Genomic DNA, 72,089 nt, shown 5'->3' with positions numbered 1-72,089 from the left:
CTCCACGACCACCGTCCAAGAACTGCAAACATACACTAGTCAAAACTAACATCGAAAAAAGGATACATAACACATAAAATGTAACCAATCATATAATATAAGATTGATTACACATATCCAGTTTCCTCATAAATAAAAGATTAAATAGGATACGAAACAACCCTCACAATAATATATTCAAGCGCATAATCATATTTAGTCATGAAAAAATGAAATATGAACCACATCACAAAAATACATATCGTAAATAATTAAATAATCACATAATCATACATTCGTAATCATGTATTTTTATGATTCGGAGAGATCACACATGTTTTTTCTCTTATTTTTAATATATTTTCGCACATCCTAGTCATGACCTGGAGCATTGTAACTCATATCCTCGGTTAGTTGGTTTCCACGGTAAGAGGGATTGAGCGACATTGGTTTCTCTTGCTTTGCCTTGTCGAAAATTTCCTTTTTTTTATACCCTTATGTTTATAGCTGAGAACACTCCCAGCATTTCTCGTGAGGCTTTGCCGTGTGATGCTTCGGTGGATGTTTATCCGATCTTCATGGCCGTGACGTACTGGAAAAATCTTAGACTTTTTAGGTAAGAGCTGATACTTAAAGGTTGTTTTATCTTATAATTTGTTTGTGGAAAAATTTCTCCAACAATAATATGTCCATCTCCAACTCTTATTTGTGTATTATGCAGTGTTTTTTTAAGCATAAGCGGAACTTATATTAAAGCCGTTTGAGTTAGCTTAAAATAAGTGCTTTTTGCTTAAAATAAATAAGTGGTGTAGAAGTTAGAAGCAAGTTAAGACTTATAAGTGATTAAAATGTTTGGTAAATAAGTAGTAGCATTCCTAGCTTTTTTTAAGTGCTTCTTGACTTTTACACAAACGGTACAAAATAAGCGCTTTTAACTTCTAAACCCAGAAGCCGGCTTTTAAACCGTTGCCAAACAGCCCCATTCTCTTACTAGCGTTCCAACAGACCAGCAACTCTCCCTTTATGTTTGCTTACTACTGCAAATAAATTGATTACTTAATCAACCAGAGCATCTAATTTGTTAACATTAACATTGTTCCCACTTGTTTTTTTTTTTAATTCCTTTCGCTCTAATACTTAATTTAAATGACATTTTCTTCAGTTGTCTGAACTGGCCTGCTTGAAATCTACTATTTTTTTTAAAACAATGTCAATGAACGTTCCAGTACAACCCTTTCTGGTTCAGTTGACTTCGACTTCCGATATTACAAATATTCAACACTTAATATCAACTCAAATCCTCTCCGATTGATATTTTCACTTGTTTTTAATCTTTGATCCCATATATTTTCGATTCCTAATAGTTGTATCTGTTTTTTTGCATGAATGGCCAGAGTTTCGCAAACACCAACATCTTCTGTTTCAACGTCAATTCCTACTCGTTGGGATGTTTTCCTGAGCTTCCGCGGTTCAGACACTCGATACAAGTTTACCAACCATTTGTACTCTGCCCTGGATCGTCATGGAATTCGAACATTTATGGATGATCCTGAGCTACGCACAGGAGAAGTCATGTAAGAAGCATTAGTCCAAGCTATTAAGGATTCTAAATCTTACATCGTCGTGTTTTCAGAAGATTATGCTTCTTCACGTTGGTGCCTTGACGAGCTCGTAGAGATTTACAACAGTTATGAAACAATGAAAAGGTTGGTGGTTCCTGTGTATTACAACATCGATCCTTCAGATGTGCGACACCAGACAGGAAGTTTTAAACATGCTTTTGTAAAACATCAAAGTCGTTCGGGAGCTGATATAGACAAAGTGAAGAAGTGGCGCTTTACACCAGCAAATGTTGCTACCTTTTCAGGAAAAACCATGTCAGCCAAAAGGTAATCGAAATATTGTACTCTGAGAACTCATTTTATTTGCCTCTTGCAACTATGCATTATTGACAAGTATATATTTTTTTGAAGGAAAATGCTAGGGACCCCAAATATTTATCCCAAAATTTTTTCCCAAATGATGTGGCGAAATTTCATTGGTTGCATTCATTCCCATAATAATGAGGCCCCCCTGCAGATTCATCAATCACCCAATCAAATTTCGCCACTTGTTATCCACGTCATTTGGTAACAAATTTTGGGGAAAAAATTTGGGGTCTCTAGCATTGCTCTTTTTTGAAGCTTTCGTGAATTATATCTTCAAAGAAGGAACTTAATTGCAATTATGAAGATTAGATTAGTCCATTTATTACATTTATGGCCTGTTTGACAACTTGGATTTTATTTCAAATCCTGGATTTGATCAAATGACTTGTTTGGATACACAAGAAAATTTGGATTTGAATTTCATTTGAAATCCAGGACATTTAAATACTAGTATAAAACTCAGAATTTGAAATGACACCACAAATCATGTCATTTGAAATGAATAACATGTTCTTAAACGCAATCTAAGTGTATTATGTATACCACAAGTATTTTTAGTGTGACACAACTGATCCATATAGGAGGCTCTGTTTTATAACAATAAGAACTGTGTTGCAGATCTGAGGCTGATATTGTAAATGAAATCGTTGATATCATTCACAATGAAATAGGTTCAGACAATTTATATGTTGCCAAATATCCAGTTGGGTTAGATTCTCGTGTTAAAGAGATAACAGCATTGTTTAGTAGCCCTCCACAAGGTGTCACTAGGATTGGCATATATGGTATGGGTGGAGTGGGTAAAACAACTCTTGCGAAAGCTCTTTATAATCAACTCTTGCTAGGAAGCTTTACAGGTATCTGCTTTCTTGCAAATGTTAGGGAGGTTTCAGGAACATTCAGAGGCCTAGAATCTTTGCAACAGAAACTTATTAACAATGTTCTTAAAAGTAAGAAAAAATTTGAGGTTCCCGATGTTGAAGAAGGAATTAAGTTTATCAGAGAGAGGCTTTGTTCAGCAAAAGTTTTACTTCTTATTGATGATATAGACAACCCTAGACAATACGAATCCTTCATAGGATCATTTGCTTCTGGGAGTGTAGTTATTACAACTACAAGGGATCAGGAGATACTGGAGAAAATTGAGGTTGAACCCAAATTTCAGTATAGGGTAAATGAGTTGGATGATGCCGAGTCCCTGACATTGTTCACCCGATATGCATTTGGAAGTGCTAAATCGAACGATACTTTAATGGCATTGTCTAAAGTGATTTTACATCTTGCTGGTGGTCTTCCACTAGCTCTGATAGTTTTTGGCGCATATTTGTCCACACAATCTTTGCTAGGATGGAAATCTTATATTGAGAAACTGCAGCGAAATCCTGACAACACTATTCAACAAAATCTTATTGTTAGTTTGGATACCTTAGAACGGGATGATCCTAAGCTGAAGAAAATGTTTCTTGATATTGCCTGCTTTTTCATTGGGAGGAAGAAAGAAGTGGTGGTTACAATAATGGAAACTTATTATTCTTATGTGGATCATAATATTGATATTTTAAGGAAAAGATGTTTACTAACAACCAATGATGATGGTGAGTTGAGAATGCATGACCTGCTTCGAGACATGGGAAGGGAAGTTGCACGCAACAACTCTCCTGATGAACCAGGAAAACATAGTAGACTATGGATATCGAAAGATATACGTGATGTGTTAAAGAATGACAAGGTAATTTCATTTCATTTTGTGTCCAAGAATTTAAATGGTACAATATAATTCATCAATGATTCTCTTGCATATCCATGTATATAAATTTCTCAAAAGATTGAGTATGTGTCGAAGAAGCAGAAGGTTAATTTTATCTATCTATTAGCTTTGAACTTTTTTCCTTCATGTACGTTTTAGGGGACAGAAGCAATTGAAGGCATCATCCATGATAACAAGTTCGAGTCGTACTATGCAGTTTGGAAAGAATCGTTAAATGTCGAAACATTCAAAAGAATGAGAAATTTGAGATTTCTTCAACTCAGCTGTGTACATCTCACTGGAAGCTTTGAAGGTGCATTGGAAGATTTGAGGTGGTTCTGTTGGGATCTTTGTCCGTTAGAGCGTTTACCTCGCGGATTTCACCCGGAAAAACTTGTTATCCTTGAGTTGACTAGCTGCAGTATCAAGATGTGGGAGATTGAAATGGTAGGTACCATGAGTATTTTTCATGCATATGACAATTTGTGTGGAATTTTTTTAATTTAAATTCTCTGGACTGCACACATTCTAAAATTTTAACAGGTCTTTGAAAATTTGAAGTCTCTAGACCTGTCGTATTCTATGGATTTAAGTTCCACTCCAGACTTCAGAAAGTTGCCGTTTCTTGAAACTTTGAGACTTGTCGCCTGTAAAAGCTTAAAGGAAGTCCATATATCCATTGGAAGTCTGAAGAGGCTCGTTTCCCTAAATTTGTGCAACTGTGTAAACCTAAGAAGCCTTCAAGACAGTATTTGCAACTTGAGAGCCCTCAAAAGTCTAAATATATCAGGTTGCAGTAGTTTGGAAGCATTGCCTGCAGAGTTGGGGAACATTAAATCCCTAAATGAGCTTAATGCGGAGAGACTAAGTGTTACAAATTTACCTGATTCGATTGGATGCCTTGACAAGCTTGTTGAGCTGAGATTAAGTTATAACATGAACCTTGATACTCTTCCAGACAACATATGCAACTTGAGATTGTTGGGAGTTTTACATATTTCTGATTGCAGTAGAATGAAAGCATTCCCCTTAGAATTCGGGAAACTTGAATCCCTCAAGAAGCTCAATGCTATGGAACTAAATATTTCCATATTACCGAATTCACTTGGAAATCTTAGACAGCTTGTTTACCTAAATATACATTCTAATTATGACGTTGAAACTCTTCCGGACTCCATTTGCAACTTGAGAGCATTGGAGGTTCTAAAAGTTGGTCAGTGCTTTTGTCTGAAAGAATTGCCTGAAGGATTGGGTTATCTGGAATCACTAACGAGGCTGGATGCTCAGAGTTTAGAAATTTCAGAGATACCAAGTTCAATCGGGAGCCTTAGTAATCTTGTCGTGTTGATTTTAAGTTGTAACACGAATCTTAAAACTCTTCCAGACACCCTTTGCACCCTGAGATCACTGGAAATTCTGGACATTTCTAAATGTGAAAAATTAGAAACGTTACCGGATCATTTATTCAAGAACACACGGCTGAGGCAAATAAATGCAAGGCATTCTACTATGTTAAGAAAGTTTCCAGGAATTAGTCAGCTCTCCAATCTAAAACATCTTGATCTTACCGGTTGTTGTAATCTGTTGTCTATTGCAGAGCTCCCCCCTAATCTGAAAGTCATTCGGGCAAATGGTTGTAAGTCACTGAAAAGCTTACCAGATCTATCCAATTTGAAACAGCTGAAGAGGTTGAACCTTAGAAATTGTAGTGCTCTGACAGAAATCCAAGGCTTGGAAGAACTCACTTCTTTAAAAGTACTTCACTTGACAGGTTGCGACTCATCTCTTCTGGCATGCATTTTCACAAGACATTTTTTTCAGGTTTGATTAATCTCTGATTCTAAAAGTTTATTTATAGTTTTGAAGTAAATGCTCCAACTTGTAGCTAGCTTACTTGATACACTAATTAATCTAGTTATTGATCTATTTCGTATATTTTAATTCATTATAACATTTTTTATTAGGTGTAGAAAACATGAACGTCTGTTTGAGCTTAGTATATATTCATGCCCGTGTATATTTGTTGGTGAAATTTTCTTTATTATTGTTATATTTTTTCACAGATCTATGCTGAGTTTGGACATGAAATTAGAATATACACAGGGGAGTTTCCAGAATGGATTAGTCCATCAAGTAGTTCTGAAGAGCCAACAGTGTCCTTAGATCTGTGGCCAGATGTATCACACAATTTCTTGCATATGCATGAAAGTGACACAGACACAGATGAGTTTTTGGATTGCAATAGTGAATCATGTTTTATAGAAGAGTCGGGAGTGTCCTTAGATTTACTGCCAAATGTGTCGCACAATTTCTAGGGAATGCATCAGACTAACACTGACACTGAGGAGTTTCTGGATTGCATTAGTGAATCATGTTGCTCAGGAGAGTCAAGAGGGTCCTCAGATTTACTGCCAGATGTGTCACATGATTTCTTGGGAATGCATGAAAGTAGCACCGACACAGAGGAGTATTCTGATGGCTTTAACGACTCTTCTGAATCATGTTATTCAGAAGAGTCGATGGTACTTTCATATAATTTGATTTCACACAATATGCGGGGGCTGGACGAATCTAACAGTCACACAGAGGAGTTCCCGGATTGGATTGGTGAATCAAGTTCTTTAAACGAGGCCGATATATACTCAGATTTACCACCAAATCTGTCGCACAGTTTCTTGGGGATGATTCTTTTCTTTGTACCATTTCAGACTTATACCTTGACATACAATGCTAAGAATAGCAGCAGTGATTTTTTATGGGAGAGCAAATCTTTTGATGGCTCCCCTGAATTAGTAATGGTGATAGTACCAAGATCAATGTTCACAGTCAGAGATGGTGATGGAATCGAATTAACATCAGAAACTGTAGAAATCTATGGAATTCATCTGTTGTACAAACCCGAGAATCATTTGGAAAGTGACTAGTTCTGATTGTTCTCAGTCGCTCACAAAATGACTTCAAATAGAATTCTGAAAGCGCATTTATTGATAGATGCGGAGTCATCTGCTTCTGTAGCTATCACTCCGGTGACTGATATATAGCTATCACTTGTAGCTGTATAAGGTAACCTAGCCCCAAACTTTGTAAGACTGAGTTTTTTTATCACACAAAATATGTGTTCCAGATCGAGCTTGTTAAGAACTTGAACGACACTCGAGCTCGTTAATATTTGTAGTTGATAATTAGAAAGAATTCTTTGAAACTGCTGAGAGAATTCTCGACTCGAGATTTTTGCCCAAAACTACTCTTTCGAGGTTTACAAGAGAGATACACCAGGTATGTTGACCTCAGACACACTTATCAGCCATCAGCCACAAGTACGTGCACGAGCCAACAAAATTTGTGTTCTTTGAAAGAGTATCTAAACCATCTCTCAGATACTGCTACTTTCTGAAACTCTGAGCCGCCAAGCACCACCTAAAATGTCACATCCAAATCTTTAAATGTTTAAAACATTTAACGTCAACGAACAAAAGTAATGTATGCAAATATCTGTTAAACATACTTTTGTAACTAAAGTACAACAACATCTAATCAGCTATCAACATTGCCTTTGTAAACTCATTACAAACTCAGTTAAACACAATAATTATCTCCGGATTAAGAAGTAAACATGTTGGACGGATCTTGAATTGCTCAACTGAGATGGCCGAATATCATATTAACAGTAATATCAACTTGAAAACTATGCGTTGGGTCTGGGATGCCAACCGTGCAAAGCCAGTCCAAGAGAAAGCAACATTGAACTTTGGCATGGATGGAAACCTTATCCTAGCAGTAGCCGATGCTGATGGCACGGTTGCTTGGCAAACGGACACAGCCAATAAAGATGTGGTAATTTTGTGCTGGTTGATTCAAAGGGATAACTGGCTGGGCAAAGTTTTGATCACCCTACTGATACACTTTTACCAGGCCAATCTCTACTCTCCACTGGACCAAACAAGCTCATCAGTCGACTGTCCGACACAGAGGCCTCAGACGGGCCTTACTCTTACGTACTAGAAAAAAGCCAGATGTCCTTATATTACAAGCCTAACAATACCAAAACTCCAATACTCTGTAACAAAAACGAGTTTGGAACAGGGAAAGACATTCTAAGTCAAATTCTCTTAACAATCAAGCCCTTTACTCTTATAAACAGCGATTCTATCTGCGCCTAATGGACTAACAAGATGGAGCAAGAGTTGTGCAGCACCAGTCTTAGTGTCATGCCAGGGGCAAAACAGACAAAAGAGGCACAAGTTTATATAAGAAAGAAATACAAGGTCAACAGGGTCAACAAGGATTAGTATCAAAGAGGAATAAGAGAGAATAAAAGATATGTGGACAAGAGGAAGACAGCTGGCAAGAGGAGGGAGCGGTTAGTTAAAAGATAGAAAAAGGGGATCAAGGGTTTCTTATGTAAAGAGTGAAGTAAAATTAGGGTTTGGGAGAGGAGCTGGACCTCTCGAAGTTTCCATGCAATCTGTAGTTGCTTTTGTTTGTCTGTGGCCTTGAACCTTATTTGATACTCTGTTTAGCAGTAAATTGCGAGTTCATTTCCTTTAATTGTTCGTTTCTTTCAATTAGGGCTTTGTTAGTTGATAATTTCTTATCCAGTTCATCACAAGTGGTATCAGAGCCGTCGATCTATGGCCCCATCCACACCGACCGTTAATCAGAGACTCGAGGAGTTGGAAGAAGCCGTAGGTGGACTGGAATCAAAGATTTCGGCGATGGTCTCGCAAGCTGTGGAGAAAGCTGTGGGAGTCAAGAAGCAATCGTTGGTTGAGGGGTTGCTCGAAGGACAGACAGAACACGCCCGGAAGGCTAGTAGTGAGTTGGAGGCGGTGGTCACTCGTTTGGAGGGCCGTGTCACGAGATCTAGGGAACATCAAGAGAAACTTTTGTTCTCTATGAAATCAGATCTGGATCATTTTCAAACGGAAGTTCGTAGTACTATGACTCAGTTTACAGCTCCCCACTCCCCGCTGCCGGAGGGGAGGGCAAGCAGTTCAGGTCCGGCGGAATCGGTTGGTCGGGGTATGGGTCCGTCTCCAGGGCACAGTAGTACTATGGGTGCGGGTTTTGGTCCACTGGGGTTTGATCGGGGTGGTTATGCTGGTTTTGGATCCGGTGGTGGATCGGGAAATGGGAGGTTTAGAAAGCTTGACATGCCAATTTTCAACGGGGAAGAACCGGATGACTGGGTGGTACGTGTGGAGCGTTATTTCAATTTTTATCGGTTCAACAGGGAGGAGCGTTTGGAAGCTGTGGTTGTAGCTTTGGAGGGAGATGCCCTCAAATGGTATCAATGGGAAAACAAGAGACACCCTATTCGGAGGTGGGCAGATTTGAAAACTTTTGTTCTCCGTCAATTTAGAACAGCCAGTGGGTGCTCATTGTATGAACAATGGCTGGCAACTGTTCAAACGGCTTCTGTGGTGGAGTATCAACGCAAGTTCATTGAGACTGCGGCACCGCTAGACCATCTCTCTGAGGAGATTCTTATGGGGCAGTTTGCTAATGGGTTAAAGGACGACATAAAGGCGGAATTGCGGGTGTTAATACCTGTGAGTCCTGAGCAGGCTATGGAGTTGGCGATGCGCATTGACGATAAGCACAAAGCGTGTGGGTTTAAAAAGTCAGTAGTGAGCTCTTTCCGTAGTGGATTTTCTACTTATCCATCTAAAGGTACGATGTCTTCTGTCAGCTCTTTTATTTCTCAGCCGAGCCCAAACTCTGTTCGTAGTTGGGCTATTGGGGCAAGTGAATCCCAGTCGTCAGTATCGTCACCCAAGTCTATAGTCCCAACAACTAATCGAGCTCAAGGGGAGATTTGAAAGCTCTCGGATAAGGAGTTTCAAGAAAAGAGGTCGAAGGGGCTGTGTTTCCGATGTGATGACAAGTGGAGTTTGGGACATAGGTGTAAGAAACGAGAGCTCAGTGTGCTGTTGTTGGAAGGTGATGACGACGAGTTGGGGGAAGACAGTCATAGTGAGCCTCCCCTCTCTCCAACAGAGGATTCGGTGCAGGATACTTGTTTACACCCTGAGGTTTCTTTAAACTCAGTTGTTGGTTTGTCAAATACTCGTACAATGAAGCTTCGTGGGAGGATTGGGGAACATGAGGTGGTGGTTTTGATCGATCCCGGCGCCACACACAACTTTGTGTCCCTGGCTAAGGTAACGGTCTTTAAGTTTCCTGTGTCAAACTCTGGGGGGTTTAATGTGTCTTTAGGCAATGGTGAGGCAGTGAAAGGGAGTGGTGTCTGTGAAGGGGTGGTGTTAAAATTGACAGGGGGTATAAGCATTGAGGAGGATTTCTTGCCGCTTGGTTTAGGAACCACTGATGTCATCTTGGGGGTGCAATGGCTGGAGAAATTAGGAGAGGTGGTCACCAATTGGAAGTCCCAGGTCATGCAGTTCAATGTTGGCAATACTACCATCACCTTGGTGGGTGATCCTACATTGACAAAGTCACAAATTTCGTTAAAGACAATGATACGAACTATCAGGAAGCAGAAACATGCCTATTTGGTTGAAGTTAGTAAGCTGGACACCACTGCACCCACTGTCCCCGGTGCCCCTGTGTCTGCGTTTGTTAAAGAAGTGGTGGCTCGCCACAACATACTGTTCAAAGAACCATCTGGTCTACCCCCCAAACGTGGTCATGAGCACCAAATTGTATTGAAAGAGGGAAGTAATCCGGTGGGGGTGCGACCTTATCGCTATCCGCAAGTTCAGAAAGACGAGATCGAAAGGTTGATACAAGAAATGTTAGATGCTGGGGTTATTAAACCTTCTACAAGTCCCTACTCGAGTCCAGTGATATTAGTTCGGAAAAAAGATGGCTCATGGCGCTTTTGCGTGGATTATCGCGCGTTAAACAAGGAAACAGTCCCGGATAAATATCTTATTCCGGTAATTGAGGAGTTATTGGATGAGTTACACGGGGCTACTTATTTTTCAAAGCTGGACTTAAAATCGGGCTACCATCAGATTTTGTTACACCCCGAAGACACGCACAAGACGGCATTTCGCACACATGATGGCCATTATGAATTTTTGGTCATGCCGTTTGGGCTTATGAACGCCCTGGCCATTTTTCAATCACTTATGAATGGTGTGTTCCGCCCTTACCTTCGAAAGTTTGTGTTGGTGTTCTTCGACGATATTCTAGTTTATAGCCCAACCCCTGAATTGCACACGAAGCATCTGGACTTGGTGTTAACTGCTTTAGAACGTAATAGCTTGGTGGTGAATTACAAGAAATGTGTTTTTGGCCAAATGGAGGTTGCTTACTTGGGGCATGTAATATCAGCGAAGGGTGTCGCTGCTGACAAATTATAAAATCAAAGCCATACTGGATTGGGAAATGCCACAAAGTCTACGGGAGTTGCGTGGTTTTCTGGGGTTAACAGGATATTATAGGCGTTATGTGGCCAATTATGCCCAAATTGCAGGCCCCTTGACAGATCAATTGCGCAAGGACAACTTTTGTTGGAATGAACAGTCGACTGTAGCTTTCAATCTGCTTAAACAAGCGATGACCACACCCCGTGTTCTTGCTACCCCAGATTTTACTCGAGAGTTCTTAATCGAGACAGATGCTTCCGGGAAAGGGCTGGGGGCGGTGTTGTTACAAGGCAATCGTCTGTTAGCATTTTTCAGTAAACTGTTAGGCCCCAAGGCTCAACAAAAGCCCATATATGAGAAAGAACTCATGGCAGTTTGCATGGCTGTTCAAAAATGGAGGCATTATTTGTTGGGGTCGCCACTTCGTGGTTCGTACAGACCAACAAAGCTTACGTTATTTGGCACAACAGAAGGAAGTCGGAGGGGAGTACCAGAAATGGATGACTAAGTTAATGGGGTATTCCTTTGATATTCAATTCAAACCGGGTCGGAATAATCAAGTAGCAGACGCGTTATCAAAGAAAACAACAGGGGATGTGTGTTTGGCCGCCATGCTTTCTACTAATGCGGTTGAGTGGGATGATCTACAGACTGAAGTCCAAAAGGACCCTTTGCTTTGCCAAATTAAACATGATTTGCTGTCTCAAACCAAGTCTCATTCTGGGTTTGTGGTGACTGATGGGAATTTGCAGTACAAGGGACGCACAGTGGTACCCAAGAATTCGTGTTTCGTTCTGCTGTTGCTTTAGACGTATCACAACTCCCCTTTGGGTGGTCATAATGGGGAAGTTAAGACATTTAAGAGGGTAGCCGCTGATTGGTTTTGGGTGGGAATGCGGTCGGATGTCACCAACTTTGTTCAGCAGTGTCACGTGTGCCGGCAAAGTAAATGCTCGTAGCAATCCCCGGCTGGGTTACTGCAGCCCCTACCTGTTCCCAGCCAGGTTTGGGAGGATGTGTCTTTAGACTTCATTGAAAGGTTACCGACTTCAAAGGGCATGGATACTATCTTGGTCGTGGTGGACCGACTTTCTAAATACGCGCATTTTCTGGGCCTGAAACACCCGTTTTCAGCAGCCACAGTGGCTGACCTGTTTGTACGTGAAGTGGTGAGACTCCATGGTTTTCCGGCTTCCATTGTGTCGGATAGAGACAGGATATTTCTCAGCAATTTTTGGCGTGAATTGTTTAAATTACAGGGGACTAATTTGAAAAGGTGCACTGCTTACCATCCTCAAACGGATGGACAAACAGAGATTGTTAACAAGACCTTGGAGACTTACCTCCGTTGTTTTACTGCTGGACAGCCCCGGAGTTGGGCAAAGTGGTTAGCCTGGGCGGAGTTTTCTTATAATACATCTTCACATTCATCTACTGGGTTTACTTCTTTCAAGGTCGTATATGGCCATGACCCACCTGCGCTGGTTCGCATTAGTCAAGGCCAATCCCCAGTCAATAGCATTGAACAGCTGTTATGCGATAGGGATGCAATATTGGATAATTTGCACTTTAATTTGCTGCGTGCTCAGCAACGCATGAAGCATTTTGCTGATCAGAAACGTCGTGATGAAGTTTTTTCTATGGGGGATAAAGTCTACTTGCGACTCCAACCTTACCGCCAACGTTCCTTGGCTAAACGACCTTTTGAAAAATTGTCAGCCCGATATTATGGCCCTTATGAGGTGTTGGCTCATATTGGCCAGGTGGCGTACAAACTGTTGTTACCAGAGTCATGTCAGGTGCATCCAGTGTTTCACGTTTCACAATTACGCCGTGTGGTGGGCTCTGTAGCCCCGTCCCCAACTATACCACAGCAGTTAACTGCAGACTTGGAGTTAAGAGTGCAGCCGGAGAGATTGCTGCAAGTCAGGAGGGTCGGGCACTCCTCTACGGGTCGCTTGGAGGTTTTAATTTGGTGGAAAGGGTTGCCAGAGTTTGAGGCTACCTGGGAGCAAGTTGACACGCTGCAGGATCAATTTCCAGAGTTCCATCTTAAGGACAAGATGGCTGTTTGGGGGGAAGGTAATGTCATGCCAGGGGCAAAACAGACAAAAGAGGCACAAGTTTATATAAGAAAGAAATACAAAGTCAACAGGGTCAACAAGGATTAGTACAAAGAGGAATAAAAGAGAATAAAAGATATGTGGACAAGAGGAAGACAACTGGCAAGAGGAGGGAACAGTTAGTTAAAAGATGGAAAAAGGGGATCAAGGGTTTATTATGTAAAGAGTGAAGTAAAATTAGGGTTTGGGAGAGGAGCTGGACCTCTCGAAGTTTTCATGAAATCTGTAGTTGCTTTTGTTTGTCTGTGGCCTTGAACCTTATTTGATACTCTGTTTAGTAGTAAATTGCGAGTTCATTTCCTTTAATTGTTCGTTTCTTTCAATTAGGGCTTTATTAGTTGATAATTTCTTATCCAGTTCATCACACATAGCAGCATGCGGCGAAGGGGCTGTGGACTACTACAAAGTTGTGGGTGTTGAACATTTTAGTAGTGGTGGAACTGGGCCAACTGCAGTTGGTGATTGTAGGAAGAAATGCGACTCGGATTGCAAGTGCCTGATTTCTTTCTACTGGGAAGAGTCCTCAACGTGCTTCATTGCTCCTTCTTTAGGTGCTTTGAACAAAGTGATCAGCAGTCTCACCTTGCATACATTAAGATCTCCAAGCTAGATCGAGACTTTCCCGGTGCAATGTCTGGAGCAGCTTTTTTTTTATGGTCTGAATAAATATATCATTTAAGATATTTGATTCCTTGAAATCTATTTTCAATTTTGTATTGTTATACTACATACTTCCTATGTCCCTAGGTAGTTTAGCTCGGGGTACGAGATTTTGACACGCATTCTAATGCTCCTAGAAAACATAGTTTTTAATCTTTCCTCTCTTGAAAAAATATTTGATGTTTACTTTTTTATACACAAAAAGGAAATCTCAAAAATAAGTTAAGAAACTATATTATAAAAGAATCTTAAAATGCGTGTCGAGCAGTGAAAAAAAATGTAAAGAGATGAGAGGGACCGGGAGTAAATTTTACTCATATCAAAGGACGGATTAAATGATTCTATTTTCTGTTTTGCAATATTTGTACTGAAGACGAGACATCTTATTTAAAGTCGAGATAGTACAAGTAATTAGGCTTACATCAAACTGTATTAATAGATAATCACAAAACTGACTATAAAAATTAAAAAGTAAACTTCAGAGTTGTGCTCAAAATTTACATCGATTTTCAAAAAACTGACTAATTTTTTGAAAATCGGTGTAAACTTTAACCACAATTTTGAAATTTACTCAAAATTAAATAGTTTCCTGACCGATATTCAATTGCATAGGGTTAAAAAAATAGGGAGGGTTCGGGGCGGCGACTTTATTTCTTAATCCCACTCCATATATATTTTTTCTACCCTATACCCGCCCCATTCCCCAAGAGGATATATTTTTAATCCTCATCACTACTAGAAAAAAGCTAATAGACATCGGCTAAAAACCGATGTCTGAGAAAAAACAGAGCGATGTATATGCCGCCGATGTAAAAGGTCCGCAGTTTAGACATTGGTTTTAAACCGATGTCTTATATTCTCTCAGACATTAATTTTTTTTAGAAAAACGATGTATTTACATTGCTTTTTTACAGTTATTGCATCATTTCTTTTAGGAATTCTATATAGTTTGAGTAGTAGAACATGTTAAACACATTCCATGTAGGACTTATGAAGATAAAGACATCGAATATTGATAAATAAATGATGTGAAATATATTACTTACATCGTGTCCGTGTAAGAGGTGATGTAAATGAGCTATATTACATCGGTTTCTTCCCTGACCTGATTTAATTGTGGTTTATTACATCGTGTCTGTAAAAGGAGGTGATGTAAATGAGATGTGTTACATCGTGTCTGTGAGAAGGGTGATGTAAATGAGTTGTATTTACATCGTATCTGTGAAAGGGGTGATGTAAAAGTAGTTTATAACATCGGTTTCTAAAATAGTTCCGATTTAATTGAGTGTAATTTACATCGTCCTGTTAAGTTCGTATGAAAGTTACATCGGTTTTATTTCCTCTACTGATTTAAAAGATATTTATTTACAACGTTTTTGTATGAAAAATGATGTTTTATAGGGGAATTAACAACATCTTTTTATAAAAAAATGATGTCTTACTTTTAACTTTTTTGGCATGAGCTATTTGTTTATACATTTTTCCCAAAAATCTCAAATGAGATTTTTGTGCACCAGCTTCATACCAAACAACCAAAAACCAACCAATTACCAAACAACCAGAAAATTACCAAAATATGATCCAATAATAAAAACAAGATTCATAGATACCAAATTCGTAATCCATATGTTTTGACATAATTTCAAACCAACTATTTTGGAATGATCACCAAACTCATGAATCAAAAGTAATGAACAAAAGAGCTAGCAATTCTCATAATATATCTACCAACTGTTTGGAAACACAGCAACAACCAAAAAAGACACATCCATGACTTGATTACTTGCGGCCGCGATCACATGAAACTTTCAATGTGGGTGAGAGTCTCCAGACGCACCTCATCAAGTACGTCCATCATGTAACTTGTCCGATTCTTCGATGACCACTACAAATATACAAGTCCAAATCAGAAAATGGATGTCCTCATCAGTTAGTATATATGAATTGTTAGGGTTATACTAAAATATTCGTTTGAAGTATATAACAATTATTTGAGAATCTTGGATGCATGTTTTCACATTGTCTGTATATTATATATTGTAGACAATCTAGTATCAAATAGGATAGCAGAAGATTAGATTGTCAGACTCCTTATATAATATAATAAAGGTTCACAGTCGAGGTGGTGTTAGACAAACCACTGGAACGGCTGAAGTATTATTTGGAAATAGTTTGTCTTGACTATTGAATAATATTTATATACTTTGTGTATATTGAACGGGATCAAAATAGTAGAATAATTGTTTCTTTAATTCTGACAATAAAGAACTAAGATTCTATGATGTTATTGATGCTTAAGTTCTTAATCCGGATATAGTGATTGACACTTGTATTTAATGCACATGCCTTGACTCATAAATTAAGTAATTTATTTTAAATTACGAATTTATGTATTGGGCAATGACATTATATACAGAGTGGGATATTGACTATAAAAGGAAACCGTGTCCGAAAAATATATTCGGGTGATGATGTCCTCTTGAAAGCTCATAAAGATAATTATGCTTTAGTCCTGCAGGCAGATTTGTTCTTGCATAATTATAAGGTTGAGTGGATGATCAAGGATAAAAGATATTGATAAAATTAATTGTCAGAAATTAATTTAATTAATGGACATGCGATATCTTAAACATGGGGAATTTATAAGCAATTAATATGGGAGCCGAATTAAATAATTAATTTACGGAATTAGGAAAGGTAGTGCAAATATTAGTTCTTTAGTGGATAGAATTAATATTTAATGACATTGGGCCTGGCCCGGAATGTCATTGGAAGGCCTGACCTAATGATCCATGATCCCTGCTGTAGCCTATATATATTCTCGTTCTCCTAAAGCTGAAAGACACACCAAAACGAATTAATCCTAGAGTCAGAGAGAGGCAGATGTTTTTCTCAAGGAGACAGCTAGGGTTTTGGGTTTTCGGAGCTTTAAGGAGAGGCACACCTTGGGAGATCGAAGGCCACACTTCGTCCAAGGAGAATCAAGGAATACAGTAGAAGACGTGGATTTTGTTATTTTACACCAACTATGAGAAAGATTGTAGAAGGGGGGGTTGAATACAATCTTTTACAAATTTAAAAGATTCAAGAACAATACACTAAGAACACAATAAACAGGAAAACACCAAGTATTAAAAATACGGGTGGATTGAATGATCCACCCGTGAGATTTTATATAGAAGAATCTGTGGATTGTTTTACAATTCGCACAGCTGCTGGTTCATCACTCAAAACAAGTTCTAACTCTCAGAATTTTTCTCTCAAGTAATTTGAACAAGTTCAACTGATGCTACTAACTTGGTTATATACTCCAAGTTTTACAAAGCTTTTAGCTAGATTACAAAATGCACTCTAATCTAAAAACAATGCTGCACAACTTTGTCTTATGCATGCTTTCTGAGATGTCTTCATCTTTGACCATCACCTTGATTTGATCCAGATTGCACAGCATGAGATAAGTATGTTTCTGCTTCTTCTTTATTTTCCTAATTAGGCTTCCATGTCTATTTTAGTGTAATTCGATCCATGTGATTTGTCAGACTTAAGCTCTAGTCACTTTCAACTGCTCTTTGCTTCATCAGTTGAAAGCTCGGTTCATCAGTTGAATGAATTACAAACTTCATCAGTTGAATGCTGTTCCAGTCTCATCAGTTGAATTCCTCAGCATCATCAGTTGAACACTTTGTCTTCAGTTGAATGCTTGATTTTCATCAGTTGAAACATCATCCAGTCTTCATCAGTTGAACAGTTACATCTCATCAGTTGAATATCCTTCACTTAGATAAAATTACATGGCATTGGATATTTACAATTAGCCATCCTATTCTACCCATCCGTTGACAATTCCCAAAGACAAGAAATGTAACAATTACAACTGAAATTTGATAAAGATTCTAAGTAAGACATGTTACAAAATGTTTATGTTATCATCAAAAATTATTGATTCCTAACAATCTCCCCCAATTTATGACTGGAGAAGATGCAGACATAAATTCTACACTTGATGATAACAAAACATTAATAAAATAAAATGCAGAATTTAAATACAAGAGTTAGAAAAGATTACAGATGATTATGCTCCTCTAGACTGAGCAGTTACTTGTTCCTAGAAGATCTTCTTCTTCTGGACTTAAGTTTTTCTTCAAGAATATTAATCTGCTTTTGAAAGATCCTGTAGAACCATTCTTCATCACTATCTTGTCTGTTGAGCTTGGATTGGAGAGTCTTCAGAGTATTCAAGCTAGCAACCTTGAGTTGATCTTTAGGTCTGAAAAATCTCCTAACACCTTGATTGTCCCTAAATTCCATGACTGGAGTAGGTTCATGATGAATTTTCTTTCCAGTGTAGGGAATTTTCAGCCTTCTTTGTAGACTAGCATCTGAGTTCCATTCCTTCCTGATCTCAAGGATTCTCTTTAGTACCATTTGCTTGGCAGGTGGTGTAAATCCTCCAGTCCTCTTCATAGATCCATATATTTTTGTTAGAGAACTGAATCCTTCAGAATTCAGAACTCTGTGAAGAGGCCAGATGACATCACCCTTGTTTTTGTAAGAGAATACCAATCTTTCAGGTAACTTTGAAGTTGCTTCTATTCCTCTCACTTCTTGAAGATCATCCAGCTCCAGCTCTAACTCAGAAATTTCTTCAATGTTAGCAATGATCAGATAGTCATCAGGATTTTCAGGTTCTTTTGGAGGTTTAGGAGGGTTGGCCATCCTCTTAGCCACAGACTTGACTTTCTTCTTTGGCTTGGAAGATTCTTGAACAAGAAAAGCTGGAATTGGGATATCTTCCAAGTCAATTGGCTCCTCCTTTGGCATTATTGGCTCATCATGGAAGTTGACATCTGGATGTACTACTGTGGTGTCCTTGATTGGAGAAGAAGGCTTTGAGATAGGCTTTTCTGGTACTTCTTCTCTTCTCTTGGCTGCCTCAGGCATCTTAGTCTTAGATTTGACTCTCTTTTTCTTTGGAGAAGATTCAAGAGGCAATCCTTTCTCATTTAAAAGCTCAGCTGTCAACTCCTCTTCCAGCTCAATAGCATACCTTTCATCCACCTCTATTTGGTTCAAAGAGAGTTGGGATTCAAACTCCTCTTTTTCACATTCTCTGGCCACCTCTTCAGCTTTTGCAAATGAGTAGTGAGGATGGCCAGTTCCAATAAACAGCTTCTGGCCTTCTCTGTGGATGATGGCAAAATGAGCTCTTAAGGCCACATCTGCACAATCTTTATAACTTTTGATTTCTTGGCCCAGAAGCTTGTATTCATTTTTGTCAGGCCTGGCTAGTGGAAAGTAGATTGAGCTTGAGTCTTTTCCAGGCCTGGAGTAACCACAATTGTTTGGAAACAGAATTGGCTTGAACTCATTTAAGAATGATGGCTCACCCTTTTCTGTCTTGGAGGGAATAACAATCTCAGGTGTAATTACCCTGAGAATTGTGGTTGTGGTTGGAAAAGAGATTTGAGCTGTGGTTGCTGTAGAAGATGTAGATGATTTCTTGCCCAGTTGAGCCACTCTCTTTGCAATGGAGTCCAATTCTTTCATCCTTTCAATCTTTTGCTTTTCCCTTTCAGTGTGGAAAGGAGGAGGAATTTGACTGATTAATTCTGCAGGAGTTGGTAATTCTTTCTCCCCCTTTTTGTTAGCAGCAAGTGTAAGGGATGGACTGGGAAGAGAAGCACCAGAGGCAAGAAGAAGATGTTGAAGGAGTCCAGTCTGAATTCTTTGATGCTGCAACATCTCATCCATTCTAGAGTTTAAGATATATACATTGCCTTCCAGAGCTTCTACTTGCTTTTCCAATTGCAGTTGTTTTTGCTCAGAACCAGAAAGAGCTGATTTGACCTGAGCTGGAAGCTTTTCATCAATTTGTCTGGTCAGATCAGTTTTAACAGAGGCAATGAGAGAATTGAGATGCTCTATCTCTTTCTGAAAGTGGAGGGATTGATATTTGTGAAGCTTGAGGTTTTCTAGAGCTTGACTGGCAATGGTGGCAGAGATGGCTTGAGAGGAAGATGAGCTTCCAGGTTGTGATTGAAGGAGAGTGGAGGCTTGTCTTTCCAGCTCCATGCTAACAACAATTGCATTTGCAGATTGCATGGAGAGCCATGAAGGTAGAGAAGTTGTAGGTTGTTCACCAAGAGATTCCTCAAGAGCATCAGTGAGGTCTTCATCACTATCATCATAATTAAAATCATCTCCAGCATTGGCAGGCAGAGCTGTGAGTGCCTCCTTTGCTCTAAGCATTGAAGATGTAGTGTGAATCAGATTGAGGTGCCTCTCAGCTGCTTGATTGTCCAATCTGGCAAAGTCTTGAATGGAGGACATTCCATGAGTAAAAGTCTCAGGGTCTAGTGAAACACCATCCAATATGGATCTGTATTCAGCTTGAAACTCTTGTTCACTAAACCCTTCATTGACACCTGCATTTCTCTCAATTTCTCTCTTTTCTTGCATCAAGGGCTCCCCTTGGCTCACCACACAACTCACCTCTCCCTTACTTACCCTTACTAAAGGGTCACTCTTATCCTCTCCTTTTTCCTGGCTAGAAGAAAATGCCAGACTCTCCACACCCTCTCCTTTTGCCAGCTCACTAGGCTGCCTCTCCACTCCATAGCTCACTCCACTCAATCCTAAAAGTGTTTGTGCTACCATGTGATCAACTGCTGTAGAAAGAGGTAAATTAATTGAAGTAGCAGCAGTTGTCAACTGATGAGAGACATCAGTTGAAACATGAGTAGAAGAGGCATTCAACTGATGAGCGCTGTTAAGCAGATCAGTTGAAGGACAAACACTTGTCAACTGATGAGGGAGATCAGTTGAAGAAAATGAAGAAATAGGTTTAGAAGCTGTGATAGTTGAGTCTGTGGTGATTGATTTTAAGGGAAAATCCACAGAGCACACTGTCACAGAAGAAGGAAATGGAAGAGAAAGATCCAACAAATCATCAAAATGATGATGATCAATCTCAGATGGGGGCTTCTCCATGAAATCCAAAGATGGAGAATTTACAAGTGTGGTGTGAATTAATTCCACATCCACAGAAGAGGTTGGGGATTGTGTTTGAGGAGTAGAAATGGTAAGATCACAAATATGGGTGATTGGTTGAGATGAAGAGAGGGGCTGTGACTCCACATTTATTGGAGTCACATCAATCTGACTTTGAGAAGTTAAAGGCATAAAATCCAGAATGGATGCCTGTGTGTGTGCAGAGTGCTTCAGTTTTTCACTTCTCAGCTTCTTTCTCCCATAAGCTTTTATTGGTGAAGAAGTGGTGTCCCTCCCCCTTTTTGACTGTGTCCCTGGTTGAGGACTATTTTCAATAGCAACATCCTTTTGGGAGGATGCTGCTAGGGATGAGTTTAATTCCATATTAACATCTACAGTCTTTTGGGAGACTGCAGAGTGGCTTGGCTGGTTAACACACATCTCTCCATCCTTATTCTTAGGGCTTCTTTTATGTTCACCCTTTCCCTCCCCCTCACAACCTCCAATCACACTCCCCTCAGGTTTGTGTTTCTTGGATTTTACAACAGATGTCTTTTGGGAGGCATCTGAGGTTGGTTTAGAAGACTTGTTCTTAGAAGGTTTTGCCACTTGTGTGGACTGTTGATGGGCCTCTTCAACAGCCTTGATGGCAGAAAGCAAAGAAGGTGAGGGTTGAGAAAGAGTAGTAGGAAAGCCATGTACCTCTTTGTGCTTTCCAGCCTCCATTGTTGGCAGGTACACCACCTCCAAGGAAGGATATAAATTCATCCTAAAGAGGTCTTTAAAGACTCTCTTTTCCTGCACAAAACTGGGAAGCTTGGCTTCCTTGTTAGTAATAACTAGCTTATCATTGAGATGATTAGCTAGCATCATAAGAAATCTGACATAATAAATATTCCTAGGTCTATCAGTTTTATCACCTAGTTTCTCCCCAATTTCTTGGATCATCAAACCACCAAAGTTGAAATATTCATTAGTCAGGTACATGTAAAGCATTTGTAAAATCTGAGAAGTAAGAGCATTAAAATTACTGATTTTACCAGAAAATGCCTTAATAAAAGCATCACATAAATAACTCCATTCTCTCCTAAGACCCCTCCTTTCTATTTTACCTAAGGCATCAGTTGGTAAAACATAATTCATAGCATAAAGTAAATTAACCAACTGAACATCACTAGGCAAAGATAAAACAGTATCTTCAGGAATCTTAAAGCATGCTTTCATAATATCAGCATTAACAGAATGAGTTTCATTTTTAATAGAGAAAGTTAGAGTTTCATTCTCACTATTAAACTCTGCAGAGGTCCACATCTCCTCCACTATTTCATGGTAAATGATGGGAGCTTCAGTCATAGCATAAGAGAGCTGGCTTGACTTGATGAACTCCATCATCCTGTGATACTCCTTCTCCTCCACGGCCTTGGTATCCACAAATGCCGCAAAGTTGTTCTTCTCATAGATAAACCCACTCGGTGCAGTATACTTCTTCATTGGTGCCATTGCAGTTACAGAGAAAGCTTGAAGAGAGATTAGAACTTGTTTTTGCACAGAGAGAGAAGAGAGCTTTGAGAATTCGAAAGAGTGAGATGAAAAGAAATGAAAATGAATTAAAACACTTAAATACTTTCTCAGAAAATTGCTGTGATTGGCTGAGAAATTACCGTTGAGAAGAAATTACTCTTATTTATCTCTACAAAAATTACACACACGATCGTGTGTATAAAGTAGGTGAGAGACAAAAGAAGTTTCAACGGCTCAGATCTGATAATACTTTCAACGGATGAAATAAGCGCCTCTTTAAACTTCCTATTCAACTGATGAAGATCAGTTGAAGGCGTCCTCAACTGGTGTCATCAGTTGAATGAAAAACAACGCAAGAGGATATTGTTTCAAGCATCAGTTGAAGCAATTTCACTAGTTCATCAGTTGAAATATTATAGATTTTTATCCAGAATTATAATTAATTTAATTTTGATAAATTAGAATTAATCAAATTCTGGCTGCCAAATTACAGAAAAATTCAGTCTAAATTAGGAGAAATTTAACATACCTAATTTACTTACCAACCTTGTGAATGTGGATTCATCAAGAGGCTTTGTGAAAATATCTGCAATCTGTTCTTCACTTGGAACAAAATGCATTTCAACAGTACCAGCCATCACATGTTCTCTTATGAAGTGGTATTTGATGTCAATGTGCTTGGTTCTTGAGTGTTGTACTGGATTTTCAGTTATAGCAATAGCACTGGTGTTGTCACAAAATATTGGGATTTTTGAGAGATTTAATCCATAATCAAGTAATTGATTTCTCATCCACAATAATTGTGCACAACAGCTTCCAGCTGCAATGTACTCAGCCTCAGCTGTAGAGGTTGATACAGAATTTTGCTTTTTGCTAAACCAAGAAATCAATCTGTCACCAAGAAATTGACAGGTGCCTGTTGTACTTTTTCTATCAATTTTGCATCCTGCAAAATCAGCATCTGAATATCCAATTAGATCAAATCCAGAGTCTTTAGGGTACCAAATACCAAGATTTGGTGTTCCCTTAAGATATCTGAATATTCTTTTTATAGCAATAAGATGTGATTCTTTAGGATCAGATTGAAATCTAGCACAGAGACATGTAGAAAACATAATATCTGGTCTACTAGCTGTCAAATATAAAAGAGAACCAACCATGCCTCTATAATTAGAGATGTCCACAGATTTCTCATTAGGACTTAATTCTAATTTAGTGGCTGTTGGCATGGGAGTCTTGGCTTCTTTGCAATCCAATAAATCAAACTTTTTAAGTAGATCATAAATGTACTTAGTTTGATTTATGAATATACCTTCCTTTACTTGTTTAACTTGTAAACCAAGAAAGTAGGTGAGCTCTCCCATCATGCTCATTTCATACTGACTTTTCATTAGATTAGCAAACTTCTTGCAAAGTTTCTCATCTGTAGAACCAAAGATTATATCATCTACATAAATTTGAACCAGAATAAAGGCACCATTTACATTTCTGTAAAATAGTGTTTTATCCACAGTTCCTCTGGAAAAATGATTGTCTAACAAGAATTGAGACAGAGTGTCATACCATGCCCTTGGTGCTTGCTTTAGTCCATAGAGTGCTTTTAATAACAAGTAAACATACTCTGGAAATTCTGGATCTTCAAAACCAGGAGGCTGACTAACATATACCTCCTCTTCCAGTTCACCATTTAGAAAAGCACTCTTGACATCCATTTGATAAACTTTAAAATTTGCATGAGCAGCATAAGCCAGGAACATCCTTATTGCTTCCAGTCTTGCAACTGGTGCAAAGGTCTCATCAAAATCAATTCCTTCAGATTGAGAGTATCCTTTAGCAACAAGCCTTGCCTTGTTTCTGGTGACAACTCCATTCTCATCCACCTTGTTTCTGAATACCCACCTTACTCCTACAATTGTTCTATTTTTAGGCTTGGGTACCAGCTTCCATACATTGTTTCTCTCAAATTGATTTAATTCTTCTTGCATAGCAAGAACCCAATCAGCATCTTTGAGAGCATCTTCTATGACTTTAGGTTCATCCTGTGAAAGGAATGCACTGTACAAACACTCATCTTGAGTTGCTCTTCTTGTTTGTACAGATGCATTTGCATCTCCAATAATTAGCTCAAAAGGATGATCCCTTGTCCACTTTCTTTGTGGTGGAAGTGATTGTCTTGATGATGTGGCTTCATTATTGAAGTTCAGGTTTCCATGTTGGAAAGCTCCCCCTAAATTTGACATCTCATAATTTCTAGACTGATTGAAGCTTTGAGACATTCTTTCAACTGATGATCCTTGAGGTGTTTCAACTGATCCCTCCAATGTAGTTTCAACTGATGCTTCAGTTGAATTTCCAGTTGCAGTTGTTCCTTGCACTAGAGAGTCATCAGTTGGAATATTAATTCTAGGATTAATTCCAACATTTTGAATAATGTCATCATCATCATCACTGTCATACAGATCACCTTCACCTTCATTTTCAAATCTGAGATTATCATGAAATCCTTCATCTGAGAATCCTTGAATCTTCTTATCATCAAAAACCACATGGATTGATTCCATAACAATGTTGGTTCTCAGATTATATACTCTAAATGATTTTCCATCAGAGTATCCAACAAAAATAGCTTCATCTGCCTTGGCCTCAAATTTTCCAAGATTTTCACCTTGATTTCTTAGAACATAACACTTGCATCCAAATACGTGAAGAAAGCTAATTGTTGGCTTCTTTCCTTTGAAGAGTTGAAAGGGAGTTAGATTATGAGGTTTGGTAATTAGTGAAATGTTTTGAGTGAAGCAAGCAGTGTTCACAGCTTCAGCCCAAAAATAGGTTGGAAGTTGAGCTTCATTAATCATGGTTCTTGCAGCCTCAATAAGAGTTCTATTTTTCCTTTCAACAACACCATTTTGTTGTGGAGTTCTTGGTGCAGAGAACTCATGAGTAATTCCCTCTTCTTCACAAAATTCTTTCATCACAGAGTTCTTGAATTCTGTCCCATTGTCACTTCTTATCCTTCCAACTTTGACATCTGGATTGTTGTTTAATGCCTTGATATGATTGATGATGATTTTCCCAGCTTCATCCTTAGAATGCAGAAAGAAAGTCCAAGTGAATTTTGAAAAATCATCAACAATCACTAGGCAATATTTCTTCTTTGAAATAGACATGATGTTAACTGGTCCAAACAAATCCATATGCAAGAGCTGAAGGGGCTTCACAATTGATGAAAGAGTTTTGCTTTTGAAAGAGCTTCTCTTTTGCTTTCCTAGCTGACAGGCTCCACAAAGTCCATCTTTTGAGAATTCCAGCTTTGGTAGACCTCTTACCAAGTCCTTCTTTACTAACTCATTCAAGGTTTTGAAATTTAGATGAGACAATCTCTTATGCCATAGCCAACTGTCATCTGAGCTTGCTTTGCTGAGAAGGCAAGTGATAGATTCAGACTTGACAGAATTGAAGTCAGCTACATACACATTTCCTTTTCTTTGTCCAATCAGAACCACATTGTTGTCATCTCCTTTGGTGACAACACAGGCTGCAGGAGTGAAACTGACTTTGTAACCTTTGTCACAGAGCTGACTGATGCTAAGCAAGTTGTGCTTGAGACCAGACACCAATGCAACTTCATCAATGATGACATTCTCTTTTGCAATCAAGCCATATCCCATAGTATATCCTTTGCTGTCATCTCCAAAGGTAATGCTAGGGCCAGCTTTCTCCACAAACTTTGTGAGCAGGGAGGAATCACCAGTCATGTGCCTGGAGCATCCACTATCCAGGTACCACAAATTCTTCTTGTGGTTTCCCTGCACACATTTCACAAACAGATCAAGTTGATTTTGGTACCCAAATTGCTTTGGGTCCAGATTTGTTAGTTTTAGCAGCCTTTTCCACTTTCTCAACCTTTTCCTTGGATTGCATAGGTTCAATCTTTGGTTTTGGTTGAGAAACTGGAATATCAACTCTGTTTTCAAACACAGACCTTTGAGACATGCATAAATTGTTCATTCCATGCAAGTTTGAATGAAATTGAGGCATGTTAAAGGCATTGAAATAAGGATTGATCATATATGGCATGTTAGGCTGAGAATAAGGATTGTGAGGCAATAAACCAGGCATCATATTCATAGCAGATAAATTCATGTGAGGAACAGATGTCATAGGAATAGGCAAAGACAAATTAGGAGCAATCACAGTTTTACAATTGGCAGATAAATGATTTACACTACCACACTTGCTGCAGGTTTTCCTAAGAGCACTAGCATTGGGAGTGTAATTGGTGTGCTTGTTTACTCCTATTTTGCCATTTCTATTTCCTTTCTTCTTTTTAATCTCCTCAGATTTATGCTCACTAGTATCCAACTTCTTCTTGTTCTTGTTACTGGAATTAAGAGTGTTATTAATACTATCACTGGTCTCAGAAGAACTATTCTCACCTTTAACAAAATTCTTTTTAACAGGTCCATATTTCTTGTTAAGCTTCTTGAGAACACTCTTGTCAACTGATGAGTTTTTGTTCAACTGATGACTCTCATCAGTTGAGACTTTGCCTTTCAACTGATGATCATCATCAGTATTCTCATCACCTGAACTGTTCTCAGATATCTCAAGCACTTTCTTACTCCTCTTCCACTCATTCTCTACAAAGGTCTCTCTACCTTGCATGTTGATGATATTGGTGGAAACATTCCTACCAGATTTCCATTTGGCAATAATCTCTTGTTCCTTATCAAGCTGCTTTCTTATGATCTCTTCTCTTTTCAGAACAACCAAGAGATCATCCTTGGCTGTCTGACACTCAATTTTCAGCTTCTCAAACTCAATAAATTGAGCTTCTAAAACACTGTTTCTATCACTAAGAAAGGTGTTAGCTTCCTTAATTCTACTATTTTCCTTAGTGAGAGATTTTAAAGAAACATGCAAATGATACAATTCTGTAGACATTTCATTAATGGTAGCATTGCATTCATCTTTAGTTAACTCAACTAGGTTTGTAGTGAATACCTGACTACTGCTTCCAGTGTTTTCTTCTTGATCTGTGGAGTTGGCCATTAGAGCTAGATTGACAAACTCCTCCTCTTCATCAGAATCATCTCCAGCTGCCCAATCATCCTTTGTGATGAATGCTCTTTCCTTTTGTTTGAGAAGATCATAATATTTCTTTTTGTAGTCAATGTTTTCACTTGACTTCTTCTCAAGTTTAGGCTTTCTGCACTCATTTGCAAAGTGACCTGCATTCCCACAATTGAAGCACTTGAATTTTGATCTGTCTACCATGCTTCTATCAGACTTGGGATTGCCTTTAAAAGATTTTGCAGAATTAAAATTCTTTTTGAATTTCAGTTTGGAGAATCTTCTTGACAGGAAGGCTAGATGTTCATCAATTCCATCACTTTCTTCACCAGAATCAGCTACTTCTTTCTCCTTTCTTCTTCCTTTGCTTGACTCTGAGCTCTCCTCTTTGACCAACTTCTCAGTTTCTTCAACTTGAGACTTTCCCTTGTCCTTGACAGTATCCTCCAGAGATGCAACTAGAGCCACAGATGAATGCCCTTTCTTTTGGCTTTTCTCAATCTCTTCATCTTGCTCCATTTCAAGCTCATAAGTCTTTAAGGTTCCATACAGTCTCTCTAGAGTATAGTCTTTAAACTCTTGTGTATTTCTGAGAGAGACTGTCATGGGTTTCCATTCTTTGGGAAGAGCTCTTAAGAATTTCAAGTTTGAATCCTTAACTTGATATACTCTTCCAAAGAGCTTTAGACCATTTAACAGTTTTTGAAATCTGTTAAATGTATCACTCAAACTTTCACCAGCCTTGAAATGGAATGACTCATATTGTTGAATCAGAAGCTGCATTTTGTTCTCTCTCACTTGCTCATTCCCTTCACAGATGGTCCTGATGGTGTCCCAAACTTCTTTGGCACTTGTGCAGCTAATAACACTATCAATCATCTCTTGATCCAAACCATTGAACAGAAGGTTCATGGTTTTCTTGTCCTTGTGCACTTCTTCAGTATCTTCTTGAGAATATTCATGGATAGGTTTTGGAATCATCTTTCCTACCATGTCTTCACCATCAGCTCCCATACTTGTGCAGACCTTCATGGGGACATGAGGTCCTTTTTCAATGCAGTTCACATAGCTTTCATCAATGGACAACAGATGCAGATGCATTCTCACTTTCCAGTGAAAATAGTTGTCTTTGTCAAGAACAGGAATCTTCACTCCAGCATCCTTCTTTCCCATCTTTCTCTAGCAGTGTTGATCTTTTTCCCTGTTTGTTGGGAACCTCGCTCTGATACCAATTGTTATTTTACACCAACTATGAGAAAGATTGTAGAAGGGGGGGTTGAATACAATCTTTTACAAATTTAAAAGATTCAAGAACAATACACTAAGAACACAATAAACAGGAAAACACCAAGTATTAAAAATACGGGTGGATTGAATGATCCACCCGTGAGATTTTATATAGAAGAATCTGTGGATTGTTTTACAATTCGCACAGCTGCTGGTTCATCACTCAAAACAAGTTCTAACTCTCAGAATTTTTCTCTCAAGTAATTTGAACAAGTTCAACTGATGCTACTAACTTGGTTATATACTCCAAGTTTTACAAAGCTTTTAGCTAGATTACAAAATGCACTCTAATCTAAAAACAATGCTGCACAACTTTGTCTTATGCATGCTTTCTGAGATGTCTTCATCTTTGACCATCACCTTGATTTGATCCAGATTGCACAGCATGAGATAAGTATGTTTCTGCTTCTTCTTTATTTTCCTAATTAGGCTTCCATGTCTATTTTAGTGTAATTCGATCCATGTGATTTGTCAGACTTAAGCTCTAGTCACTTTCAACTGCTCTTTGCTTCATCAGTTGAAAGCTCGGTTCATCAGTTGAATGAATTACAAACTTCATCAGTTGAATGCTGTTCCAGTCTCATCAGTTGAATTCCTCAGCATCATCAGTTGAACACTTTGTCTTCAGTTGAATGCTTGATTTTCATCAGTTGAAACATCATCCAGTCTTCATCAGTTGAACAGTTACATCTCATCAGTTGAATATCCTTCACTTAGATAAAATTACATGGCATTGGATATTTACAATTAGCCATCCTATTCTACCCATCCGTTGACAATTCCCAAAGACAAGAAATGTAACAATTACAACTGAAATTTGATAAAGATTCTAAGTAAGACATGTTACAAAATGTTTATGTTATCATCAAAAATTATTGATTCCTAACAGATTTGAATCGCTTGCGCCGTAGCGATTAAGGTTAATATTCTGTTCGAACTTTTCATTAGTATCATAAAACGCAGGACCAAGGTCCATGTCATGATTATATATGCATGTATATAGTGATTCTGTGATGCAGGTCGTTGTCCACTATTATGGCCGTGTTTTAAATATCCTGTTATGTTTGGATTCCACGTGGTTTATCGTGGCTGTTGTAAATCACGAGGGTTGATCGTGATAGTTTAATCTTGTAATTCAATTTGTAATTGTTTTAGATTATGATCTGATGTAATAGAATAGGCTGGTTCGCCTGTACAATTTGTATGTAATTGTTTGATCAACGGGGCTGCAAGAAACAGAGATCTTCCGCTGCTGCGATCTGTTGCCGCTGCTATTTAGGGTAACTTTTGCATACGATGTCCGATTTGGGCGCATAATACCTTTTCGGGGACGGCAGAACTAGACGGACAGGCTCCAAATCGACGTAGTCCATTTGGGGCAATTTTTCAGGGCGTTCTGAGGCTGTTTAGGCCTCCAAATGGGTTGTCGAAGATTTTCGGAATTTTTCGAAGGATGATTTCGAAGATGTTTTTCCGGGGCCATAATAGTGGATGTGTTTCATTATGTTTTACATAATTTCTGCCTTTTCTTGATTATTGCTACTAAGTGTTTCTTGTCTGTGTTGTTATGCCATGTGATACTAACCCTTCGCATGCTAGAATGACATGGACATAGGGATGTTTTTAATTAATGCTTTAATCATGCTAGTATGCTGCCATGTTATATGTTCTTTATGTGTTCTTTATGTTGCTATAACCATGATAGTATGCATGTGGACTTCGAAGAAATAACATAGGGCGATGCATCTAGATTAAAATCCTCAAAGTAAATTCTAAGTGGGAGAGGGAGTTAATATGGTATTAAATCCCATGGTCTCCATCATTGTTTGTATGTAATTTAACATATAAGGCGAATATAAATTATGTATACGTCACCCATCGTGGCATGTAATTTATGGTGCCTAGAATGTTATAGATATTACTGGAACAAACTTCTTGAATTAATACGAATAGATACGAATTTTCTTTATCTCTGATTTGGGGCGATTTCTAAGGCTTATGGGTATTAAGTGAGACCGATGTGACTCCTCCACTGCCTAGAAGTCAAACCAGACACGAATATTGAATTGAAGTATTCTATTCGAGAAATATTGGAAGGTATACATGCCGCCCATCGTGGCGTACCAAGTTCCATAGGTTTCGGGTAATTTAAGATTTGATGATGGTATACACTTAGCTATGAAAAATAATATAGACCACCCCAACGTGGCTTATTGTTTAGTAATAGGACCGAAGTAACGTTTAAACAAATTTAGGTGGTATACATGTCACCCATCGTGACGTACCAGAAACTTATGGTGTTTAAACGTTAGTGCATTTAATTTTAATAATTGTTAGAGGAACCAATAGGACTTAATTTTTTATGCACCCTTCTTTATGTGTAATGTGATTTTTTCATGCATGATTCTCAGGATATAATGGGGTTTAATCCACTGTTCACCATACTTAAGGATAACAAACTTACCGGACCTAACTATATTGAATGGAAACGTAATTTGGACATTGTGTTGACTGCTGAGGAGTACAAGTTTTGCACTTATGAACCCAAGCCTGAGCAGCCCGCTGCTGATGCTCCTGATGAGGAGAAAGAGTATTATAAGCGGTGGACAGAGGCTGATGAGATGTCGCGATGTTACATTCTGGCAGCAATGTCGGGTGTTTTGCAGCATCAGCATCAGGCTATGGCCACTGCTTCGGATATGCTCTTTAATCTCAAGGAACTTTTTGGAGATCAGAATAGGGCTGCTAGGCAAGTAGCCATGAAGGCTTTAATGAACACTCAGATGGCTGAAGGTACACCTGTAAGGGATCATGTTCTCAAGATGATGTCACATCTGAATGAGATAGAGATCCTTGGTGCAGAGCTTGACGGGGAAACCCAGATTGACATTCTCCTTATGAGCTTGCCCAAGAGTTTTGAGCAGTTCCGCTTGAATTACAACATGAACAAGAGGCAGTATAGTCTTGCGGAACTGCTGACAGAACTACAGGCAGCTGAAGGATTATTTCGCCAGAGTGTTCAAGTGAATGTGGCTGAGAAAGGTTCTTCCTCTAAGCCGAAAGGCAATAAGAAGAAGAAAAAGGCTCAGACACAGAAAGCTGTGAAGGCAGTGGGAGTTCAAGGTGGTGTGAAAAAGCCTAAAGGGAAGTGCTACCGGTGCAAGCAGTCGGGTCACTGGAAAAAGGATTGTCCTCTTCCTAAGAAGACAAACGATACTGGTATGTCTCTTTCTCTAGTTACAGAAACATTTGTAGCGGCTATATCTACGAGCACTTGGTGTGTAGATACTGGAGCCACTGATCATGTTTGTAACTCTATGCAGGGGTTCCAGCAATCCAGAATGCTTAGAGATGGTGAGATCTACGTGTTCATGGGAGATGCTACGAAAGTAGCAGTAGTTGCAGTAGGAGTTATTCATTTATCTTTTGGTTCTGATAGGATTTTGGTTTTGAACAATCGTCTTTATGTACCTTCTTTTAGAAGGAATTTGATTTCGGTTTCTAAACTTGCTATGGATGGTTATAATGTTTGTTTGGATCGTAATGTTTCAATTATGATGAATAAACGGATTATATGGTCTGGTACATTGCAAGACAATTTGTATATAATTAATCATAGTCAACCCGCACTGCAACTACAACATAGGGTATTGAATAACACATCTTCTACCTCTAATAAAAGAAAGGAACCTTCTAGTATGAACCAAACATATCTTTGGCACTTGAGATTAGGTCATATTAACTTGAGGAGGATTCAAAGACTGGTAGTAGACGGGCCTTTAGGCTCATTGGCAGTGGAGCCATTTCCAGTTTGTGAATCCTGCTTGGAAGGTAAAATGACCAATAGGCCTTTTAAGGCAAAGGGGAATAGAGCCAAAGAAGTGTTAGGATTGGTTCACTCTGATTTATGTGGACCTATGAATATCCAAGCAAGAGGTGGTTATGAGTATTTCGTCACTTTTATTGACGATTATTCTGGATATGGATACATTTATTTGTTGCGCCGTAAGTCTGAGTGCTTTGAGAAATTCAAAGAGTACAAAGCTAAAACGGAGAAGCGACATAATAAAAGTATCAAGTCACTACGATCTGATCGTGGTGGCGAATACTTGCTTGGGGAATTCAGGGAATATTTATCAGAGAATGGGATAGAATCCCAGTTGACTGCACCAGGCACACCCCAGCAGAACGGTGTAGCAGAGAGAAGGAACCGGACTCTTTTAGAGAGTGTTAGATCGATGATGAGTTATTCGGATTTACCCAAGTCATTTTGGGGACATGCCTTAGAAACAGCAGCTTATCTTCTGAACTTAGTACCTTCTAAGTCGGTTCCTAAAACCCCTTTAGAATTGTGGACCGGGGACAAACCGAGTCTGAGACACATTCGGATATGGGGTTGTCCAGCACATGTGCTGAACAAGAACGCGACTAAGCTAGAATCTCGTACAGAAGTAAAGCTGTTTGTAGGCTACCCCATGGGAACAAAAGGTTATTTATTTTATAGTCCTAAGGATCGGGATGTCACTGTTAGCACCAATGCAAGATTCTTGGAGGAAGACTGTATAATGAATCATAAACCCAAGAGTAGTATCGTTTTAGAGGAATTAGTGGGAGGGACGAATAATGAACCTGTAGTACAAGTAGAACAACCACAGCAGACTGTGCAACCGGTCACTAATACCGCACCAGTTCCTCGTCGTAGTGGGAGGGTTGTTCGACAGCCCGACAGATTCATGTTTTTGGGAGAGTCTTCGGACTTGGTCTCTGGTGAACATGATGATGATCCCCGGACATACGAAGAGGCAATACAGGACAAAGATGCAAGTCTTTGGCAAAAGGCAATGGATTCTGAGATGGAATCAATGTATTCTAATCAGGTCTGGGAGCTCGTGGAACCACCCAAAGGTGTAAAACCTATTGGATGTAAGTGGGTCTACAAGAAAAAGAGGGGATCAGACAAAAAGGTGAAAGCCTGGAAAGCAAGACTTGTTGCAAAAGGGTATACTCAGAAAGTAGGTATCGATTATGAGGAAACCTTTTCGCCAGTAGTCATGCTTAAGTCAATCCGTATTCTTTTATCTATAGCAGCTCATCTCGATTATGAGATTTGGCAAATGGATGTCAAGACAGCTTTCCTTAATGGAAATCTTGAGAAAACCATCTATATGCAGCAACCAGAGGGATTCATTAAATAAGGCCAAGAGCATCTTGTTTGTAAGCTGAAGAGGTCTATTTATGGACTTAAACAAGCTTCTAGGTATTGGAACATTCGCTTTGATCAGGCAGTCCAGTCATATGGATTTGATCAATGTCCAAGCGAAGCATGCGTGTATAAGAGATGTGAGGGAAATGCAGTGGTTTTTCTAGTGCTTTATTTTGATGACATTTTACTCATTGGAAACAATGTTAAGATGTTGTCTTCAATAAAGGCATGGTTGTTCAAACAATTTGAAATGAAGGACTTAGGTGAAGCAGCATACATCCTTAGGATCAAACTTATAAGGGATCGCAAGAAAAGGATGTTGGCTTTATCTCAGGAGCCCTACATAGATGACGTATTAGCTCGTTTTAACATGCAGGACTCCAAGAAGGGTAATTTACCCTTCAGACATGGAGTTACTCTATCAAAGAGGCAGTGTCCTTCGACACCTAAGGAGATAGAGAACATGAAGGCAGTTCCTTATGCTTCGGCATGTGGGAGCCTAATGTATGCAATGTTATGTACGAGGCCTGATATCTGCTTTGCCGTGGGCATGGTTAGCAGATACCAGTCGAACCCAGGACAAGAACATTGGAGTGCTGTAAAAGCAATACTCAAGTACCTGCGAAGGACTAAGGAGTATATGCTGGTTTACAAGTCCTCTGATTTATTGCCTCTAGGATATACCGATTCGGATTTCCAGATGGATAAGGATAAGAGAAAGTCCACCTCGGGATGTGTTTTTACTTTGGGAGGTGGAGCCGTAATATGGAGGAGTGTGAAGCAGAAATGCATCGCGGACTCAACCATGGAAGCCGAATATGTGGCAGCCTCGGAGGCAGCCAAAGAGGCTATATGGTTCCGAAACTTCCTGCTGGATTTGGGTGTGGTTCCTAATCTGCCACAGCAAATCACGATTTATTGTGATAACACTGGTGCTGTGGCAAATACCAAGGAACCGCGGGCCCATAAGGCAGCGAAACATATAGAGCGTAAGTATCACCTCATACGACAGTTCGTTAAGCGAGGAGATATCATTGTGGCTGACATAGCATCGAAGGATAACCGGGCAGATCCTTTCACGAAGAGCTTACCAGCTAAGGCTTTTCAAGAGCACGTGGAAGCGATAGGAGTCAGATACTTGGTCACATAGTTATTATAGTTGGTAGTGGATTGCTTGTAATAAACACTGATATACTCAAAGAATATCTTGAGTATAAGTGGGAGATTGTTAGGGTTATACTAAAATATTCGTTTGAAGTATATAACAATTATTTGAGAATCTTGGATGCATGTTTTCACATTGTCTGTATATTATATATTGTAGACAATCTAGTATCAAATAGGATAGCAGAAGATTAGATTGTCAGACTCCTTATATAATATAATAAAGGTTCACAGTCGAGGTGGTGTTAGACAAACCACTGGAACGGCTGAAGTATTATTTGGAAATAGTTTGTCTTGACTATTGAATAATATTTATATACTTTGTGTATATTGAACGGGATCAAAATAGTAGAATAATTGTTTCTTTAATTCTGACAATAAAGAACTAAGATTCTATGATGTTATTAATGCTTAAGTTCTTAATCCGGATATAGTGATTGACACTTGTATTTAATGCACATGCCTTGACTCATAAATTAAGTAATTTATTTTAAATTACGAATTTATGTATTGGGCAATGACATTATATACAGAGTGGGATATTGACTATAAAAGGAAACCGTGTCCGAAAAATATATTGGGGTGATGATGTCCTCTTGAAAGCTCATAAAGATAATTATGCTTTAGTCCTACAGGCAGATTTGTTCTTGCATAATTATAAGGTTGAGTGGATGATCAAGGATAAAAGATATTGATTAAATTAATTGTCAGAAATTAATTTAATTAATGGACAAGCGATATCTTAAACATGGGGAATTTATAAGCAATTAATTACGGAATTAGGAAAGGTAGTGCAAATATTAGTTCTTTGGTGGATAGAATTAATATTTAATGACATTGGGCCTGGCCCGGAATGTCATTGGAAGGCCTGACCTAATGATCCATGATCCCTGCTGTAGCCTATATATATTCTCGTTCTCCTAAAGCTGAAAGACACACCAAAACGAATTAATCCTAGAGTCAGAGAGAGGCAGACGTTTTTCTCAAGGAGACAGCTAGGGTTTTGGGTTTTCGGAGCTTTAAGGAGAGGCACACCTTGGGAGATCGAAGGCCACACTTCGTCCAAGGAGAATCAAGGAATACAGTAGAAGACGTAGATTTGAATTGCTTGCGGCGTAGCGATTAATGTTAATATTCTGTTCGAACTTTTAATTAGTATCATAAAACGCAGGACCAAGGTCCGATTGATCCTACATGAATAAGTTCACAGAATGTTATTACCTTGGTAGTAAAAGAGTACTTGTCCTCATCATGAATTATATCTCTCATATAACGCATCACAACGTAACCACATTCCGTAGAACCCGGTTGTTTAGGTGATCCCTATTTTCAATATTATTGTTATCGATCAGCTAAATAAGATTAAAATAGGGCGATAAGCATTATCACCAAAGCCAAGAAAGTAGTACTTACAGCAAGATTATGTATTTTGGGAATAAGATTTCCCCTTCCTGTTTGAGCATTGAATGATTTAACAGCTCTGCAAGAAAATTAATAAATTTTTAAAACCGAGAATCCAGTAATTTGAGTTTATTTATTATATTAATACCTTAGTAAAGCTTTTTCCAATGCTGGATAATGTGGCCGTTGCGGTAGTGGATTAAGAAGGTATATGTCATTTTCCCAGATTGCAACCAAAATCTAATGAACACTGATCAATATATTTAAAAAAAGTTACAATTAAGCGAGAATCAGAATAATCATAGTTTTTAAATAATTTTTATTTGAAAACACTTACTTTTGATTATGTGGCATGAAGAAAATGCGACTCGGGCACTCTTTCAGCCTGCCAACAATTAAGCCTTCAAAATCCTGATTCAATTTAAACGAGGCCGACGGGTCAATAAAACTAAAGGAATCCCCCAAATTTCTCTCCTGAATCAGAGTATGCAAGTACCTACGAAAAAATAAGATTTTTTTTGTAAGTACATATTATGCTGGCAATATTCAAAAATTTGCTATACTTGTAAAAAGCATTTTAAAATAATTACTTACAACATGTATGTTGCTATTGCAGCTTGACCAATCATCCCAAATGTACATAAGGCGATGATATTTTCCGATAGTACATATATTCTTTTGTCAGCGCCAAAGACTGGATAATCACATGGAATATCAATCGACATGCCAGACTCCTTCATGATTGATGCATGTTTAAACAACAACCTGAAGCGACTTGGCACCTTCTCATTTAGCTCCACATTTTTAAATTTTGCTCTGACGATCTTTAACAGTTGAGCATCACCCTTTGGAGCGACTTGCGTTTTCTTTTTCTACACAATGCATTTTAAAATACATATATAACAAAACATACTTTATATAAGCACAAAGAAGTGAAAAATTAAAAAGATAATAATTTGCATACCATAGCAGTTGGAAATATGATAAAGTCCCTAGGCCAAGCTACATGTGAACCAACAGCTTGGTGGACTTTCTCTATTTCACCAGGTACAGGCACCGGAACCAGTGCATCGCCATCGATGCTTCCATCCACCGACACGCGAAGGCATCCGCCGAATGCAAATTTGTTGTCGACGCTTCCCACAGCAAGCTCACACGACCGGGCACCCTAAACTCATAATATTAAGCAAAATTACAGGTGCAGATTAAGCTCATAAGATTAAGCTGACATGAGAGACAGAGTTTGTTTTACCTTTTTCTCAGATGGTGGTGGAGGATCAATAGCAACACAATCCTCACCCTCATCGACCACCAATTCCTTCGCAGCTGCTGGTTTCATCTTCATGCCTAAACCTTCACCTTCAACCTGCGCCTGGAAACTACCTTTTGTCCGACAAATTTGGTGAGTGCAGAGTGTTTGCAGTAATTAGCGCCCTTAGCTCAGCAAGTTCTTTCTTTGTTTTATCCATCTCCTCATCCCTTTTCCGATCACGAGCCATTAATTCAGCTTTGGTGACTCGATTCCTTGTCTTTATAAAATTGAAAAATGCTTTTGGGGTGACAGAACCCCCCACCCCTCGAACCCTTCCTGTGTGCTCTGGAGTTTCCAAAGCCAGAGACAACACATCCCAGCTCCCACTCATTTCTAATACACCCATTTTTTTCTTTTCTAGCAAATTATCCTGTCAACATATTATAATATATATATCAACAATTTGTTTATAATTTTAATTACAATGTTAATTACAATTTACAATGTTTATTATAATTTGCATTTAATTATATTTTCCTCGACCCCCAGTTATACTAAATAATGAGGATATTAATCTTACAATTTTTTTGTTTATCTCAGTCACATCTTTATCGACTTAAAGATCCTTCCGAACTCGAGCCTTTTTCCACAAAATCGCACGATCAGGAATTTCTCCGGGCTCAAAATTGCCTTTCTTTACCTGTTTAAAATATGTGGAGTATTTAATTACAGAATATTGATCAAGTCTTAAAAAAATTAAAAAGGTGAAATCTTACTTCTTCTTCATGAAGGCCGATGTAGCCCTTCCTTGAAAGGCGATGCTGATATTTTCGCTTCTTGACTCTATCACTTTGCTTATTATGAATAGACTACAACCAAAAACATAAAACGTAACAAATTATGATAAAATTCATTAAAGGTGAAATTAAAGTGAAATTAAAGGTGAAATTAAGGTGAAATTCATACCATCCATTCCTTACTAGTCCGCTGGGCAACAAACTCTCTCCAAGAATCTTTACCGACAAATGCATACTTCTTTGGAGGCTTGCTAAGTTTTTTCTTCTTGCCAACATATGGCATCACATGGTTAGCAGTTAATGTAGCCTTGAACTGTCTCCATTTTGCCCCTGCAGACTTCAGCACTAAAGATCGACTTTCTGGTGCCACTTTAAAGGCTGCCTGCAACAGATATGCAACTACTATAAAATTCAAAAGAAATAAAGATGAGATAAAGAAGGTAATATTTAGCGGTAGATATAATTTACCTGAACATCATTCCATAACCTCTGTTTCATTTCTGCATCTACTTTTGGCCAGCTAGGGATGTCAATTGGCACCATAGTCCTACCCAACATACCTTTGTAGGACTGCAAGGTGTGCCTAGTTTCTCCAAATGGATCCCCACGCTCATTGTATCTAATTTTATTTTTTTTCCCTTGGGCCTTTTTAACAACAACTTTGTGCATAGCACATATGCTACGCTTACCTCCGGACGTCCTTAATTTTGCTGTTTCAGTACTAGTAACCGTCCCCTCTGGAACCTCTGCACTTTTAGGCTCTGTACCTTGAGAGTCTGCAGCTTTCAACACTTTATCTTGATGGTCTGAAGCTTCAAATTCTGGCACCTCATTTGCACCTAACAATTGCTTCTCCACTTCACCATTGTTTTTATCCTTTTTAGACGCTTTAACAACTTTTTGCTTCTTCATTGTCATTCTTGAATCTGTAATATACACATTAGCACATGTATACAATTATAAGTTGCCATTACAATTACAATTAGGATTACAATGAAGAAGCAAATTCAAATTATAATTAAATGAAGAAGCTACAATATTAACTAGGAATGCAGATTAAAACAAATCACAAAATGGGAAAAACAAAATTCAAATTACAATTACAATGAAGAAGCATCCAGATTAAAACAAATCACAAAATGGGAATGCAAATTAGTTCTAAATTAATATATATCATCATTTTTTAATCCAAATCCCCTCAACATTTTGCCTTTTATTGCTAACACTAGGCTCGGCAGGTTCTTCGTCATGATCACACATAGGAATATCTATGCAGAATGGAGGATTTTCAAGAGTCCTGTCTCCCAAATCATCATCATTGTACAACTCTTGATAGTCTGCCTTTGTAGAGTTCAATGCAACAGACCACCTAGCAAATCCCCTCAACATTTTGCCTTTTATTGCTAACACTAGGCTCGGCAGGTTCTTCGTCATGATCACACATAGGAATATCTATGCAGAATGGAGGATTTTCAAGAGTCCTGTCTCCCAAATCATCATCATTGTACAACTCTTGATAGTCTGCCTTTGTAGAGTTCAATGCAACAGACCACCTAGCATCGACAGGGTCTTCAATATAGAAGACTTGTTTCACGTGGTCAACAGACACATACTTGTCGTTCTTGTGACCAAGCCGACTGAAATCTACAAGAGTGAAGCCTAAATCATCAACTTTGATACCTCTCTCACTGTCTGCCCATTTACATAAGAAAAGTGGAGCTTTAAAAGCATAGTAATCTAATTCCCAAATCTCTTCGATTATCCCGTAGAATGTCATATCACACTCCACGGGATTCATGTCCTTAGCACTGGACACTTGTACTGTACTGGCAACTAAAGAAACCCCGCTATTCTGAACAACTCTTGCATCATCACGGTCCTTTGTGAAGTATCGTACCCCATCAATCAAATAACCATCATAGCTTAAAACCGAAAACGATGGTTTGCCTGCCAACCATCCAATCGTTTCAGAAATATTTTCAGGATTCTCTACCATTTCAGTACTAACCTGCGCGCATATTTTAAAACCAATCAATAACTAGACACGTATATCTAACGATGCAGCAAAATAAATAAAAGGGAAAATAACCCTTTTCTGAAACCAATTAGCAAATAAACGGTTTTGCTCTCCAATTAGCCATTGAACACTCTTTTTTTTGCCTTGGTATTGCTGTTCTAGTAACTCCTTATGCTTCCTGAGATAATGCATATGTTATGTAATCGAAAAAATTGTTAATCAAGACTTGAATTGACAACAGAAAAAAGATAAGCTTACATGATATAAGGATACACTTCAGAGTTGTTCAGCAGGACATGTAAATGTGCCTCGTCTCTTTCTTTCTGATCCACAGACTTTACCATTACACCCGATAATGGCCCAGAAAGTTTGCCCTTGTCCTTTGGAAGACCAGCAGTCATGAAGCTTTGCCTAACAAATTCTGAGCAAAACTCAACCGACTCTTCTCCTAGGTAGCTTTCTGCTATACACCCCTCTGGATAGTAACGGTTCCGAACATAAATCTTCAACACTTTGTTGAACCTTTCAAACGGGAACATCCATCTATAGAATACAGGTCCACATAAGCGTAGTTCTCTAACCAAGTGGACCGTTAAGTGTATCATTACATCAAAAAACGAAGGCAGGAAGATTTTTTCTAACTCACACAAAGTCAACACCAAATCTGACTGCAGCTTATCGAGTTTGGATATATCAACAACTTTATTACATAAACTATTGAAGAAGAAACAAAGTCTGATTATGCTGACCCGAACATTTTTTGGAAGAATCGAACGAATTGAAATCGGGAGAAGCTGCTGGAGAAGGGTGTGACAATAATGGGATTTCAACCCATAAATCTTTAAATCAGACATGGAAACACAATTTTTTATGTTCGATGAATGGCCATAAGGAAGTTTCATATGCGATAATGACCCTAACATCGTTCTTTTTTCTGCTCTTGACAAAGTATAAGGGGCAGGGGGGAGGTAGGTTCGCTTTTCTCCTACTTCTGGAGCCAGGTCAGGCCTCACACCCATTTCAATCATATCACGACGAGAGTCCACGCTATCTTTACTCTTGAATGGAAGATTCAACAATGTCCCGATTAAATTATCACACACATTTTTTTCAATGTGCATAACATCGAGACAATGACGTACGTGATGAAATTTCCAATACTCCAACTCGAAGAAAATTGACTTCTTCTTCCATAGACAATCCACTTTTTTTGCTTTTTTCACCTCCTTCCCAAATGTAAATTCAATCTGCTCCTGCAGCCTTAGCACTTCTTCACCAGATTGGGTTTGACGTGCGCATCCAAAGTCTTGTTCTCCATTAAAAGCTGCCTTACTCCTCCTATAGGGATGATGCGGTGCCAAATATTTTCGATGTCCTTGGTAACACAGTTTTCTGCTATATTTTAAATGTTTAGCTACTGTGTCATCTCCACAAATTGGACACGCCATATAACCTTTATTCACACAGCCCGATAAATTCCCATACGCTGGAAAGTCGTTTATGGTCCACATTAAAACAGCTCTTAATGTGAAATAAGACTTTGTATACGCATCGTATACATTCCGTTCACCTTCTTCCCAAAGCTTTTTCAGATCGTCAATCATTGGTTGCAAATACACGTCAATGTTATTACCCGGTTCATGTGGACCTGAAACTAGTATAGTTAGCATCATAAACTTCCTCTTCATGCATAACCATGGAGGAAGGTTATAAGTTACCAAAACTACTGGCCATCAAGTGTACCTATTGGTAAGGCCATTGTTGTGCGGGTTTATTTCATCAGCAGCTAATGCTAAGCGAATGTTTCTCGACTCACTACCAAATTCAGGCCACCTATAGTCAATATTCCTCCAAGAAGGAGAGTCGGCTGGATGACGCATTTGGCCATCTTGAATTCGCTTGTTCGAATGCCAACTCATAATTTCAGCTGTGGCAGGAGATTTAAACATCCGTTTAAATCGAGGAATTATCGGAAAATACCACATTACATTGGCTGGAACATTAATCCTAGGTTTACCGTCCTTTCCAACCTTCCAACGAGACAGATGGCACTTGGGGCACTCCGACGCATCAATATTTAAACCCCTGTACAGTATACAATCATTTAGACACGCGTGAAACTTAATATACTCAAGTCCTAAATCAGTTAGGGTTTTTTTTGCTTCATACGCATTCTCGGGTAACACATGGTCTTTAGGCAGTAAAGACCCTACAGAAGAAAGAAGATCGGTGAAGGCACTATCGCTTATGCCAAACCTAGATTTCCAATTATGTAATTTCAACATCGACTCTAATTTGCTGTTGTCGCTACCCTCGTATAACGGTTGTTCTGCATCAGCGACAAACCTACTAAACTCACCCGAATCATCAATATATTCACTCCTCTCATACGCTGCTTCACATATGTCAACATTTTCGGATGTAGGAATTTCGACTGAATTACTACCAAAAGAAGACTTTGGTGCTGACTCTCTAGTTGGACACTTTTCTCCGTGCCATATCCAATCAACATACCCCAAACTAAATCCTTTTTCATATAAATGACCTCTAATTATTTCAACAGAATGCTTCTTAAAATTCCCACAACGTGCACAGGGGCAAGGGTTTTTATTACGATTCTTAGCATTTTCTTCAGCAAATATCAAGAAAGATTCAACCCCCACTTCATATTCTAAAGAATCCCTATCTTTTGAAATCCAAGACTTGTCCATATTTCGTAAATCAACCTACCTGATTGTCATATAACTTATTAGAAACAGATTTATTACAAATTTCCTAATTAATAGCCTAATAATATTACAAAACGATTAAACAATTATAACACCTATATACTTTTACATAAATCACAAGTACAAGATATATATATCACCAAGGTTGAATAACACAATCAAGTGCACAGACTAGTCATAAAAAGGCAACTAACAGAGCTAATTAACACAATCATGTGCACAATCAATATGTTAAAGGAACACAGAGCTATTACTATTTAAAAGAAAAAAACATACACAACAACACATACTATACACAGCAGAAAATATTACACATTTAAGCGACAAATACTAAACCAAATCTATAAAAAGTTAGGTAATTAGTGAATTACTACTTGTACCAAGCAGAAAACGCAGAGGCCTTCAAGTATGAACTTTAATGGAGCTTGAATCTGTTAAAACAACATTTCAAATGCATTTAATTTCTTTGAAATTAAAATATCAGTTGAATTACAAGTGAAAGGAGTTTAATCATACCTTGATATTTGCAGCTTAGTATACCTGATTCACGGGCCCTGTCAAAAGAATATTTATCAAATATTAACAATCAACAAAAAATAAAAATGCAAACTACATTTTAAATCAGAGAATACAAGTAGTATACATTCAAGCATAACCACGTGTTCATAAAATGAGGCAATAAACTGCAATCAGAAAATCAATGCATACATGAAACTAAATTAAATTTAGACATTAGACCAAAAAACAAAAGCTGCATACCACAGAGGTGAAACATTAGACATTAGACACTTATATTTATATTGGTGTGCACACTTTGAAGAGCAAGCAGGCTCATTGTTATTCCTTGCAACAAGCAGGCTCACCTTCGTGATAAACTGAAGCATTACTTATCATATTTATTTAGACCCACTTACAACAACCCATCAAACACAGAGCAAAAACACTTTCTAAAACAAAGATAAATCAAGCATTAGCCATTATCATACAACTAGTTCATTTTTCCAACACCCAAACTGCAAAACTAACATCATACATATCATATTTATACTGACCCACTTACAAGAATCCGTCAAACACCAACATTTTTCAAAAATTAAAATGTAAACTACATGTTAAAGCAGACAATACCTAACATTGGCAAGAACACAGAGCTATAGGAACACAAACACTAACATGCATTTATATAAAACTACTCACTTACAATAAATCCGCAAAAACACAAAGCTCCTTGATTCAATCTGTTAAAATAGCACAGAGCTATTAAAATTCGAAAGACGAAACAAGCATATAAAGTACGAATCAACTAACACTAGGTTAAATCTTACTAATCTGGGAGAGAACCGACTGATTTATGCTTCCACTGCAGCAACAACACGCATACAAAGTACGAATCGAGCAAAAAAATTTGACCTAGGGTTCGGGTAATTCGGAATCGGGTTTGGGTGGTTGAGAATTGGGTGAGATAAGTTAGGGTTCCAAGATTAGACGTATATTTGGGGATATGGTAGCAAAGAGATTGTAGATGGTGAGAGATAGGGAGTGTCGAGAGTGAGAGAGAGGGAGTGTCGAGAGAGAGGAGAGGGAGTGTCGAGAGGGAGGAGACAGTGTTAAAATTGGGGGGGAATGAAAATATGTTAAAGGCGGGGGAGATGTTTTGTTAAAAGAAGTAGAGATATTAGCAGCGCGTGTTTTTTTTGTTTTTAAAATTTAGTTTAGACAATGGTCATCTTGGTAACCGATGTCGTTAATTCTGTTTAACATCGTTTTTATTATTTATAATGTAATAAAAGTATTTAACATCGGTGGCTTTTGCAACCGATGTTAAATGAGTGATGTTAAATCCACTTTTTCTAGTAGTGCATCCCCGCCTCACTAGGGATTTAATATAATTCCGTCCCGCCCCGCTGCTATATGTAATATTATATTTTAAATAATTACTTAAAAATTTAGTAATTTTTTCTTCAGAATGTAATAAAAATATATGATACATGTATAGTAAAAGCAAAGAACTAAAATAATGCATCATGTCAAATTAGAAAACAATATAATCATGCGATCATTTCTTAATAATTGCTTTGCATATAAAAAACCAAAGAGGCATGTCATACATCACTGTAGTACAAGTTGATGTACTGTCTACTAGCTGTAATGTTATAGTTTTGTGTATTATTAAATAATAATATTAAATATAATAAATATATTAAATTAAATATTAATATTTATTAATATTAGATATATGCGGGGCGGGGCGGGTAATCCCGCGGGGATTCAACATATACCTTACTTGCCTTTCGCGGGGCAGATAATTATTCCCTGTCACTACCCCATTTCTCATATATGCGGGACGGATCTGTTCCATTCGGGACGAATTGGGACCGATTACCATTTTTCCCATCCCATTTTTAACCCTACACTACCTAGCATCACATATCTACGTAAAAGTATAAAATTATCATAATTAGAATCTTTAGAGAAGATAACCGAATGCTTTGTATAGAGACATGCCCACTTGTTAGGGCAGCCTACCATACAATTATTGTAGCAGTACGTATAAACTATTTTGATGTTATTTTATGTCGATCAGGAGAAACAATTCCACCAACTCCAAAATAATCCGATAATGTAATTAATTAATTAGTCAGTGTTATGATATTTGATTAATCTGAAACATATCACACCAAAGTACTTTTGAAAACAATGATATTTCTAAAATCAATAAATCGACTTATGACCTATGAAGAGTAAGGACTAATTTTAAATATTATTATAGTTATTAATTAATATATTATTAGCGGAAGAATTTGGTGATAATAAGATTCGGGAATACTTGTTGGAAATTACGGTGGTTGTTGACGGTGTACGATGTAGTAAGGTTTATGATTTGGATTTTGGCCGAGATCACTTGGGAAATAAAGTTTTCTTACATAATCGAAAGAATATTCGTTCTCGCAAGAGTTATCACTTATTACCAAAAAGATGTCCCTATTTATAGTTCTTAAAAAATAAGTAACCTAATTAGAATAGGTTTCTCATTCATAGATTCCAGCATGGTAAGCTAGTGCCTTAGATTACACATATATGGGCTACTGAGGCCCAGCCTCCCCTAAGAATAATAAGGCTAAATGAATTGATATGACATCCAAATTTTGAAACCCAATTCAGATCATGAGGGCTTCCTTTGGATCAACTTTATGAGCTAGCCTAGCCCTCTTTCTTTACTGAGGTGAGACCGACGGGGCACCTGAGCCCATGAAGATAATTATGATAAATTATGTTAAGGAAGCATAGATGTCCTTCTTGATGCAGAAATGAGGTTGACCCTCTTTAGACGAGATTCATTTGCAGGCAACGTATCTCCCTCATATATTAGGTGACGAAGCACTAGGTCATTTCACCAGATCATGTCATGCGACATTAAGTCTTAGGTGAGGGTTAGCCTATGAAATGCAATACCTTTTCTTATCGGAAGGCCTAGAGACGAGATTCTATAGCAATTCAGAACTTAGTCGATATTTGGACATAATAACTACCTACTCCCAAGGTCTGGAAGCTTTAATGTGAAAAGAATTAGTTCTAGAAAGAGGTGACCCTGTACACAAGTCCTCGCCTCCACGATTTTCATCATAGACATAAATAATCATTATATTCCCCAGATTGTGAATAAAATTCTGAAAAAATCATGGATTATTCCTAAAAGTCACTACATTCGATGTTTACACCTTCTCGATGTTCGAGAAAACTGTCTAGTCGCGTGACACCATGTGGACATAACCGTTTTCTCCCACTCTCTCCTCCGTCCCTATATAAAGTAGTTTTTTATTTCTCTTTCATCATTCTTGCAAAAACGAAGTGCTACTGAATTTTATCTTATGTGTTTCCATGCCCCCTTAAGACCCCGAAAAATGGACAAATTCCCTTTCTTCATGATTGACCGACAAGTTTCTAGTAAACTGAGGCTGCTGCTTCGGATTATAGATCTCCCACAGAATTCAATACAGACAACTTGGTGGATTCTGACGTAGATACCTCCCTTGCTACGGTGGCTCGGCTCGCGCTGCCCCAAAGATTGAGAAGTAAGGTTAGAAGAGTCTCTAACAAACATAATTAATTAATTAGTTAATTAATCAGTGTTTTATGATGTTTATTAAACTATAACAACCATGTCATTCCGAAATATCTTGTAATAACAATGATATTTTTAATGTCAATTAGTCGACTTATGACTGATGAAGAGTACAGGTTAATTTTAAATATTATTTTATTTATTAATTAATACATTATTATAACTATTGAAATTTTTTCATAAAATATATTAATATAATGCAAAGATTTTATATTGATTTATATTATCAAAGTTAATATGGTGAATGATAAAATTTAATATTTTATTAGAGAGAAACAAATCTCAAATATATAATTTGTACGAGTTTTTTAGTATTATATCTAAGAATCTACATTAATCTGAATTAATTTAACTAATATCATTATAAAGGGTGATCATGAAAATGATATACTGTACCAAACTACAAATTGTACCACTGTTTGATTATCATAATTATAGATTGCATATATGTACAAAGTTATTGTATAAGAAGAATATTTTTGTGACTTTTGAAACCTGAATCTTTGGTTGATTTTCACAATTTTAATTTATTTTCTTGCATCCGGCTAAAATGTGTGTGTTTGTATATATATAGTCTCGCTATTTAGATAACCTAAATATTAATTAATATTATAAAAAATTATTTTTAAGTGAAAAATAAATTTGTGACTTATTTTGAATTTTACTTTTTTGTATAATTATTTTGAATTTGGTTAGAAGTGAAAAATTATATAGATCATCGTAACTTGTTTCAAAATTATTAACTTACACTTTTACTCAAAAAATATGGAATATGTTTATGTAGTTCATTCAAGTTGACAAGGCTGTCGTATACCTATCAAATAATAAATATCTAACTAAACCTTCTAACTATTTAGTAAGGTAAATCATAGTCGTTCAGACAGAGACAAATTTATCAATCACTAGTTATTCTTAATTTAACTCAAATAAGCAAGTAACACAATAATATTTGGAAAGATGATTAAACTAAGATTATACTAACACAAATATTACTTATTAAATAAATAACTAAAAATATCTAGAATAAAATATACCCACTAGCATGAATCAACACATATAAACATATGGGACATATGGACCATTCTCAAGAATTCCAATGTACATGAAATATGCAGCTTGGATAAAAATAAGCATATTCTTCTTCCAGTTATTATAGTCTTCCATGTCAAAAGGAGACTTCGATTTCGAGTTTCTAAGAGTTCATGGTTTCAGATTGCGAATTGAGTGCGCTGAGCTAGCCTTTCTAAATGTACCTAGGTGTACAGATCTCATATTTGTATGTCTATCAACAAACTTTCATAGCAATTGTTAGTCCCGAAGTGATGTAAAACGGGGAGTTAAATATGTCACTTTTAAATTTATCGATTTAAAATCATGTGAGGATCGGTTTTCTCAATGTTCGTTTCAATTGTAATCAAACTCTGGCAAGTTCAAAGAAAATATTTATAGTATATAAACCTCGAGGGTGCTAGAAATTCTAAAACTAGGGTTATCTGCAATGACAATAGTACACTAATCATAAAGTGTCTTGGCTTTTCTACTAATCTATCTTTACTATTCTTGCAGAGCGTTTGTGTGAGTAGTGTGCACAAGCGAATGTATGTTGTTGTTTTCAAATGAAAACATTTGGCTATTTATAGATTTCAAATCTAACCATGGTTGGTTAATCAAGTGGTTCCCCAAATCTTTCCATTTACGTATCAATGTAATGTCGGTTGGTTTTAGTAAAGTCATCTTGATCTTTAACTACCTCCATCGATTAAGTACCATACACACAAAGGGGGCACTACATGACTTTACTCAGTCATTTTAGCCCAAGTGGGGCCTCCAATGCATTACTAGGAGCAGGTGCATGGCACCTCAAGGGTTATAGAGGGGCACTATTGTATAGCTTTAACTTTTCCAAATTTCCTTTGATCTTCAACTGGTGCCACATATCTATAAAGAGGTATAAGTCGCGCCACTACCATTAAGCTTGACCAAGGTTGACTCCAAGTGGCGCCTTGTATCTTATTGCAATCACGAGAGGCGCCAGTAGTTGTCTTAGAGTATTTTAAATATCTCTTAATACACGCGCGCGCGCGCACACACACTTTAAGGAGGCACCGGTTAGGACTAATGCTAATTCTTGGCACCACTTGATAGAATTTTGATTTGACTTTGTTTGAAAGCGGTTTACTTCTAGAAACTCTTGGAAAGCCCAGACTTGATTTCAGATTTAACTTGCATGAGTTGATCTATTCTTCATTTAAAAAATATGACGAAGAACTTCATATGTGTTGATGTTTAGTGCAATGGTCAGGTTCACAAATGACTAATATTGAAATTAAACTTTATAACGTCTTTGATAAATATAACATTGGTCACTCCATTCCGGGTTAGAAGTGATTCATTATCTGATTAAGAATAATCAGGTTGGCGATACTGGAATGCACTAGCACTTGATAAAGAATCTTTAGACAACTTCTGATTCCTGAAACAACTTGTACTTTAATATTCACCGAGGCCTGACCATATTAGTGAACTTCTTATAGTGATTCTATGATTGCTTCAATTTACTTGATCGTTTGATTCTGTATGTACCCGTTCTTCATCTGTCCAAACCTTTATCAAACTAAACTATTGTTTCCTGTCTTGTTATAGTATTGAGTCTAAGATATATATATAAATATTGTTCCCAATACTATCCGGACCTGGTATACTATCGGTCAAAAACATATGCGGTTTTTTCATATACATGGAAGGCGGAAGATTATACAAAACAATTACCACGGGCCACACACTATATGTTTTACTCGTTTGTCCAAGTGGGTTGAAACCATCAGTCGCAAAACCAAGTCTTGTATTACGAATATTTCTGGAGCAAATGATGGATATCGGAGGTCAAAATTCTTTCATCCGCAGGATGACTAGTTTCTTTCTCACTTACCTCTCGATTTTTGTAAACATCATATGGTCCGATATATGTGCCAACATATATAACCGTTGTAGTCGGGGAATCAAAGGAAAATGTCTTCAAATTTTTCTCAGAATGTTCTTACCATTTATCCTTGATTTATCCAGATGTCGATTGCAACTACATATATCACACAAAATTTTATCTTTCTCATCTCCATAAAATAACATACAATCATTCTCGCATACATCAATTTTTTCATATTCTACCCTTAAACTTTTCATAACCTTTTTCATCTCATAATAAGACTCGGGTAATGTGTGTGTTTTGGTAACACGTCCATAATGATCTTAATCAAACTATTGAAAGCTCTTCGTCACTACAATTAGACGCATTTTTGAACTCCAACAATTTTGAGGTATAAAACTTATTTTTGTATATATTGTGCAACCGGGAAAAATACGAACACCATTTTAAACAACCGCCTCATAGAATTCTTTAGCACTATTATTAGGAGCTTCTTCAACATTAGTACTACCCATGGTATCATAAAATTCATGATTCGAACAAGTAAAATCATGTAACATGGAGTTGATATCAACTGGATCATTTACTACGTACCCTCCGATATTCTCGAGTTTCATATGATTTTCGTTTATTTATTTTTTGCAGAACCTCCCCATGTAAAGTCCATCCATATAACTCTTCATCATACCCTCGGATATCAAATGAAATCAAAAATCATCTACCCCTAACCAATTCAAAATTTTGCAAAGCTTACAAGGACTTTTCATCATATATCCCTCCATTTTCAAGCTTGCAAATTTCAAATATTCCTCTACACCTTCTCTATATTCTTGATTTATAGTAACTTTATCTCGTTGCAACCTGTTACTAATCAAACTCCGATTAATATTTGTCATCTACAGAAATACACACACACATGTATGAACATAACATATATATTATAAATTATCCAAAAAATTTAAATAAATAATATGCATACAAATTACAATGTGATCATCGATTAAGAAGAATGGCTTACTTTGTTTTTGATGTTTAGTTTTCCATCCTTTCATCTTCCTTTTCTTCTTCTCCCTTTTTGGTTTCCTTTTTCTTCAAGTTTGCAATAAAATGAAAGTGAAGGATGGTCAAAACCGACCGACTGTCTAAATCAGGCGGTCAGTTATATCATTTTTCACAAAACAGCACCGTATCCCCGCTTCAACTTACACCCCCCCTCCCGTTTTTAAAGTAATAAAAAATTCCAAAATTTAAAGATAATTGTTTAAAACCAACCAAACCCGTGGTTGGTTTTAGATATCGTACAAAATACGCCTTTGTTTTTGGCTAATATTTACACCGACCATAAAAGCGGTTGGTTCTAACTCTGTAGTCGGGTTTATGATAGAAACAACTTTATGCTATTAAAAACTAACTGGTTCGGTCGGTTATGTTCTTCTGCTAAAAACGTATACATTTACTATTTTTGGAAAATGAAAAACCCAAATAAAAAATATATAGTTAAACTCTTGTGCTATAAATAGGACACTAGATTAATCAGAGTTAACATTATAACCTTCAACCAACACATAATGGAAATCATATGCCACCACCACAAAAAAAGGTAAGAATTGACAACATTACTTATGGGATGTTTGAAATCCTGGACGAAATGTGTTACGAGGACAGGGCCACTATCATGTTCATACATCTTGATCACTATCTTGAGGAGGAAAGGATCGAGGCGGAATGGGTGGCAGCGATACGCAAGCATGAGTGGAAGATCAGGTTCGCGGGGATTATGGATGGGAAGTTGAAGAAGCAGAAGGAGGAGGAGGACATGGTCAAGGACAAGGCTGGCCCAATGGGGCTTTGATTTGAAGTTGTGTATTATGTTTTTAAGAATGATTTTTAATGAAGTTTTATAAATTTTATTTTAATATTTAATGAAATAATTAGATATATTGCCTGCAAATTCGACTCATATATGCTCTTTATAATCATGCTTACAAAATCGACTAAAAATCGAACTCAAAAACTAAATCAAAATTAAACTCAAAATCATATACATACATACATACATACATACATATATATATATATATATGTGTGTGTGTGTGTGTATACATACACAAACATATATATACATATATACATACACAAACATATAAAGAGAAACTGAGGGAGAGATAGATTTACCTGCAAATTGAGATTGAACCCTAATTGAGATTGAAATTCAAAACCCAATCAAGACCCAACGAAGTTTAAGATCCGCGTTTTTTATGGGCATTTTTGTATAACAAGAGAGAGAGAGAGAGGGAGAGGGAGAGGTTTTAGGTAGAGAGGGAAAGATTTTGGGAAAAGAGAGAGGAAGAAAATGAGATGGGGAAAAAGGAGATTGGTGAGGGAGAAAGAGATTTAGCAAAAATAATGGGTTAAAACCGACCACCCATCGGTTGGTTATGTATTTTAATATAAAACGACGTCGTAACCCTTCTATAACGAGTATATATTATCAATTTCAAAATAAATACATATATTTAAAAATAAAAAAAATATAATTAAAATCGATCGATGGCCAGTCAGTTTTGTTTTCAGACATATACGACATCGTTTTGTCTAACAAATTATTAAAAAATTGATGAAAGATACCCAAACACTTAACCAACCGATGAGTTGGTCGGTTATGATATGGACACGTCAGCTCTAAACCCAACCAACCTCGTTTCGATCGGTTTAAATAAGTCGAAGTCTTGTTAGCAATGCAGAAAGACGTCGTTCTAGTAAAACCGACCGATATGTACCTGTCGATTTCATCCCGACACTTTTTTCATACCGGTTAGTTTTACGCAGTCGGTTTTCAACTGTTTTTTTAGTGTTTATGTAAGATGATGATTCAACATTATAGCATTATTAATTTGATTCAATTTTTTCGGTTCAAATAGATTCTAATTGGAAATAAGAAAGATTTTAGCAAAAAATATATATAACCCAGATTTTTTTCGATAAATTAGTTTATTCAATAATAAAAAGCCATTCGGCATCTACATAAACAGTTGCGTCGAACAAACCAAACATAGAAACAATCACTGATTAATCCATTCTTCTTGGATATAAAATTACGTGATTTGTTGAAGATGATATATACACATGTTTCGCCACTTTGGCTTCCCCCATAACCAGTTTGAGCTATCAACTGAGAATGCAATTGCCTAACAACGTTTATTACTAAATCAAGCACCATACTTACACAAACGATGAGAAAATAACAAAACTCACATAAACAGTGAGACAACAAAAAAAAATCAAAACCAAACGTGACAAACTAAAAACCTTAGATTTGCAAATGTGTAGATGAAAAAGAAGATTGATTCAGAAAAAGCTTTTAATCCTCATATCCGTAAAAACAAACTAATGCAAAAACTTAAAGAAAAAAGATAGACTAATCTTACCTAACAAGCAAGATTTTTAGAGAAATCAAAACTTCAAGACAAATGTGGTTGAGCTCTTTGACAGACTTATTGGAAAAAAAGGAAGAAAACACAAAATAAAAACTAGAACAAACTCTGTAATATCGAAATAGATCCTATCTGAATCAAAATTGTCAATCAAGTTTTATCGAATTCCAAACCATATATATCTGTATTACCTGAATTTCACATTATTAAATATAATTTTTCAATCTAACTATCAATAAACATCAAACTGTTGGTGATATAAATGGAGACGTGGACGTGATGGCCTCGTCTCGTTTGCGGTCCTATATATATAATTTCTTAATTATATAATTATTTTAAATTAAATATTAAGGAGGTAGTTTATATTTATCATTTAACAAAAATAAAAAATTATTATAAAAAGTAAAGTAAAGTAGATTTTTAACTACTTATTTCTTTTATGATATAAAGATTCATTTCTGAAAAATAAGATAAACCAAACACTTGCATAGTTTTTATAGAGTATGATTAAGTCAAAGTCACGTCAATTTATAAGTCAAAGTCACGTCAAGTTAAGTGACAATTTTAAATCGAGTCAAACGGGTTAGTAAAATTGTAAAAGATATTATATTAAATCTCTCATATTTTGTTTTTAGAAATTACGAAAAATCATCTTACTTTGTGAGTGGAATCAATAAATATTTATTATCATTATATATATATGTTCAATCTTAGTTCGGCTCATGGAAATTGAAAGAGAAAAATATCATGTTAGTCACTCGTTTCATTTAAATATATGAAGTAGATCATTATCTTTCAATTTGACTTAAGTTAATCATTCATTATGTTATTTTGTACAAGCAGCAGTGTTACAGAAATCGGGAATGGGACATAATCGGTTGAGCTACCGATTCAAGGATTTATCGGAAATCGGGGATTAATCGGAAGGATTAATCGGAGTTAAAATCTGGTTTATTCTAATATTAAAAAATTATTTAATATTTAGTTATTATTATATTAGTTATTTAGTAACTAATATATTTACTATATTTACAAACTCTATAATTATTCATATTTAAAGTAATATAGTATTTTAATTTTAATAATTTATCACATATACTTCGATTATGAAATATATATAAGGATTAATCGGATTTCAAAAATCGGATCGGTGACCGACCTTGCAGGGGATTAATCGGGGATTTATCGGTTAAATCGGGGATTTTTAGAACACTGACAAGCAGTATGAATCTGATCTCTTTTTCCAGTCAATACAACATTGAATGTTACTCCCTCTGTCCCATTTAATTCTATACGTTTCTTTTTCACTGCTCGACACGTATTTCAATGCTCTTATAAAATATAGTTCCGGAACTTATTTTTGAGATTTTCTTTTTCTGTATAAAAATATAACATCCAAACTTTAATTCAGAAAAGAAAAATTTTAAAAATAGATTGCACAACTACATTTTATAAGAGTATTAAAGTCCGTGCCGCGTCCCCGTGCCCCAATGTATACTACCAGGGGGACTGAGGGAGTAATATTTTCCTCCGTTATCAACGTGGTGTAGCGTGAAAGTGAATAGAAAAGCCTCACATGTAAATGAAGTTATAGACCTGGTGGAGTGTAGAAGTAACTAGAATAGCCTGACATGACAATAAGACTCTGTCGGCTCCGTATCATTTGTAACCACTCTATTCAACCACTTTTCAAAAGTAACCAGTTTTTTTTCGAGCTTTCAAAACTAACCAGTCTAAATGAGGGGAGAAAACGCGACCCAAACCAAAAAAAATTTCCAGTAAGGTCGCGCTTTGAAAGAGCGACCCAAACATAAATATATAAGTATGGGTCGCGCTTTCAAAGGGCGACCCATATGGGTTATTTTTAAAAAAAAAAAATCAAAAATCAGAAAATATTATTTCAAATGGCGACCCATATTATTTATATTATAATATTTTATAATATAATTTATATAATGATATAATATAAAAATATTTTATATTATATAGTGATATATATATATATATTTATATATTTAATTGAAGTTTTAGTAAATATTTATATTATAATATTTTATAATATTATTTATATAATGATATAATATAAAAATATTTTATATTATATAGTGATACATTATTTGTGATATTATATTTTATATTATTATATTATGTAATGATATAATATAATATTATAGATTGTCATATTTAAATATTTAAGCTCATATAGATTGTACTTAAAAGGTAATTCGCATTACATAAACTTAAACGAAACAGAAGCATTACATAAACTGAAGGGAAATTACATATGATTAAAATGAGAACATGACATAAGTTCTCAATCCTGAGTGAGGTCCACAATATAGTCGGAATCATATCCTTCATCATCATCTTCATCGTCCTCAGCGTGAGCATCATCGTCTCCACCATCATCAGCAACACCGCCTTCCACTTCATCTTCATCGACCCACGGGGTAGGCATTTGCACTCGACGGCACTGATAAGTTACATTGTCCACATCTCCCCACTCGGCCCAAAATCTGGCTTCCTGACTTCCCTCGAGTTTAGCCTGCAGTGCGGCGCACTCTTCATCGATTTTAGCCGCATAATACCTCATGCGAGAATCACCAAATGGGATATCCATCTCACCCATCTCACGATGGCGTTGAAAATAGAGTTTGTGAACTTCAGGGAATTTTCTGTTATGGATATCATCTTCCGCCTCCGTCATCACCCAATCTTTGCCCCTTCTAATCCTCCTATAAACATACCTGCAAATATAACGGAAGAGTTTGTTCCACTTCTTCACGTTCTTTTGATGTTCAACCTCGAGACGTCTCTCTTCTCTCGTCTCCTCTATCATTTTCTTGATGTCAAAGTCAGTGCGCATCCGTCCCAACGGTGGCCGAGTTTTCTTTTGTTGCACGACCGGTGGTGCCTTGCTTTTAGGAGCTGGTTTAGGTTGGTTGCTTCGGTTGTTGCGCATCCCTCCCAACACAAGCTCCGGCTGTCTCCTATCTTGTTGCTGTTTGAGGCGTTTTTCGCAGCCGGGGGTCATTGGTGCTTTCCCCTTATCCATTGGTGCCTTGCCCTTATCCATTTTCAGCTTAAGTGATGAGTGAATTTTGTGTTTGTTTAGTTGCTTGTATGTGTATCAACCATAATGAAGACCTATTTATAGGCGAATGGATTATTGTTTAGCTGAATATATTTAAAGGACTTGTCAATTTTTGAATTGACAAGTCCTTTAAATGAGCTGAATCTTTTCTTTCAATGCATGCTATGGTTTGGCAGTATGAAAACGTGGGTCTAATCTATAAAGTGAGAAACTTTGTACAGTCTAATCTTTACAGTGAGGCACTTTACTTTTGCAGAACCTTTACTTTATGACCTACTGTACACCATGTGACCCTCTGCATTATCAGATACTACTTTTGCAGAACCTTTAATTTATGACCCTCTGCATTATCAGATACTACTTTTGCAGAACCTTTACTTTATGACCTACTGTACACCATGTGACCCTCTGCATTATCAGATACTACTGTTGATCATGTGAATATCAGCATTATGAGATACAACTGTTGATCATGTGAATATCAGCATTATGAGATACAACTGTTGATCATGTGAATATGAGCATTATTTCGTTGCAATGTTATGCTGTGCCTATAAATAGGTTCACATACAATATTGTCAATGCACTCACAACCATAGAACTCGCACAAGAAATAGTTCAACATAAATCATGAGTTACACACCAGGTGATCTGTTTGTTGCCATGGGTAGGAAATGGTGGTGTGAGGATGAGTTTAGGTACTCTTTAAATCCTAATTTACGCTACTCCCCTGAGTCGATTACCACCATGTTGGATGAGTGGACGTGGCGTGTGCGTTCGCTTGAAGTGTGCAGGGAATGTTGTGCACTAGCTGGGATTCCAATTCCTAAACAAAAGGCTCGTACTATGCCTCGAGAGACGCCGCAGGAGATGGAGGCCACCCTATTCAGAGCGAGAGAAGAGGAGAATCGCATGCAACTGCGTCTGCAGCGTCAGAGCCTATACGATGATGCTAGGATGTTTCGGGAAGCAGGGGACTGGTTTAAGGAACAACAATACCTTGCACTGGTCACCAGTCCGGATTATTATTCTGATAGTGTAATGTCGTCCGAGGACGAATAAGTGGTCGTAGTACCATCGTGTTTGTTATCTACCTTTCAGTCTAAGTTGGTTTTCTCGTTCTTTAAATGTTGTGTTGTTAAATTTGTCGCAATTTGGTTTCAAGCACTTGTAATGAAATATTTTCAAGTTCATGTCATGGATTTAATTGTTGTACATTTATCTATCGTGCTTTAGTGCCTGATGTACATTTATCTATCGTGTTTTAGTGCCTGATGTACATTTATCAATCGTGTTTTAGCAGTATAGGCCTGTATTGAATTTCCCTTGTCATTTAAAAAATGTAAATATGAGTTGTCTTCTCACCACTTTAAACAAAATAAAGACAACACTGCAAAAGAAGACTGCAAAGAAACAACACTGCAGCAGAGAGTTGTTATTTCAAACTTTTAAAAATGTCAGGCTTATTACTGTACACATGTGAACCATATCTTCCATCAAAATAGAATGGATTTAAAGAAATCAAAGCATGCATTTAATGAATACAGTTGGATTTCAATTTTTGCCTAACAATAATTCGTTGGCGACCTGTCTTATAAATAGGTCCTCCAGTCTGTCTTCTACACATACATTGAACTCGGTTTCCACATTTGAACTACGAAAAAACATCAATTCAGCTGCACCAAGATGGAAAAGGGTAAAATGCCAATGTCCCCTGGCTACGAAAAACGCCTGGAACAGCAACAACATAGAAGACAACAACCAGAGCTATTGTTGGGAGGGATGCGCAGCAACCAAAACAACCAACGACCTGCAGTAGTTCCTAAAAGCAAACCACCACAAACGTTGAAGATCAAGCGGGATCATGCGTACTATTTGCAACGCAAGTTCTCTACTAGGAGAGCCCGAAACGGCAAAGATTGGGTGCCGACAGAGCAGGAGGTTGAGGACGAGGGGAGACGTTATCCTGAAGTTGATAAACTTTTAGAAGACAGACTTCGTCCGTTGGATAAAGTAGTTTCTGATGCTCGCTACAATCGATACATGGCTGGAATTAAGCAAGAATGCGATGCATTGCAGGCTAAACTTGATGCACGTGATGAAGCTGATTATTGGGCAATTTGGGGAGATGTTGACGCTGTGGATGATGAAGATAATTATGAAGAATATGGTTCCGACTATATTGTAGACATCACCAAGGATTGAGAACTTAAGTCATGTTCTCATTTTAATCATATGTAATTTCGTTTTAGTTTATGTAATGCTTCTGTTTCTTTTAAGTTTATTTATTGCTTTAACACCATTACATTAAATTAATTAACGAAAATGGATTAACAACAATAAAAAACAAGGACTGAAAAGAAAAATACAGATTAACAATAAAAACTAGATCATGCACTGAAGCACAATATGTCATTACATGTGCTTTAAACCAAATTGCGACAAATTTAACGACACAACATTTAAATCACGAGAAAAGCCACAAACAATGCGATCATTAAACAAAGTAATCCTACTACGGAAGTCAATGCCTTATGCATTTTCCTGCTTCTCTCCAGGATAATTGCATTCTCGAGTTCTTGCACCCTTGTCTCACAAGCGTGAAGAGTGGCCTGCAGATGTAGACGCTCATCATTCAATCGAGTAATTATAGCATCATCCTCCAAAGGCTCATCATCAATCCATTTGAAATAATAACAGCTATTTGCCTGTAGTTAAATATTTTACAGTTTTAAGCACAAAGAATGTAAACATATGTTGTATATTCCAAAACTTTACTTACAATTGGAGAACCGCAGCAGTAAAATCTCTGAGCCATCATCTCATCATTCCAACAAGTTCGTATTTTAGCCCTCACACCACAATTACAGAAGTGGTTGCTTGATGCAACGAGAGAGCTTGAAGACAATGATATCATCGGAATTGTAACAAAATGATGTGTTTTATGTGTTTGTTTGGTTGAATGTATGTGTATCAACCACATAATGAAGGCCTATTTATAGGCCAATGGAGTATTGTTCAGGTAAATATATTTCCGGATATGATAATAATTTTGGAATTGACAAGTCCTTAAACTGAGCAGAATCTTTTCTTTACATGCTTGCTATGGTTTGCCAGTGTGTAGTCTAATCTATACAACCTTTCTTTTCACATCACTTTACTTTATTATATATTGTCCTTTAACTGAGCAGAATCTTTTCTTTACAGCCTTTCTTTTGCCAGTGTGTAATATCTTGTCCCGAATGCTTCTGTTTCCTTGAAGTTTATTTATTGCTTCAACACCATTACATTAAATTAATTAACAAAATTGGATTAACAATAAAAAACGAAAGAAAAATACAGAGTAACAATAAAAAACAAGGACTGAAAAGGAAAATACAAATTAACAATTAAAAACAAGGACTAAAAATAAAATGGCAATTAAATTACACAGTAGGGTCAACATTGTACAATGGACACCTTTTACTACGTCTAGTGTGTCCTTCTTGCTTGCAGCGGCCACATTTGTGACTTGTACGGGAACTGTCCATCTCCGTGCGTATTCTGACGGATTGACCCCTTTCTCCTCGTTTACGCCTTCTCTTTCGCAAGGCCTCGTTCGGTACCACAGTTCCAAACATTCTCCATTGCACTGGCAAATCAATATCCCAATACCCAGTTGCTGGTAATGGATATATCATTGGCTCCCACAATTTCAACAAAGTAGAGTTGTAGTGGAAGGGGCCAATCCACTGTTTCCAGTTTAAGTGATTGTGGTTGCAAGCAGCAATCAAATGTGAACACGGTAGGCGGTGGCAAGCCCATTTCCCGCAAGTGCATGTACGCTGAGTTATGTCAACCACCTGCGTGTTCCCGCCCTTATTGCACCCTTTTACCATGTACCTTTGCGTCTTTACGGAGAACAAACCGGTTCCTCTATTAAATGTCTCGACCCGGTGTGTGTTAGCTTTGGCTGCAATCTTCTCCAACTTATTTCTCGTCCTTAGACAAAGTTCATGACCCTCCCCAATGCCCTCAAGCACTGCGTTCCTCTCCTTATTGACCGTCCTAACAGTTTTATAAAACATGAATTCAATCATTGCGGTCACAGGTAGGTGCCGAGCCACGCGCACGTTACCATTAAAGCTCTCTGTGATGTTTGTGGTAGCTTGGCCGAAACGAGCGTGGCCTGTGTCATGACAAATAGTCCAGAGGGCTGGACTTATCCCTAGCAACCACCTCAAGCCTTGAGGCGAAAGCTCTCCAATCTTCTTCATGTAGGCATCATATTTCCTAATCTGTGGCGTATTGCCGGCTAGCCACATTAACATTTTAAGCTCCTTTCCCGGGAATGCCTTGGAGAAGTTGCTCCTAACATGATGGAGGCAGAATCTGTGATAGCCCATCGGCGGGGTAAAACCACTCGCTTCGTCATTCATTGCAGCAAGGATCCCCGTCGCACGGTCAGATATAATACAAACCCCCAATCTATCTCGGCATACATGTCTACGTAAAAGACGTAGAAACCAAGACCAATTTTCAGTTGTTTCCTCATCAACAAGGGCGAAGCATATGGGATATTGGTGGTTATTAGAGTCGACTCCCACCGCGACCAGCAATTTCTCATTATACTTTCCCTTAAGAAATGTACCATCAATGGAAATAACTGGCCGTGCATACTGCCAACCATCAATCATTGCTTTTAGGCACCAAAATGCACGAACAAATGTCGATGTACCCCTCTCTTTATGATGTGGAACAACCTCAACCACAACTATACTTCCGACATTTGTACTGGCCATGACATTAAGGAACCGAGGGAGCTCGTTGTAGGTTGTCTTCCAGCTTCCATAAACGCTTTCCATGGCGGCCATCTTCCCCCTCCATGCTTTCAAGTAACTAACCAAATGGTGGTACTCATCATTGACCATTGTGATGATGTTGCTTACCTTCAATTGAGGGGTCTGGGAGATCTGTTGAAACAAAATATATTAACATTAACGATGAATAATAAACGATAATATTTAGACATATAATGATATCCAAGGTTGTAGGACTTACGTAGGGAGCAACCACATAGCCAATCATTTTTGCTGAAATTTTGCGGTGGTCCTGCGTGGGTCTATCCAGTAGGCATGTGTGAATCTCTGGACATTTAGTTATTTGAAAAAGGCCGTGGGACTTCTTCTTCGCGGCCCTTAGCTTCCACTTGCAGTTTGAAACCACACATTTAACTTTGTAGACTTGCGTGGAGCTTTTCTCCACGATGAAATTTCGATCTGTACTTATGTGTGCATGTTTCACAGCAGCTATGAGCACTTCCTTGGTAGCAAATAGAGCTCCTTCGGTCAACTCATCGTTGGCGGGATCAAACCCGAGTGACATAACTGCGTCCTTGTTGGACACAATCACAGGCTCGTAATCCTGGGATCCAAACCATGCAGCTCTAGGTTCATGAATAGACAATGACTGTGTTTGCAAGTGCATGTTTCCCTCTCTTTCTTCATCGGAATCAACCTCCGAAAAATCTTCACTTTCCGGAACATCCTCCTGTGATAGATTCCACTCCGAATCGTCACTGCTGCTTATGGCTCTTTCCGAGCCATACTCTTCATCATCCTCCTGGTTCTCCAGTGCAAGAGCTATAGCTGCACCTCTTTTCGGGGTTTGACGAGCCGGTGATGGCTGTCTACCACTCAAATCGTCCTCGTCCACAACCTCTTCAACAACAAAACGACCCGTATTACTCGAGCCACCACCATACTCTCCAATCGTCCCGTAGTTGTAGCCGCTAGACCACCCTTGCATGCCCTGGCTTTGTCCATAGTTTCCCCCATAATCGCCTCCAAAACTCCCACCGTAGTTTTCAACATAATTTGAAACTTGGCCACCTGCAACGGTTTGTCCGGTTTGTCCATAGTTCCCCCCATACTCGCCTCCATAGTGTTGGCTGGGTTGAGCAATACTCTCGGCCTCGATAAACAATGATACGTCTCCACCCAAGTGAAATCTCTCGGGGATACTTAACATCCTACGAACATCGTCGTCCGATTTAACAGACTTCACAAAGAACCCCGAAACGAGGTTACTAACCCCGATTCGAGGATATTTCACACTAAGCTTGACATCCCAATGATGCCTACTTATATGCATCAACCCGAACACCATATCTCGTAGTTCTTCAAGTGAGCTGCTCAATTTCACATACATCATTTCTTTCGGATCTAAGGTGTAGAGAACATCGTTATCTTGTTTTATGATTTCACCTCCCCAGAAGAAATTGACGTTTACGTAACCGTCCATCTTTGTTTTGGTTTTTTTGGAGTGGTTTGCTTTTGGTGGTTTTGGTTTTCTGATAGCTTGCCAATGAGGTTTTTTCAAGTGATGATGGTTTTGTGGATAGGCAACCACAAATGCTTCAGCTTTTAAGGACGAATTTCAAAGTTAACCACTGTGCTTCAATAGTGCATGCAATTTTTGTGTCCACTTATTGGTATGCAGTCAATCTATCAATGAGCAATAAAGTAATGAATGATTCTCTGAACAAGCTACTGCATAAATCCATTGATATTATTGCATGCTGCACTATGTGTTAAATGTGAGGATGTGACAATACGAAAAAAGCTATTGCACACTGTTTAAAAACACATAATTGCATGACTTTAAACGAGCTCATAAGTGCAAACAGATGATGCACACTTTTCAAAAAATCATAATTGCAAACAGATGATTTGACCATACGTTTTAAATTTTTTTCACACTCTTTACAAAAAATTATAAAATATAAATAATAATATAAAATATAAAATATCACAAATAATGGGGTATTTTCAAGTTTGGGTCGCTTTTTCAAAGAGCGACCCCTGCTGGAGAAAGTGTTGCCGTTCGGGTCGCTCTTTCTCGCCTCATTTAGACTGGTTAGTTTTGAAAGCAGTAAAAACATGCATGAATAGTGGATGCATTTGATTTTTCCAAATAATGGATTTGCAGAATCGTCCTCTCACAAAAGAAGTCATCTTTCAGCAGTGAAAACAGGCTTGAATATTTGATGCAGATTGCTTTCTCTACTTAATGGATTTGCAGAAAAACGTCCTCTCAGCAAAAAAGTGAATATTTGAGCAGTAACAACAGGCTGGCTTATTGAATTCTTGAATGATTTCAATGAAGTTGGCAGCTTTGTCCAGTGTTAAATCAATGTTTTGTAATAAAAAGCTAAAAAACCTACTGCCTTAGATGTGACCATACAATCAAAATTATTTGCACACTCCTCAAAAAATAATTCTCTGCATCACATTTTAATATTAGGTAAATAAAACTTTAAATATTAGATAAATAATTAATAAACTATAAATATTAGGTAAATAAAAAAATATTAGGTAAAAATTAGATAAAGGAAAAAATATTTCCGAATTAAATTAAATTAAAAAATATAATATTACAATCTATAATATTATATTATATCATTACATAATATAATAATATAAAATATAATATCACAAATAATGTATCACTATATAATATAAAATATTTTTATATTATATCATTATATAAATTATATTATAAAATATTATAATATAAATAATATGGGTCGCCCTTTGAAATAATATTTTCCGATTTTTGAATTTTTTTTTTTAAAATAACCCATATGGGTCGCTCTTTCAAAGGGCGACCCATATGGAAATATGGCAGCATGGGTCGCTCTTTCAAAGCGCGACCCTTACTGGAATATTTTTTTGGTTTGGGTCGCGTTTTCTTCCTCATTTAGACTGGTTAGTTTTGAAAGCTCGAAAAATAACTGGTTACTTTTGAAAAGTGGTCGAACATACTGGTTAGAAATGAGAGGGAGCCAGACTCTGTCATTATCTGAACACGGGAATATAATTTTTTTTTTAAGTCTTCAATTATATGTTAGGCTATCATATTCACTTCAACACAGTACTATGTCGTTAAATAATTAAAAATATTAACATTCAATGTTATAAATGACTAAAAAAGAGAGTTGACTTTAACGGCATGTACAAAATAATTGAAAGAATGATTAATTTGAGTTAAATTGAAAAGTAATGATCTACTTGATATATTTGGATGAAATGAGTGATCGTCTTGATATGTTTCCCGAAATTTAAAACCTAGTTGGGCTCTTTTGCCTTTCGCGGATAAGTTGAGAGATCGAATGTTAGGGATAAAAAATACGATATTCAACTTTTAGTGCAAAGGACACACACAAATATATAGCACGCGGAAAATACACGTCCCAACTTATATTATCAATCAAAACTGTTATCAATAATACAATTAACCAAACTTGGATACTCAAGCCTAACAACATTCAAGTATCTACTCGCAAGCGATACCTAAATCTACATTTTGAGCACGCATATCAAACACAATATGACTATGTATATATAGCCATCTCAAATTTAGACAAATCAAAATCTAATTATGAAATATCTAACATTAATTGGAATTCAATTTCGAAATCTTCAACTCAAATCTAAATCCAATTCCAATTCCAACTAGATTAATACCCAACAATCTTTTTCTAACTTTATGACCATGACATACCTTTCATAATAATTATCTAGACATACACTTATTATCTTTATATATTTTGATCACCAAAATTCATGCTATATTGCTATATTGTAATGAACTTATAGCCAAGATCGAATGCAACGAGGGCCGACACATCACATGCTTTAAGACGAGGAAGACGCAAGACGAGAAAATTCAGGAAGAAAATGATCTAACAAAGCAAATGTCATCTGAAAATGGATGGTGGTATGTTCACATCACAATATATATATAACACCTTCAATCTTATTCAAGAAAAAAAGGAAAAAAATACATTGCTAAAAATAGTGCGATATATCTTGCTTTCGCAATTATCATTACTCCCTCACATGCAAGACCCTACTCGAGTTGCTCATCATAATTCATTAACAAAATACAGGAACCATAACATAATATATTTTGTTCTTTTCAGTTCCATGCTTATGTACAAGCAAGAAAATAGGCTCAAACCCCTCATCTTCCTCAACCCTAATAATATTTATACATATATAATCGTCCCCGGCGGCAATAATCTTGACAATTTATGACGGAAAATTTCTGACAAATATTTTGATAGGCCGAACTTGCGTCAAAATTAGTCGTTTTTGTTGTAGTGAATGTGAGCTTGGAAATACAAATTACGTATCGCTGGCTGCCTCTGAAATACTCTCTAAATGAGGTCTCCAGACTCCTGTCCGGCCTCCTCTTCGATCCCTCTGGACCGAAACTTTCTCCGACAAGATCTCACTCAGATACTGATCAGAATTTATAAGCAAGTTTGTGACCGTGATGTTGTTACTCTCCGAAACTCTCCTCTTCTTCTTGGACGATGATCTGGAGCGGCTCTTCTCGTGTGCCTTAGGAAGAGGGATGAGAAAGTATATCTTGCCACGTTGAAGCTCGGCATCAGGGGGAAGTACCACCATTTTGGGACAAGTGTGATCGTCAGATGGCGAAGAGGGTTTCTTCAACATGTGCCTGGGATTCAGTTTCATGATCTCAGCTGCACGGATCGTGCCACTGATCTCTTCGACGTGCCCGTTCGAGTGGACTACCCGGATCACGTCGAGAGCGCCGCATGGTAGAATGCAGGAGATGCAGCATCTGATCGTGTTCTTCATGGCTCGTAATATAATTCTAGGGTTTTTTATTCTTGAGCTAGAGGAGAAATGAAAGGGAGTGTTATATATGTTAGACAAGTAATATAATAAGATTTTGATAAAGAGCAAAGTAGAATATAAGTTAGTTGATGCAACAAGAACAAGTGGAGAATTTGTTATAGGTTTTGTGGGTTGTCTACATATCTTTGTGCTTACTTTTTGAGAGGAGAATTTTAGCTTTTCACAAGCTGAGGATGAAATAAGATGGGATGAATAATTGCACAGCACTCTGTAGTTTGCCTTTTGGTCGATCCAACATATATTCAAGGACCCCCTTGGCCTTGCCTTTCTCCCCCATTCCCCATAGCTAGCTGTTCACTTTGTTCAATAATTATTTTTGTCCAGGTTGGAAGTTGCCTATTCAAGATTTTATATGGTGCATGGTGATGCTAACTCCTTCATCTTTATAAATTCAAGATTGATTGCCCATTATTCGCCTCATAGGCACAAGTAGGCTCTGATCCATAGGTGCTAGTCTATGACAAGTGTCGCTATGCCATTGCCATGTTCTCTTATACATCATTATTCCCTCCATCTCAAAATAACAGTCTGTTTTGAAATCGAAGAAATACAGATTTTATATTTTATTATGTTGCAATTTCTATCTCTGTTTGTCCAAAATATATGATTATTTTAATTTTTTGCATGTTTTTTAAAATGAAAAAAATATTTTAAATAGAATTTATATATGTTTGTCCAAAATTTATGATTATTTTAGTGTTTGCTTTTACAGCCATGGAATAATCTTTTATCGAGTGCATGGACAAAGGTTTTGAGTGACTCGATATTCTAAAGATGGGATCAGTAAAAGAATGGATTCTTTTGATCGAGAGAAGGGTGAAATCTTTCAGTTTTCCCAAGCAAGATCATGTGGGTTTCATCGGAAAGTGAGGTTAAAAAGAATGAATGTGAGTGAGGACTTGTCCATCTTTTACTTTTATCTCTCTATGCTCTCTGGCTAGTGGATGTGTACAGGCTTGTAAATTGCTTTGACTTGAGTGATGATATGGATATGTCTCGCTTTTAATTGAAAATGAACTTCCAATAATTTCGTATAGCTCCGCATAGCTACCAGATACTCCTTCCATCCCCAATTAGATGAGCTAATTGAGAAATTTTTTTATCCCAAATACTTGAGCTTCTCTTTTTTCAATGCACATTTATCAATAATTTTTCATACTTGCCTTTTTTTTTTTATCATTTCCAATATTGCATCTAGCTAATACAATTGAAAGTCAATACAATAAATATGAGTAGAGATGGAAAAAGGAAAAATCATTTAATACTCCTTAATATGTGATGAGTAAAAAACTCATCTAAATTGGGATGGAGGCAGTATCTAACTTTATACCAACAAAAATAATAAGTTCTTGATCCGTCTCCTCTCGTAATTGCCAATAATTGAAGATTAATTGAAGATTAATAGAATCGCTGGTTATAAGGCCAACTCAAACCAGAGATTCAAATTTACATCACTAAATGATCCAAATTTAGGGTAAAATTCAAATCATATTTCAATCATGCAATCCAAATATAAATCCAAATTCATTCATCTATTTTGATTTTAAATATTTTAGAAAAAGATTAATCAATTTCATCATTAATTATAATAATAAAATCAACAACTAGACAAAAATAAAATATTATAAAATAATTTCATCGTTTTTTTTTTACAATGGAGGCCTATATGCCTTTCAAATTAGTATCTATTCCAATACTTTTCTGGTGAGCCAGAGTCGAACACGGGTCTCCCGGGACAACAGAGGATAAACCCACCACTTGGGCTATCCAATCGTTTTAATTATATTCTAATCTTAATTAATCCATCATTAATAATATTAACAAAATCATCAAATAATGAAAGTAAAAATATATTAATGTTAAAAAGATTTGGATCAGTGAATAATGGTGATCGAAATTTGGACGAGTACTGTTCATTGATCCAAATTTAGATCACATTTTAGTCCATGGTGGGAGTGTTTTGGGACAAAACTGTCCCAAATTTGGATTTTTGGATCACGGTTGGAGATGCCCTAATAATAATTGGACGAATAGAATAATACTCCCTCTGTCCCATTTAATTGTATACGTTTCTTTTCAACTGCTCGACACGCATTTCAATACTCTTATAAAATATAGTTCTATAACTTATTTTTGAGATTTTCTTTTTCTGAATAAAAATATAACATCCAAATTTTAATTCAGAAAAAAAATTTAAAAATAAATTACACAACCACACTTTACAGGAGCATTAAAGTCCGTGCCGCGTCCCCGTCCCACAATGTATACTACTCAGGGGGACGGAGGGAGTATCACAATACTCCCTCCTTCCCATTTCAATAGTTTTGTTTCTCCAATAAAAATTTCTCATATTATTTTTCCTTTTTCGTCCAATACAAATTTTATACAAGTTTGAATTGTTAATATTTATTAGCCCAAACTGTTTTCAAGATTTATAATGCAAATTATGTTGACTTTAACAAAATGAATGAAAATTTAGTACTATTTGTGTGCAAACCAATGCATGATGATGATAACAACATATTGTATTTAATATTTTTTTAATATGTGTGAATTTTGCAAAATAGACTATTATAACGGGAAGGAGAGAGTAGTATTTATATTGTAATAGTTATTATCTTAGTCACCAAAATATATGTTATGTCATAAAATTTTATGAGCTTATTTTATAATCCATCATTTATTTGGATTTGGTTGGATTATCTCGTCAAGGATTTAGGATTTCGTTACTGCAGAGGTGAACTACCAAGACTAGATATGTAGGCAGCTGGCATACAATTAAAATCCTGACAAGGATCATGTTGAGACTTCATCTAAATTTTAGGAGCACGAAATAGAGATGAATTAAGAATTATATCTATGGTATTTATTAACTCAATTAAGATAATATAATGATTATATATACTGAGTTGGGGTCAATAGAGACCAAAAACTTTGAAGTACTTAGAGACTACAAGATTTACCGTTAAAATAATATGACAATTAATGGACATGATTAAATATTTTTTGTCCTGCATTTTTTATCCTACATTTCTAGTAATATAATATTAATATTTTACACTATTCTTGTCCTACATTTCTAGTAATGTATTATTAATATTCTTGTCCAGCATTTCTTGTTTTAGTTTTAATTCAAAACTGTCTTTATAATTTACACTATTCTTGTCCTGCATTTCTAAATATGTAATGTTAATAATTTGTCCCGCGTATTTGTGATATATGCAAGTGTTATCTTGTCTTGCAACAAATTCAATTCGTTGTAGGACAATGACGATGAGTTCAGTGCCAATCATAACAATGTGCAACTACATCTTCTTTTTTTATGCAATTATCATTTTTATTTGTTAGGATTTCGGTGATTGAACACCAATATTATGAAATTATTATTTTATGTTATGTAAGATTTAGAAGTGGTGCTTGTTGTATACCGATTTAGAAGTGCAGGACATGATAGAGAGAGAAAACGAATGTGCAAGACAAATATCTGCAAATAACATGAGCCCTTGGATGTTTAAAGATTGGATGGCTGTGATTAAGTCTCTCCATCCTCCACAAAATGCAGTCTCCATAGAACTTTTCTCTCTCTCTTTCTCTCTCTCTCTCTCTCTCTCTCTCTCTCTCTCTCTCTCTCCCTATATATATATATAGACACACACACACACACACACAAATAACATGTATGTATTCGGATTTACATGAGATCGGAAGGCTTCAAGTGACATGGTTGGAGAGAATTCCTTGGAAAGCTGATCTAACAGGATATACCACTACAAGAAAAACAGCATCAAACAAACTAATCAGACAACGTTCGGGGAAAAAAAGCGTTGTTTAAAAAAGGATACAATAAATAAGATATAAATTGTTTTAATAATTAATGTCGAGAAATATGTTTTAACACGTCTCTTGTAAGTAACTATGATGGAAAGATATTTAACATGAGTGATTTGTACAAGTAATGGTAAATCCCTTATATTAAATATAATCAGACAACGGTCGGGGAAAAAAGCGTTGTTTAAAAAAAGATACAACCATTTATTTTCATCCAGAAAATTCATATTCCTAGTAAATCAAATTAGATAACGGTATATATATAGAGGACAAAATTGAATCCCTGTGATAATGATAATCGAGGAAGAGACAATGATGATCGTGATAGGAGAAATCAGTCTCGAGGGCCTACGGTTACCCTAATATCTGGAGGACCGACCGTTGCCAGTACATCTTGTAATTCGAGGAAGGCATATGCTCGGAAAGTGATGAGTATTGTTGGACAACCCCCAAAGAGAGCGAAGATTGAGCTTCCACTAACTTTTGATGTATTAGACCTTGAAGGGGTGAAATTCCCCCATGATGATCCACTAGAGACCACACCCGTGATCAGGAATTCATCTGTCAAGAGTCCTTGTGGACAATCGAGCATCTGTTGATATACTTTTTTATGACGCTTAAGAGAAGATGGGTTACGCTGAGTCTTAATTGACACCGTTTGACATGCCTATCTATGGCTTCAACAGAGTGGAATCAAAGATTGAGGGTATGATTCAGTTGCCAGTTATAATGGGGGTTGAGCGCCGACGGGCCAGATACATGTTGAACTTCCTCGTCATTAAAGCCTCGTCTACCTATAACCCCATCCTTGGAAGGACAAGTATGCATTCTTTTAAAGCTATATCATCTACTTGTCATCTGAATAATAAATTCCCGACCAGGAACAGAGTATGTGAAGAGAAGGGAAACCAGAAGATGGCACGTAGTTGTTATGTTGTAGCTTTAAGACTCGGGGGGGGGGGGGGGCGGGGGGCAAGTACTACCGATCAAGGATTTAGATGTCAGGGAAGAGGAAGAAAGGAAAGGCAAGCCTTCCGAGGACTTGGTCCCCATCACTCTGTATCTAGAGGAGCCGGAGAAGGTTACATTCGTTGGGATTTCACTCCCCGAGGATTGGAGGAATGAGTTTGTTAAATTCCTGAGGAACAATCGAGATGTTTTAGCTTGGACAGCAGCTGGTATGCTAGGGATTGATCCCCTTTTCATAACACATAAGTTGAATGTTAATCCTGATAAGAAGCCTATACAACAAAAGAATAGAAACTTTGCACCTGAGAGGCAGGAATCCAATAGACAGGAGGTTGAGAAACTATTGTAAGCGGGGTTCATTGAAGAGATTCAGTTACCAGAATGGTTGGAAAACCCGGTCATTGTTAAGAAAGATAATGGGAAGTGTAGGATGTGTGTAGACTTCACGGACCTCAACGACGCTTGTCCCAAGGATTGTTTTCCTCTCCCAAGGATTGATACATTGATAGATGCCACTGCTGGCCACGAGATGTTGTGCTTTATGAACGGCTTTAGTGGATACGACCAGATCTAGATGGACAAGGACGATGTTCCTAAAGTCTCGTTCGTCACTGACTTTGTTGTATTCTGTTATTTGGTTATGACCTTTGGCCTTAAGAATGTAGGAGCCACGTACCAGCGTTTGGCCAACAAGATGTTTAAGTATTTTACTGGGAAGACCATGGATGTCTATGTTGACGATATATTAGTTAAGAGTTTGAATAAGGCTGACCACCTCAAACACCTCAGTGAGGCTT

The 72,089-nt window shown here is 37.2% G+C and overlaps 5 protein-coding genes and 1 pseudogene across 5 annotated transcripts; 2 read left to right on the top strand and 4 right to left on the bottom strand.

Moving 5' to 3' along the window:
* The first annotated feature begins 476 nt into the window (after positions 1-476).
* Positions 477-6,578, top strand: LOC108207241 (disease resistance protein RPV1). The gene is made up of 8 exons (XM_064086796.1): positions 477-595; positions 1,374-1,553; positions 1,686-1,868; positions 2,526-3,636; positions 3,814-4,101; positions 4,198-5,475; positions 5,718-5,831; positions 5,970-6,578. Exons 1-8 carry the CDS (start codon positions 477-479, stop codon positions 6,576-6,578), a joined length of 3,882 nt encoding a protein of 1,293 aa, XP_063942866.1.
* A 721-nt stretch (positions 6,579-7,299) lies between these two features.
* Positions 7,300-7,814, top strand: LOC135150478 (EP1-like glycoprotein 4; annotated as a pseudogene).
* Positions 7,815-39,831: 32,017 nt separating this feature from the next.
* Positions 39,832-42,167, bottom strand: LOC108207239 (uncharacterized). The gene is made up of 3 exons (XM_064086795.1): positions 40,738-42,167; positions 40,552-40,657; positions 39,832-40,470 (listed from the first exon to the last, which is right to left on the bottom strand). The coding sequence occupies exons 1-3, from the start codon at positions 42,165-42,167 to the stop codon at positions 39,832-39,834; spliced, it is 2,175 nt and encodes a 724-aa protein (XP_063942865.1).
* Positions 42,168-42,212: 45 nt separating this feature from the next.
* LOC108207238 (uncharacterized) lies at positions 42,213-43,190 on the bottom strand. The gene has a single exon (XM_017377700.2). It carries the CDS (start codon positions 43,188-43,190, stop codon positions 42,213-42,215), a length of 978 nt encoding a protein of 325 aa, XP_017233189.2.
* Positions 43,191-60,207: 17,017 nt separating this feature from the next.
* LOC108194961 (uncharacterized) lies at positions 60,208-63,457 on the bottom strand. The gene is made up of 2 exons (XM_064086794.1): positions 61,823-63,457; positions 60,208-61,734 (listed from the first exon to the last, which is right to left on the bottom strand). Exons 1-2 carry the CDS (start codon positions 63,062-63,064, stop codon positions 60,208-60,210), a joined length of 2,769 nt encoding a protein of 922 aa, XP_063942864.1. The 5' UTR covers positions 63,065-63,457.
* Positions 63,458-65,545: 2,088 nt separating this feature from the next.
* LOC108208020 (uncharacterized) lies at positions 65,546-66,816 on the bottom strand. The gene is made up of 2 exons (XM_017378488.2): positions 66,631-66,816; positions 65,546-66,472 (listed from the first exon to the last, which is right to left on the bottom strand). The coding sequence occupies exon 2, from the start codon at positions 66,433-66,435 to the stop codon at positions 65,953-65,955; it is 483 nt and encodes a 160-aa protein (XP_017233977.1). The 5' UTR covers positions 66,436-66,472; positions 66,631-66,816; the 3' UTR covers positions 65,546-65,952.
* Between the last annotated feature and the right edge of the window lie 5,273 nt (positions 66,817-72,089).

Source organism: Daucus carota, chromosome 2 (assembly GCF_001625215.2).
Source record: "Daucus carota subsp. sativus chromosome 2, DH1 v3.0, whole genome shotgun sequence".
NCBI classification, from domain to species: domain Eukaryota; kingdom Viridiplantae; phylum Streptophyta; class Magnoliopsida; order Apiales; family Apiaceae; genus Daucus; species Daucus carota.
The sequence above is the reverse complement of the archived record's forward strand: the minus strand, read 5'-3'. Positions and strand labels throughout refer to the sequence as shown.

Bases quoted from the DNA above. Each gene is read 5' to 3' on its own strand.
- LOC108207241 (XM_064086796.1), top strand. From the start codon at position 477: ATGTTTATAGCTGAGAACACTCCCAGCATTTCTCGTGAGGCTTTGCCG. The intron at 4,102-4,197 runs GTAGGTACCATG...AAATTTTAACAG, and splicing joins AGATGTGGGAGATTGAAATG to GTCTTTGAAAATTTGAAGTC. The intron at 5,832-5,969 runs GTATCACACAAT...CACAATTTCTAG, and splicing joins CCTTAGATCTGTGGCCAGAT to GGAATGCATCAGACTAACAC.
- LOC108207239 (XM_064086795.1), bottom strand. From the start codon at position 42,167: ATGAAGAGGAAGTTTATGATGCTAACTATACTAGTTTCAGGTCCACAT. The intron at 40,658-40,737 runs GTAAGCTTATCT...GCATTATCTCAG, and splicing joins GAAGTGTATCCTTATATCAT to GAAGCATAAGGAGTTACTAG. The intron at 40,471-40,551 runs GTTATTTTCCCT...ATATGCGCGCAG, and splicing joins CTAATTGGTTTCAGAAAAGG to GTTAGTACTGAAATGGTAGA.
- LOC108207238 (XM_017377700.2), bottom strand. From the start codon at position 43,190: ATGGACAAGTCTTGGATTTCAAAAGATAGGGATTCTTTAGAATATGAA.
- LOC108194961 (XM_064086794.1), bottom strand. From the start codon at position 63,064: ATGGACGGTTACGTAAACGTCAATTTCTTCTGGGGAGGTGAAATCATA. The intron at 61,735-61,822 runs GTAAGTCCTACA...TTGTTTCAACAG, and splicing joins GCTATGTGGTTGCTCCCTAC to ATCTCCCAGACCCCTCAATT.
- LOC108208020 (XM_017378488.2), bottom strand. From the start codon at position 66,435: ATGAAGAACACGATCAGATGCTGCATCTCCTGCATTCTACCATGCGGC.